General features: G+C 45.7%; 4 protein-coding genes and 3 pseudogenes across 4 annotated transcripts; all 7 read left to right on the top strand.

The window, feature by feature from the left end:
- Window positions 1–17619: 17619 nt before the first annotated feature.
- On the top strand, window positions 17620–67337 carry LOC125532765 (homocysteine S-methyltransferase 2-like; annotated as a pseudogene).
- Window positions 26617–27756, top strand: LOC147990570 (uncharacterized; annotated as a pseudogene).
- LOC147990569 (uncharacterized) lies at window positions 37879–39149 on the top strand (annotated as a pseudogene).
- LOC147990567 (uncharacterized) lies at window positions 41246–47371 on the top strand. The gene is made up of 7 exons (XM_087517110.1): window positions 41246–41591; window positions 41687–41766; window positions 45591–45644; window positions 45738–46214; window positions 46794–46850; window positions 46941–47014; window positions 47081–47371. The coding sequence occupies exons 1-4, from the start codon at window positions 41246–41248 to the stop codon at window positions 46188–46190; spliced, it is 933 nt and encodes a 310-aa protein (XP_087373236.1). The 3' UTR covers window positions 46191–46214; window positions 46794–46850; window positions 46941–47014; window positions 47081–47371.
- Window positions 42649–44926, top strand: LOC147990568 (uncharacterized). Its single transcript, XM_087542814.1, has 3 exons — window positions 42649–42654; window positions 42917–42985; window positions 43931–44926. Exons 1-3 carry the CDS (start codon window positions 42649–42651, stop codon window positions 44642–44644), a joined length of 789 nt encoding a protein of 262 aa, XP_087398940.1. The 3' UTR covers window positions 44645–44926.
- Window positions 48320–49889, top strand: LOC147990566 (uncharacterized). Its single transcript, XM_087517114.1, has 2 exons — window positions 48320–48415; window positions 49187–49889. Exons 1-2 carry the CDS (start codon window positions 48332–48334, stop codon window positions 49766–49768), a joined length of 666 nt encoding a protein of 221 aa, XP_087373240.1. The 5' UTR covers window positions 48320–48331; the 3' UTR covers window positions 49769–49889.
- Window positions 50519–53337, top strand: LOC147990565 (uncharacterized). The gene is made up of 4 exons (XM_087517105.1): window positions 50519–50789; window positions 51881–51917; window positions 52320–52501; window positions 52879–53337. Exons 1-4 carry the CDS (start codon window positions 50577–50579, stop codon window positions 53134–53136), a joined length of 690 nt encoding a protein of 229 aa, XP_087373231.1. The 5' UTR covers window positions 50519–50576; the 3' UTR covers window positions 53137–53337.
- Window positions 67338–72089: the final 4752 nt, after the last annotated feature.

The following is a 72089-nucleotide window of genomic DNA, read 5'->3' as shown; positions in this document are numbered from 1 at the left end:
TCAATGATCACTCCAATGTGGTCAAGGAAATAGCACGATTGGTACCAATTCTTGTCGGTTTATCACACCTACACAAGTAAAAGCTTATGGTGGAGCTTGGTTAGGATGGTGGCACAAAATTTGATGCAATTGTAAGTGAGCTTCAATAATGTTGGAAAAGATTCGCAAGATTGCAATGCAACAAGTAGACCAAGCAATGTAATGTACACGGAAACACACACGCAAAGAGATAAGTGGGGTTGGGCAACCAAGGTTGAGCCAAAATGTGGAATCCACAAAAATGCTCTTGTTGCACAACACTAGAGAGATGCTAGCACGATTGCACAATAGGAGGATACAAAGACTTGTGCACAACCCACTAAGCAAAAATGCAACGACTTTGATCCCAAGTATGCTCTATGCAAGGTGTTTCTATGATATGATCCCAAGTATGCTATGGTGCTTTCTTAAAAGCTCTTTGCTTATCTTTTCCTTTTGCTTAAAAGCTTGTTTGGCTCTTTGATGTTTGAGCTCTTTTCTCATGCAATGCTTGACGAACCAAGATAGCAAGTGTGTATGCGATGACAACCTTGTGACACAAGAGATGATCCCAAGATATGCAACAATGATGTATGTATGCTATGGGAAGTATGATCACTAATGTGCACAAGTCTCGTTGCCGGCAATACTCAATGGCTAGTCTCGATGGGTAAGCAACGCAAAGGAGTAAGGCTATGATGACTATCAATGTAATGGCAAGATTGATGTATCACAATACAAAGACGAGGTTGCCGTTCTTGCTTACGGTATGGTGTCAAAATGGTGGAACGAATACCAAGATGTAGTCGAGGTGATCGCTGTTGATGACGCGTCCGTGGCGAAGTTGAGCGGCGGTGATGTTGATGTCAAACCGTACCTAGCTAGCCGAAACACAAGTAGGACACGGTACCGCAACTCAAATTCTCAAAGATCGAAGTAGCAAACGTGTCGGAGAACGAAACTGGTAAGCAATGGTGGTGGTATGCGGAAGTGGTGATGGTGTAAAGGTGGTAGGAGTGCGTACGCGGAAATGTGGGCGGTGGTGGTCACCAAAACTGAAGAAAATTCAGTTTCTTCAGGTAACTCCGGACGTCAGGTGGTGAGCGGTCGTCTAGTTGTCGGACGACCGGTGGCGAGCGGACGTCCGGTGCCTGGGCACTGTTCGGGCATGGGATGAACTTCACGTGTACGAGGTGGATCAGGTGAAAATCGTTGAATCCGGGCAATTTTGTGGATGGAAAGGGTGGGGAAAGGGGGGAAAAGCTAGATCCACTCAAAACAAAGCAAATCCACAGATCAAATCCAACAAAATTTCAACACACCAACAAATCACAAAAAAAATTGGGGTTATTTTTGTGGGGAATTTTCGAATTTGGGACAAAATCAACAAAAACTAGGCTAGCAACACAACAGGGAGGCTCCGAAATCATGATCAACGAGGCTCTGATACCAAGATTATGTAGGGTAGGAACCCTAACCGGGCGATCTTTCACGAAAGGAGCGGATCCCGTGATGAACACGAAGAACACGAGGAGGGAAACGAGGAAAAACACGTGGAAAATACAAGAGAACACTCAAACCAACAAGTATGATCACACATGCGCTAGATCCATGAACACAAAGGAAGATACAAGATCCATGGTCAACTAGGGATGATACAAAGGTAGCCGATCTTCTCTGAAAGGAGGTCTTGAGGTTCTTCCCGTAAAGGGGTCTTGTATCCGCTTGGGGGATCTTCTCTGTAGGAGGCGCAATCTCCGAGGAGAAGGTAACCAAGTGGATGAGTAAAGCTCTCACACGAAATATGAGCTAAACCTTTGCTAACCCTAGCTAGGATGAATAGGAGGTCTATTTATAGTCTTAGTGCAAATGGGGGGCGAAAGGAGGGGTAAATGGGCTTCGGCCCCGAAACTGGACACAGCCAGGTACCGGATGTCCGCTGGGTACCGGTCGTCCGGGGTCTCATGAGAAACCGGTCGTCCGGTGGCTTCCGGACATTCGCTGGATCCGTTCTGTGATGGGGGTGCCGGAGGTCCGGTCTCTTCGGACTTCCGCTGATACGGGCTCGGGTTCGATCGCGCCGGTCGTTCGGTCTAGGCCGGACGTCCGCTCATTTGGCTCGGGTGCAGGGGCAACGGTCGTCCGGTCTGGACCGGACGTCCACTCGCTGGGGCTCGGCTATTGCTTCAGGCTCCGGACGTCCGGTCCCGGCCGTTCGTCCGTGGGCTGGGACTGTTCCTGCAGCTCTCCTTCTTCTCAGTCTTCACGTCGATCTTCCTCTTCTTCTTCTCCTTGCTCCTTAGCTTCTCCATGATACCTGACTATGCACATTGTGTCCGTATGAGGTAGTAGCCATGTCTCATGTGCATCAAAGTGAAAATGTGAGAGGAGAGATGTCACCTCGATTTCAAGGGCTCTTGCACGTGCTCGTGTCATGGGTCCGCTAGGCACTTGGTGAGACGATGGTAGGTCCATGGGGATGACCTTGGGATGCTCCGCATCAACTAGCCAACAAAATGGCAAAGCGGAACGTATCCTCCGAGCCCTCAACAATGGCGTTTGCGTGCTCCTGTTCTATGCCTCCATGCCACCGCACTTCTGGGCCAAAGCCCTCAGCACCTCCACTTACTTGCTCAACCGCCGACCGTGTCACTCCACTGTGCCGCGGTCACCACACGAGCTACTTTTAGGCGTGCCACTCGACTACTCCATCCTATGTGTATCCAGTTGTCTCTGCTTCCCTAACCTCACCTCCACAGCTCGCCACAAACTAGATCATCGCTCCACTGCATGTGTCTTCCTAGGATAGCCTCCCGATCACCGCAGGTACCGGTGCTTTGATCCTGTCTCGCGACATGTGTTCACCTCTCGGCATGTTCTCTTCCATGAAGATGTGTTCCCCTTCGCCACATCCCCTGCCACTAACACCGCCGCGCCAGCCGTCTCTGCGCCGCCCATTGTTTTGCAAGGTGCCAATCACACTCCCGCGCCCGCATGTGCGCGCGCTTCCGGTTCCTTCAACCATGGCAGCCCGATCTGCATCCGACAGCGCCCCGCGCGATCCCTCGCGCGCGGATTCGTGGCTTTCAAGCTCCACCGTCAGATCGATGGCGGACGGCTCCACGGGACCGCCTGATCGCGTGCCCTCGCCACGTTCAAGAGTGGGTGTTGGATGCCCACAGAACGGCTCCACGGCGTCATCATCCACGGGGGCACTCTCTAGCACGACGTCGACCAGCTCGCCCTCGTTGAAAAGGCAAGATGGGTCATGCGGGGCTTCCGGCAACGCGCCACCGTTGACTATGGTGAAACCTTCTCGCCCGTCGTCAAACCCGCCACCATCCGCACGGTCCTCACTCTCGCCGTGTCACGCGGGTGGCCTATACATCAACTCGACGTCTCCAATGCCTTCCTCCATGGCACGCTCGACGAGGAGGTCTACTGCCTCCAGCCTGCCAGCTTTGTCGACCCCGAGCACCCGCACCATGTCTACCGCCTCTCCAAGTCGCTCTACGACTGGAAGTAGGCCCCGCGCGCTTGGTTCCTTCGCTTCGTCGGCTTCGTCGCGACCATTGGATTCGTGGACACGCGATCGGACTCGTCGCTGTTCGTCTACCGCCACGGCCCCGACACAGCGTTCCTCCTACTCTAGGTCGATGACATAGTGCTCACCGCCTCGTCCACGGCTGTTCTCTGACTCGTCATGACCCAGCTATAACACCCACGATGCGGCTATATTTACCACGTGTCGAGGCATGACTTAGAGGCATAACCGCATGGTGGTTTAGTCGCAAATGGGGTAATCTTCACACAATCCCATGTACTAAATAAGAAAGGGATAAAGAGTTGGCTTACAATCGCCACTTCACACAAATAACAAGTTAAACATACATCATCCAGAGTACAATCAAGGTCCGACTACGGAACCAAAATAAAAGAAGACAACCCCAAATGCTAGATCCCTGATCGTCCCAACTGGGCACCACTACTGATCATCTAGAAAAGACACATAACAACGACCAAGATCTTCATCGAGCTCCCACTTGAGCTCGGTTACGCCACCTTCACTAGTATCATCGGCACCTGCAACTGTTTGGAAGTATCCATGAGCCACGAGGACTCAACAATCTCACACCCACGAGATCAAGACTATTTAAGCTTATGGGTAGGATGGGGTAAAGAGGTGGAGCTGCAGCAAGCGTTAAGCAAATATGGTGGCTAACATACGCAAGTAAGAGTAAGATGAGAATCTACGCAACGGTCGTGAAGCTACAAGTGATCAAGAAGTGATCCTGAAACTACTTACGTTCAAGCATAACACAAGACCGTGTTCACTTTCCGGACTCCGCCGAAAAAAGACCATCACGGCTACACACGCAGTTGATTCATTTTAATTAAGTCAAGTGTCGAGTTCTCTACAACCGGATATTAACGAATTCCCATCTGCCACATAACCGCGGGCACAGCTCTTAAAAGTTTATACCCTGCAAGGGTGTCCCAACTTAGCCCATCACAAGCTCTCATGGTCAACGAAGGTGCAACAAACAATACTACAAATTAAGTGGAGCTCAATATGCAAAGAGTTGCATATTGACGAAACACCACATTTGATTATTTAGTTCACTCCCGGTTATGTACGCAACAATATTAAATGTTATTAAACATGGCAAGAGGTGAGGCAAAAGTAAACTACACATTTTAGGCAATTTTAAGTGAGGCCGGAAACAACAAATAACCATTCCCGTAAATCCCACATCTCATTTAGCAATTGAAGCAAACAACAATTTAAACATTCTTTATATTGTTATCATGATGCAGATGACATTTGCAAGTTTTATGCAATATTTATGAAAATGTTGATAAGAGCATGTTATGAAGCATTTGTCATCATGGCGGAAATGAAAGGGGTGCCATGGCAACGAATCCGAAAATGATGCCACGACAACATATCGGTTCCGGTAGCTCATGGAGATACGGGTGCAAAAGGAAATGTGACGGAAGCGTGTCTTGCAAGGATGGTGGGGTGCTCTCGGATACCGGGATCCCGCGGGTCGACGGCATGGCAACCGAGGAGGAACGACAATCATTCATGGGCCGATACAACATCTAAACATGCATCTCATACAACACATGCATTCATCCGCGGGCGGTCGTTCTCGGCGGTTATACCTTCAAAGCATGCATTTGAGACGGTTCGGGTTAGATGGGACGTAGGGGAAGTAGACGTTCACAGGGTGTCATCCAAGCAATCTTACACGTTCGGGATGGAACTTGGCGTTTCCATGTTCTTCAGAGTCATCGTGTAGTCGTTTGTGTCGTAGTCAGACTTGACGAAATACACACCGTCTGTAGTGGTACACGGATCGTAGATGTTCGGGTCATCGGTAGGGGTACTTGGCGAAATGCACGTTGACGGTAGTTGTTCTCGTATCATCGTGGAAGTAGTCGTTCGCTTGACGGTCTTATCGGAAACTCATCAACGGTAGAGTTCCTCCTTGGCGATCCGAAGGGGTACGTGGCGCAATGCACGGGATCGTAGTCCAAAAATTGTCAAAGAGGGACTTAACGCGTCAAAGGTCTTCGGTGCCACAGTACTGTACCGGTCATCATGTAGACGTACTTCTGAAGAGGAACTTGGCGTGTCCAAAATCTTCGGGGATTGTCCTTGAACTCGGCGGTGTCGGTCTCCTTGGTTCAAACGTGATGCGCAAGGGCCAGAGCGACTGACAACTTGGGTGGCTCCTCAAGCCCATGGAGATGACAGGCAGCAGGAGGCTGCTGGTGGAGGCAGAGCCATGACGAGGAGGTCCTGCTACGTTAGCTGCAAGTTGTGGGCGAACGCAAGCAGCAACAAGGCTTCGGCGCGAGGGAGAAAGAGTTAGCACGTGGGAAGGAGAAATAGGGGAAGCGAGCGATGGAGCAAGATGGTGTTGGTGGGTGAGCAGAGTACAGGGTCGCCGAAGAAGGGGCTCGCCGATGGGCGAGGCACGGTGGCTCCGGCGAGGGCATCGGTGGCCGGGGACGGGCGAAGCGGTGACGAGGAGGCCGGGGTGCAGAAGACGGCGTGGATGCGCAGAAGATGAAGGAGGCGGGAGGCGAGCTGCGCGTGAGGGAGGAGATCGAGGGCGGTGCTGGTCGGCGTTGTGGCGGCGTCCTGCTAGTCGCCGGAGCAAGCGGCGGCGAGGTGCGGTGCTGGGGCACGCAAGATCGAGCGAGGAGGGCTGCGGGGATGGAGCTGTGCGGGCATGGGGCTTGACCGCAGGGATGGGTCGAGGGAAGAGCGAGAGAGATGGGGATCGAGGCTGCGTGCGTGGGATCGTGCAAGCGGCGGCGAGCAGAGGGAATGAGGGGAAGGGGGCGAGGGGTGAGATGGGCATTTGGTGTGGGCTAGGGTTAATTAGAGTAACTAGGCCTTAGAGGCTGGCCCAGTAGAGAGGGGGGCTGCGCCTAGGCGTAGATGGGTCTTCTTGGCTGGGCTGATAATCTTCTCACCGAACTCTCACTACTCACTAATCTAAAAAACAGGAAAAAGAAAGGAAAGGAGAAGAAAAGGAAGGGGTTAGGGGTAGAATTTGGCATGAGGTTAATTTCCCCAGACTCATAAAAATGTGCTTGATCCGAGAAAATAGAAATGGCCAAGATTGAAAGATGTGAATTCAAACTCATTTGAATTTAATTCAAATGGGTTTGAACTAGGACTTGGTTTTTGAAGTGTCAAAAAATGTTGAAATTTTTGGAGGAACCTCGACAAACGGGAAGAGAATTGCGGGAAAGGTTTTGAAGTCGAACTTGAAGTAGAAAAGACATGGGGAATATTTGCAAGTGTGTTTATGGGTGATTCCAAATTATTGGAATATTTTTAATAGCTCCCTAATAATAGTAGGAGACTTTGGTATGTTTTAAAGAGAATTTCACCATGTGAATTCCCTTGATTTAATGGATCGAAAATCCATATGGTTTATTTAGTCGAGTTGGAAAGATTACATACATGATGGCATGATGACATGATGCAATGCACATGATGCAATGATGAATGCAACAAGCAAAAACAAATCACACAATGAATCTCGGAAACCATGGAAGGCATCTGAAGCTCCGGTCTTGGGGCGTCACAACTCTCCTCCACTTACAAGAGATCTCGTCCCAATATCTAGGGATGGCACCGTAGAGAAATAGAAGAGGAACAGGTAAAAAAAAGTTGCTTCCTTGACAAATGAGTGAAACCAATGAACCTTGAGAGGTTGAAAACTTAAAGAAGAACACACAGAGTTAAACCGAATTGAGAGCACTCCGGTAGAAAAGAGAAACAAGGAACACCATGTGAACCTTGGAGGTTGCAGGGCTATGAATGCCGAGCACAATGGACAAGAATGAATTGAAACCACTCTAGTTGGAACGAGATAAACAAGGAACGAGGAAGAACAAATTCGAACAACACTCCGGTTGAAAAGAGATGGAAGACTTGATAAGATGAAAAGAACTTGAGCAGAGGACCCAACACTCCTGCTAAACGGATAAGCAAGGAAAAGAACATGATCTTGACAAAAGAAGATGATGGGTGAAGAGAGCAACAACACAATGCCTCTGGAAGAAATGAAAGAATGGAATGGAATGAAGGAGGAAAACAAGATCTTGAAAGAGCACGCTTACAGGAAATGCTAGAACGGAGTTGTTGAAAAATCAACAACGAAAACAATAAGCTGCTTGTGGGCTTATGAAAACATCTCAAAACTTGAGGTGAAATTCTGCCACGAACGGAAACAAAAGATTTGATTGATATCAACAAGGAGACGAGAAACTTATTTCACCGGGAGGATAAATGAAGAACTTGGGTCAATTATAAGCACCATAATAGCAACATTCCTTAGGGAAGGCTTTAGGTGAAATATAACCCAAGATAACTCCAACGAAGAGATTGATTGGTTGAAAAGATGTCTTGAGCGAGGAGAAAATGATGGATTTAGATATGTCACTCTTGAAAACTTGTGAATCATGAAACACGAAGGGAAATTATTAATAATGACATAACACCATCTCAAAAGATAAGAGAGAAATAATTGCACTTCGGAATGCAAGATGAATAATGCTTGAGCTCCTCAAAACAAAACATGTGTTGAACACCATGTTTATTTTAGAGTATAGCTTGGCAGATCTTAGCTTCGAGAGAAATCTTGAAGAACAATTTGAGAATGAAAAGAATCCTTGACAAGCCACCATGAAGAAACTCTCGAAGAACACTGGATATATAAAAGAAGGTCGCAAGGAAAAGAAGCTTGAAAAGAATAAGATGAATCCTTACATTGATTAGATGGAGCTACGCGATGATATAACCGAGAAAACTTGGAACTCCAGAAAGAAAGATGAACAAATGAAATCAAGAATTTTGATGAACCTCCAGAATAAGGAATTAATCACTTGGATGAAACAAGAATAAGAATTGTGTTATGCGTATCCTTCACCAATTTAAATTGATGACAAGCAACGGATTTGGCATACTACTTATTCTCGTAGAAAGGATTAAGACAGATATAGCGTAAACTTGGGAAGGTCTTCAAAGAACCACTGGTAGGATTTAAAAACGAACAAAGAAAAGATAACGAAAAACCGGGAAGAATTAGAAAATGAAGGAAGATACTTCAGAGAATTTAGATGCAAGTGAACAAAGAGATCCTGAGCTGATTAGAGAATACTTGAACAATGCACCAGTATGATTTGGAGAACGAGAGTTGAAAGCTGGAATGAATAATTGTGAGACGATGGGCTCCAGAGAATCAAACTGAAAAGACTCCTGAATTGCTCCGGATGGGTGAAAAGAATCCTTGATGATCGGAGCAATTATGAAGATGGCATGAAGCTAGAACCATGACTCTTTTAGAGAATGGATAAGATTGAAGATAACCTCTTCTTCGGTCTTCAAATGTTGAGAATGATGATTGGAAACACCACCATGAATTGTTGAGGCACTCCGGAATGAAAATTAGAAAGGTTGAACCAACAATGAAAAGAATTTGAAAGATCTTGGAGAAAGACATTTGACTGATGATAATTCATTCTTACGTCAAACTTGGAGAAGAATTTGAGAGTTACTCCGGGAAAATTAGAAGAGTTAGGTACGATCCTGGGAAAAGACCTGTGGGTTAGGGCCCACTCAAAAGATACACTGTTGAAAAGATTGCTTGAAAAGAGAGATTGCACCTGTTGAATTAAATGGCTTGAATGAGATAACATCCTCGAAAGAGCTTGAACAAATGCAGAGTGGAAACACGAATCTTTGAGATATCTTCAGCACTCCGGAACAATTGAATAGCGAGAAGTGGATGATTAAGAGGTGCACCGGCATGAGAAAACATTTGAAACGAGGAAAGGATATGATCGACAAAGCTTGAATTGAATCCACCGAAGAAGAAAAGAGAGAAGAATGACGAACTTGAAGCTCCATTAGTATCTTACTGAGAATTACCGGATAAGAACATTGAAAGAAAAGAAAGAAGAGACTTCACATCAATAAGATGGATACTTGACTAAGAAATCTGAGTCCTTGAAGAAAAGGGTGGGAGGGCGGGAAAAACAAAGACAACTTGGAACGGATGAAACGAACACCGTCGGGGAAACTGAGGGGTGATCTTGCGAATGGGAAAAATGATAGGATCATGTTGAAGGGAAACGCACCGGTTGGAAAGAATTGACATGACAATCTCGATGATCAAGAAGGATTAGCAACCACATAGAAACATGAGAACACCGTTTAGAAAAGGTACGGAATCCACATTTGACATTGAAGCAACTCGAATACCACAAACCAAAACAAAATAAAGATTTGTCTTGAAGAATAAGCCGGAAACAAACATATGATAGATCCCATACCGTATCATGTGTCTGTTGGAAATATATTATAGGAGCTACTTGAATTCCCACCTATAGAACTCCTGAAACTTTCTGGTTATGCAATCTGGTGTTGGGGATACAGGGGAAGCATAATATCTCACCCAAACTAACAATCCCTACATCCAGTTGTATCCATCCGTCAACACATAACCAAGAAACCTTCGGAAATTGTGTACCTCAACCTTCGAAAAGCATCTGTTATATGAGCTATGGAAATACTCTCGGAAATTGTGTACCTCAACCTTCAAAAAGCATCCATTATACGAGCTATGGAAATACTCCTGAACTCCCGCCCCAGTACTGGGTAGCGTCGAGGTTATCTCACCAACAACTGCATAAAAGAGATTTTCGATGTCGGCGAACTCAGGTATTCCAGAACTGCAATGATAAAATTGTGGCAACAACACCTCGGATCTCAACTCCCCAGGACACTGCCACAACCCCTAAATGTCAGGAGGCACCAAGAACAATGTTCTCGTCAAAAGAATATCGGAACTATTCCAAGATACCCGCGTGATCCTAAAAAAAATTCGTGAAATTTGAGGAGAGGAAAGTCAAAACTTCTACGTCAGGAGGCCTCACTAGAGCGACGAAGGGACTGAGGAGTAAGAAGAATACAACTCTCCGATGTATATAATCCTAAGACTCAAAATGTTTTGTTCTAGACTCAACAACGGCAGTGATTCGATCAAGCAGGGGGATCCTAAGTCGAGGATGGCTCTGATTACCAACTTGTAACACCCATGATGCGGCTATATCTCCCACGTGTCGAGGCACAACTTAGAGGCATAACCGCATGGTGGTTTAGTTGCAAGTGGGGTAATCTTCACACAATCCCATGTACTGAATAAGAAAGGGATAAAGAGTTGGCTTACAATCGCCACTTCACACAAATAACAAGTTAAACATACATCATCCAGAGTACAATCAAGGTCCGACTACGGAACCAAAATAAAAGAAGACAACCCCAAATGCTAGATCCCCGATCATCCCAACTGGGCACCACTACTGACACATAACAACGACCAAGATCTTCATCGAGCTCCCACCTGAGCTCGGTTACGCCACCTGCACTGGTATCATCGGCACCTGCAACTGTTTGGAAGTATCCGTGAGCCATGAGTACTCAGCAATCTCATACTCACGAGATCAAGACTATTTAAGCTTATGGGTACGATGGGGTAAAGAGGTGGAGCGGCAGCAAGCGTTAAGCAAATATGGTGGCTAACATACGCAAGTAAGAGTAAGATGAGAAGCTATGCAACGGTCGTGAAGCTACAAGTGATCAAGAAGTGATCCTGAAACTACTTACGTTCAAGCATAACACAAGACCATGTTCACTTCCCGGACTCTGCCGAAAACAGACCATCACGGCTACACGCGCAGTTGATTCATTTTAATTAAGTGAAGTGTCAAGTTCTCTACATCCGGATATTAACAAATTCCCATCTACCACATAACCGCGGGCACGACTCTCTAAAGTTTATACCCTGCAGGGGTGTCCCAACTTAGCCCATCCAAGCTCTCACGGTCAACGAAGGATATTCCTTCTCCTGGAAACACCCGATCAATCTCGGAATCCCGGTTACAAGACATTTCGACAATGGTAAAACAAGACCAACAAAGCCGCCCGATGTGCCGACAAATCCCGATAAGAGTCGCATGTATCTCGTTCTCAGGGCACACCGGATGGGCAAGACGTCGGGTTGGCATAGACCCTGGTTGCCCAGGGGGCGCCGGACATCGCCATGTTTGGACCAACACTCCGAGGAGCACTGGCCTAGGAGTTTAAAATAAAGATGACCCTTGAGTCTACAGAACTCAAGGGAAAAAGGCTTAAGTGGCAAATGTTAAAACCAAGGTTGGGCCTTGCTGGAGGAGTTTTATTCAAAACAAACTGTCGAGGGGGTCCCATAACCCCAACCGCGTAAGGAACGCAAAATCAAGGAACATAACACCAGTATGACGGAAACTAGGGCGGCAAGAGTGGAACAAAACACCATGCATAAGGCCGAGCCTTCCACCCTTTACCAAGTATATAGATGCATTAATTAAATAAGAGATAATATGATATCCCAACATATCCATGTTCCAACATGGAACAAACTTCAACTTCACCTGCAACTAACAATGCTATAAGAGGGGCTAAGCAAAAGCGGTAACATAGCCAAACAACGGTTTGCTAGGAAGGTGGGTTAGAGGCTTGACATGGCAATATGGGAGGCAGGATAAACAAGTGATAGGTAGCGCGACATAGTTATAGAGAGAACAACTAGCAAGCAAAGATAGAAGTGATTTCAAGGGTATGGTCATCTTGCCTGAAATCCCGCAAGGAAGAAGAATGAGTCCATGAAGAATACAAATGGACATAGTCGAACGAATCCTCACAAACGCGACGTTACCGGAACTAACAAGAAGAAGCAACACCGGAAAGGAGCAAACAACATGGTAAAACAACAAGCATAAACATGGCATGATGCACAATCAAGTATGATGCATGTCCGGTTTAAAGAGGCATGGCATTGCAAGGTGCAATAAACAATACTACAAATTAAGTGGAGCTCGATATGCAAAGAGTTGCATATTGACGAAACACCACATTCGATTATTTAGTTCACTCCTGATTATGTACCCAACAATATTAAATGTTATTAAACATGGCAGGAGGTAAGGCAAAAGTAAACTACACATTTTAGGCAATTTTATGTGAGGCCGAAAACAACAAATAAACATTCCGGTAAATCCCACATGTCATTTAGCAATTGAAGCAAACAACAATTTAAACATTCTTGATGTTATTATCATGATGCGGATGAAATTTGCATGTTTTATGCAATATTTATGAAAATGTTGATAAGAGCATGTTATGAAGCATTTATCATCGTGGCAGAAATGAAAGGGATGCCACGGCAACGAAACCGAAAATGATGCCACGGCAACATATCGGTTCCGGTAGCTCATGGAGATACGGGTGCAAAACGAAATGTGACAGGAGCGTGTCATGCAAGGATGGTGGGGTGCTCCCGAATATTGGGTTCCCACGGGTCGACGGCATGGCAACCGAGGAGGGACGACAATTGTTCACGGGCGGATACAACATCCAAACATCCAAACATGCATCTCATACAACACATGCATTCATCCACCGGCGGTCGTTCTCGGCGGTTATACCTTCGAATCATGCGTTTGAGACGGTTCGGGTTCGATGGGACGTAGAGGAAGTAGACGTTCATGGGGTGTCGTCGAAGCAGTCGTACACGTTCGGGATGGAACTTGACGTTTCCATGTTCTTCGGAGTCATCATGTAGTCGTTTGTGTCGTAGTTGGACTTGACGAAATACACACCGGCTGTAGTGATACACGGATCATAGATGTTCGGGTCATCGGTAGGGGTACTTGGCGAAATGCACGTCGGTAGTAGTTGTTCTCTTATCGTCGTGGAAGTAGTCGTTCGCTTGACGGTCTTATCGGAACCTCTTCAACGGTAGAGATCCTCCTTGGTGATCCGAAGGGGTACTTGGCGCAATGCACGGGATGGTAGTCCAACAATTGTCGAAGAGGGACTTAACGCGTCAAAGGTCTTCGGTGCCATGGTACTTGACTGGTCATCATGTAGACGTACTTCCGTAGAGGAACTTGGCGCGTCCAAAATCTTCGAGAATCGTCCTTGGACTTGGCGGTGTCGGTCTCCTCGGTTCAAACGTGATGCGCAAGGGCCAGAGCGACCGACAGCTTGAGTGGCTCCTCGAGGCCATGGAGATGACAGGCAGGAGGAGGCTTCTTGTGGAGGCAGAGCCACGACGAGGAGGTCCTCCTCCGTCAGCTGCAGGTGGTGGCGAACGCAGGCAGCAGCAAGGCTTCGGCACGAGGGAGAAGGAGTCGGCACGTGGGGAAGGAGAAACAGGGGAGGCGGGCGATGGAGCAAGATGGTGGTCGTGGACGCGCGCGAGGCAAGGCGGGCGAGCAGAGTACGGGATTGCCGGAGAAGGGGCTCGCCGGCGGGCGAGGCAAGGTGGCTCCGGCGAGGGCACCGGTGGCCGGGGACGGGCGAAGCAGTGACGAGGAGGCCGGGGTGTGGAAGACGACGTGGAGGCGCAGAATATGAAGGAGGCGGGAGGAGAGCCGCGCGTGAGGGAGGAGGTCGAGGCCGGCGTTGGTCGGCGTTGCGGTGGCGTCCTGCTAGTCGCCGGAGCAAGCGGCGGCGAGGTGCCGCGCTGGGGCGCTCAAGATCGAGCGAGGAGGGCTGCAGGGATGGAGCTGTGCGGGCGTGGGGCTTGACCGTGGGGATGGGTCGAGAGAAGAGCGAGAGAGATGGGGATCGAGGCTACGTGCGTGGGATCATGCAAGCGGCGGCGAGCAGAGGGAACGAGGGGAAGGGAGCGAGGGGTGAGATGGGCATTGGGTGCGGGCTAGGGTTACAATGGTTGGGCCTTAGAGGCCGGACCAGTAGAGAGGGGGGGCTGCGCCTAGGCGTAGATGGGTCTGCCTGGCTGGGCTGATGGCCTTCTCATCGAACTCTCACTACTCACTAATCTAAAAAAACAGGAAAAATAAAGGAAAGGAGAAGAAAAGGAAGGTGTTAGGGATAGAATTTGGCATGAGGTTAATTTCCCCGGACTCATAAAAATGTGCTTGATCCGAGAAAATAGAAATGGCCAAGATTGAAAGATGTGCATTCAAACTCATTTGAATTTAATTCAAATGGGTTTGAACTAGAACTTGGTTTTTGAAGTGTCCAAAAATGTTGAAATTTTTGGAGGAACCTCGGCAAATGGGAAGAGAATTGCGGGAAAGGTTTTGAAGTCAAACTTGAAGTAGAAAAGACATGGGGAATATTTGCAAGTGTGTTTATGGGTGATTCCAAATTATTGGAATATTTTTAATAGCTCCCTAATAATAGTAGGAGACTTTGGTATGTTTTAAAGAGAATTTCACCATGTAAATTCCCTCGATTTAAATGGATCGAAAATCCATACGGTTTATTTAGTTGAGTTGGAAAGATTAAAGACATGATGGCATGATGATATGATGCAATGCACATGATGCAATGATGAATGCAACAAGCAAAAGTAAATCACACAACGAATCTCGGAAACCATGGAAGGCATCTGAAGCTCCGGTCTTGGGGCATCACACCAGCTCACCAATGAGTTCGCCATGAAGGACCTTGGAGCGCTTCATTTCTTCCTCAACATCCACGTGACACGGACCGCGGCTGGGTTCTTCCTCTGCCAACAGCAGTACGCCGAGGAACTCCTGGAGCGTGCTAGCATGGACACCTGCCGCCCCTCGCCCACGCCGATCGACACCAAGGCCAAGCTGCCCGCCTCCGACGAGCCTCGCGTCGATGATCCTTCTGCCTACATGAGCATTGCTGGTGGCTGCAGTACCTCACCATCAGCCGCCCCGAGCTCGCCTACGCCGTCCAGCAAGTCTGCTTGCACATGCACGACCCGCGTGAGTGTCACCTCGCCCTGGTCAACCGTATGCTGCGGTACGTGCGTGGAACGGCATCGCTCGACCTGCATCTCTGCGCCTCTGCCACACTGGATCTCCGTGCCTTCACCGACGCCGACTGGGCGGGCTGCCCCGGCACGCGCCGCTCCACCTCTGGCTTCTGCGTCTACCTCGGCGACGCCCTCGTCTCCTGGTCCTCCAAGCGCCAGGCGACGGTGTCACGCTCCAGTGCAGAGGCCGACTACCGCGGTGTTGCCAACGCGGTCGCCGAGTGCGTCTGGCTCCGGCAACTCCTCGGCGAGCTCCTCACGCTGGTGCACAAGGCGACGCTGGTGTACTGCGACAATGTGTCCGTTGTCTACTTGTCCGTCAACCCAGTTCATCACCGCCGGACGAAGCACGTCGAGCTCGACATCCACTTTGTGCATGAGCGTGTGGCGCTTGGCGAGTTCCGTGTTCTCCACGTCCCCACTCAGCAGTAGCTCGCCGACATCATGACCAAAGGCTTGCCCTCGGATGTTTTCTTTGAGTTCAGGTCCAGTCTTTGCGTCGCCAGTGACGACGTCACGACTGCGCGGGGGTGGGGGTGTTAGACTGTATACGTAGTCTATATCGTATGTGCCTGCCTCATGTATAGTACACGGCACATACGACCTGTAGCCTAGCAGATCGTGCTGCCGGTTGTCTCTGGTAGTGGCGCACGATCGTGGTTCATGGGACGCCCCCATGATATCTCCTGGCCTTTGTAATCTGTATATAACCCGGCCAAGAGCCTAACCAAAGTGTGATGCATTTTCCTCCTAAATTCTCACTCAAACAGTTGTAAGCCAATGGCAGAAGTATTTGCACATCTTTTTTATTTTATTGTTAAAAAGGAGGATGACCACTGGCCTGTGCATCTGGGCAACGCATGCAGTCATGCAGTCATTTTACTAATTATTTATCAAGACCTTACAAAGTAATACATTAGTAAGTCTGAAGCCACCGTCTTGGCAACACTTGTCGTTACTCCTATCCAACTGATGAAGGGGTGCCGAATACGGAACGAATCTCGCACCAAAGTCTAACATCTAAAAACGAAGGCCCCATCCAAGCCACTACCAGGTCTAGGGCACATACCGGTTTGGCGCCCGCTCAAAGGCCGCCGCCGCCGTCTTCCACCGATCCAACTTCAGAGCAGGCACTGACTCATCGATTGTCAGGCCTGCCGCCGACGCCACCACAGCGCCATACAGCGCCACCTCCCTATGCGCGTCCATCATCACACATCCATCGCTGAGAACCTGCTACGCCACGCCGCCGAGACTCCACATTGTCGATGCGTGACATGAAACACCGCTCCACAGCTAAAACCGTTCACCGGTCCCTCGAGCCAATTCACCACTCCAAGAATGACGCCCCCAAGGAGGGAACAACACAAGTGCGCCGCCATCATCCATTGAACTAATCAAGGGTTTCCCTTGGAGGTCGCGGGTGTGACGTCCGGATAATTAAGCTACAGTGATTCCCCGCTAATGATGCCACGTCACCACGGTTACTGTGATAAACCCTCGATAGTTCAGAACCGAAACAAATTCAAAATTTAAATAAAAGAAAACAATAAGAGTTTTCAAAAATTAAAACAAAAATGTTCGGTGGTTGCCAAATATTACAAAGATAATTATGGTGTAAGGTTCACAATTTTATAAAATGCCTAAGTGTTTGTAAATAAATAAAAACAGAAAAGAAAATAAATAAAAAGAAAACAGAAAACAATACAAAAAAAAGGAAGAGAAACCCCCCCCCCCCCGGCCAAACTGGGCCAAGCCCACCTGGCCCAGCCGGCCAGCCCCTGGCCCGGCCCACCCCCTCACTCCCATAACCCCCCCCCCCCCGGTCGGCGGAAACCCTAGCCGACCCCCATTCCCCCCCGATCCCCTTCTCCTCCCTCCCCCGCCGATCTGGATCGGGATCCGCCCGATCCCGTCGCCCCCGACGCCGGCGCCCCACCCCACCGGCGCTCGTCCTCCTCCCCTCCTCCCCGACCGGCCGCGCAGGACGCCCGAACCCCCCCCCTCGTCGCCTCGGGACCGTCCCCGACTCCCACCTCGCCAGATCCGCATCGCCGGACGGCCGCCGCCTCGACCTCCTCCCCGCCGGACGCCCCCGACCGCCCCGAGCCCGCTTCCGAGACCCCACGCGTCCCCCCCCCCCCCGTGAGCTCTTCCCTCCCCTGCTTCGCTCTGTAGCCGTAGGGGTCGACCCCCGCGCTCGGTCGCCATGGCCGGAGCTCGCTCCGGCGCCGCGCTCGTCGCGCTCCGGCTCGCGCCGGCTCGCCGCGCCCCACGTACCCCCCTCCCCTCGCGCCTCCTCCGCTCGGTCGAGGCCCCCCTCCTCTTCCCCCTCATTCCCCTCCGTACCCGAGCGCCCCCGTCGCGAATCTCGTCGCCGGCGCCCTTCCAGTGACCAAATGGTCACGGGGCCGAGCCCCTTGTGCTCAGCGCGTCGCGCAGCCCCCTGGCCTTCCCGTTAGCCCCGTAGCGCGATCCCGACGCGGTCCCGAATCCCACCGCCGCCTCCGCCGCTCGCCGGCGTCGTTTCCGGCCAAGTCCGGCCGTGCCTCTGCCACCGTTGGACGCGGCATCCCCTCCACGTTCGAACGCACCCGCCCGCGGCCATTTTTGCCGCCGGACGGCGAATCCCGGCGAGGTCCGGCGCCCCTCCACCGCGGGAACGCTCCCCGGAGCTCCCCAACGCCGGCCGCCGACGTGGCCGACCTGGGGCCACCCCTGGGTCACTGACCCGTGGGCCCTAGGGGCCCGGCCGGCCTGTTGACCCGGTCAGCCTTGCTGACTGGACCGGCCATGCCACTGACTGCAGGCCCCCCCCAGAATGTTAAAAATAAAAATAAATGATAATTAAAATATTAATTAATTAATTAAGTAAATACTTAATTTAATTAATCCTGATTAATTAACCTAATGGCTAATTAACCTAATTAACTATTGTTAATTAACTAACAGAGTATGACGAACGGGACCCACACGTCAGGTTGACCAGTCAACCACTGTTGACTGCTGACGTCAGCATGATATCATGCTGATGTCATAAATCCATTTTCGAATTAAATTAAAAAAATAATTAAATTCCAAAAATTAATAAAATCTTTAGAAAATCATATCTTTTAATCCGTAACTCGGATTAAATTATTTTCAACATGTAAGTTGCTCAGAACAACGAGACGAATCCGGATACGCAAACCGTTCGTCCCCCACACACCCCTAACATATCAAACTCGCAAGTTTCCCCCTCCGGCTCCTCTGCCCGAAATCGCGAAACAACGGGAATACTTTCCCGGATGTTTCCCCCCTTAACCGGTACCACCTCATACCACGTTAGGGCACGCATAGCATCGTTACTTGTCGTGTCATGCTTCACTATGCATATGCTTGCATTATATTTATTGTGTCTTCCCCCTCTTCTCTCTCTAGACACCGAGACCGACGCCGCTGCTACCCCGTACGACTACGGTGTTGACGACCCCTCTCTCTTGCCAGAGCAACCAGGCAAGCCCCCCCTTTTGATCACCAGATATCGCCTACTCTTCTCTATACTGCTTGCATTAGAGTAGTGTAGCATGTTACTGCTTCCCGTTAATCCTATACTGATGCATAGCTTGTCCTTGCTACTACTGTTGTTACCTTTACCTGCAATCCTAATGCTTAGTATAGGATGCTAGTATTTTCATCAGTGGCCCTACATCCTTGTCCGTCTGTCATGCTATACTATCGGGCCGTGATCACTCGGGAGTTGATCACGGGTATATACTATATGCTTTATACATGATACATGTGGTGACTAAAGACGGGTCGGCTTGTGGAGCACCCGCGAGTGATTCACGGATTGGGGGCTGAAAGGACCTTTGTCCCAACGGCCCTCTGTGTGGATCTTTGAGGCGGAGCGACAGGGCAGGTTCCGACCACCTAGGAGAGAGGTGGGCCTGGCCCTGGTCGGCGTTCGCGGATACTTAACACGCTTAACGAGATCTGGGTATTTGATCTGAGTCTGGCCATTTGGTCTATACGCACTAACCATCTACGCGGGAGTAGTTATGGGTATCCCGGCGTCGTGGTATCAGCCGAAGCCTTCTTGACGTCAGCGACGGAGCGGCGCGCGCTGGATTGGACTGGAACGCCACTAGGCTAGGTCTGCTTCCGGCCGCCCACGCAACGTGCAGGTGTGCTAAGGGCGATGGGCCCAGACCCCTGGGCGCTTAGGTTTAGACCGGCGTGCTGACCTCTCTGTTGGTCTAGGTGGGGCTGCGACGTGTTGATCTTCCGAGGCCGGGCATGACCCAGGAAAGTGTGTCCGGCCAAATGGGATCGAGCGTGTTGGGGTATGTGGTGCACCCCTGCAGGGAAGTTAATCTATTCGAATATCCGTGATCTTCGGTAACAGGACGACTTGGAGTTGTACCTTGACCTTATGACAACTAGAACCGGATACTTAATAAAACACACCCTTCCAAGTGCCAGATACAACCGGTGGTCGCTCTCTCACAGGGCGACGAGGGGAGGATCATCGGTTAGGATTATGCTATACGATGCTGCTTGGAGGACTTCAGTCTACTCTCTTCTACATGCTGCAAGACGGAGGCTGCCAGAAGCGTAGTCTTCGAAAGGACTAGCTATCCCCCTCTTATTCCGGCTTTCTGCAGTCCAGCCCACATATAATAGCCTTATTCCAGTTGATACCAATGCATACATATGTAGTGTAGCTCCTTGCTTGCGAGTACTTTGGATGAGTACTCACGATTGCTTTCTCCCCCTTTTCCCCCCTTTCCTTTCTTCCTGGTTGTCGCAACCAGATGTTGGAGCCCAGGAGCCAGACGCCACCGTCGACGACGACTCCTACTACACCGGAGGTGCCTACTACTACGTGATGCCCGCTGACGACGACCAGGAGTAGTTAGGAGGATCCCAGGCAGGAGGCCTGCGCCTCTTTCGATCTGTATCCCAGTTTGTGCTAGCCTTCTTAAGGCAAACTTGTTTAACTTATGTCTGTACTCAGATATTGTTGTTTCCGCTGACTCGTCTATGATCGAGCTCTTGTATTCGAGCCTTCGAGGCCCCTGGCTTGTAATATGATGCTTGTATGACGTATTTTATTTGTAGAGTTGTGTTGTGATATCTTCCCGTGAGTCCCTGATCTTGATCGTACACGTTTGCGTGTATGATTAGTGTACGGTCAAATCGGGGGCGTCACAGCGGGAGGAGTTGGGAGCTTCACCTCGATGATGCCTTCATGAAGGAAACGACGCCAATGGCGTCACCATCACCAGCTCCGGCCACTGGCCGAAGACCAAGTTTTCACCCGGATTTGTCCCAAGAAATCCAACCGACAACCTGTGCACCGTCCCGACCACCTTCAAAGCCCCAGATCTAGCTTCCTAGATCCGCCGACCATCCGCGGCAAGACTGCCACCGTGGGAAACCTAGCACACTGGCCATTGCCTAAGAGTGCCACCATTGGAGCCTAGGAGGAGGGCTGCCACCCCACCTTGCCAAACCACGGGAGCCGCCGAGAGGGATCCCACGCGCTCGTCACCGTCTCTGATCCGTACCAATCCAGAGCCAAAGCCACTAGATCGCCGGTGCAGATCCACGTTGGACAGGGACAGCACCACGCCATGCTGCCGCGGGTAGCCCGAGCTTCACCTGCCGCCACCCCGGGATCCAGGCTAAACGCCGCCACTGAATCGCCGAGCCATCGGCCACCGCAGCAATAGTCGTCGTGACCATGCAGACGCGTCGAGCGGTCAGCACCACCCGATCTTCCACGTCGCCTTGCAGCTCCGCCGCCTCTACCCACCACCGCGTCGCCGCATTGCATCGTTGCCAGAAGTGAGCCACCGCGCCGCCACGACCCAGATCAGGGAGAAGTGCCCGACGCCGTTGGGTGGCCTCTCACCTGATTCGGACGCGGGAGGGAAGAGGTCCTCCGCCACCGCCGTCGGCCGCCCGAGGCTTCGCCCGGCGGCTTCCTCCAACAGCGACGGAGGGGAGGACGGGGATGGAGGCGGAGGCGGCCCGGCGGTGCAGTTGAGGGTCTCTGCCCGAGTCAGCCCTAGCGGGGGACAACACGGGGGACCCGGGCATTCTGTGTGGTGCACATCTTTTTTATATCCATGGCATCTAGTTCTCAAATCATCGTGTGTGACATTGTACTTTGGAAATCTGATTCCATTTTGCAGTCTTCTTTGAATTTACATGCTTCCTGCCTTCTCTAACCAAGCCCATGGGAAGGCATTGTCTATGATTTAGATGAACTAAGATTGGTACTAAAGGCTTCGCAAGGTGCTGTTGCATCAAGTATTGTTCCTTTGGTACATCATCTTTGCTTAACTGCAGTGTATTTGTTACAGTAAATGATTCTTGTTGATGTACATATGGCCTGTAGTAGCTTCTTAATAAGTACACTGTATTTTCATTTGAATATGTTCATTTAGAGTATCTCGAAGCTGGGGCAAGCGTTTTGATGACAGGTTCATATCAGGTATTCATTTTTTAATATGACATCCTTCAGGCAAGTAAATTCTCAACTAAATGACTGCCATCGCTTGTAACAATGCTATCACAGGCAACAATTCAGGGTTTTCTTTCGAGGGGATTTTCTCAGGAGGAAAGTGAACATATTCAAAAGACTGGAACTAGCACGTGTAGCACGGGATACATATATAGGAAAATGTTCTAGTAGTTCTGATGAGCCCAAAGATGGAATAATATATAGGGAGCGCCCCATACTAATAGCGGCATTAATTGGAAGTTATGGAGCATATCTGGCTGATGGCTCTGAGTATAGGTTGGTTCCTTATTTGGAATAATAAAAGATGATATAAGCAAAACTCAATAATGGTTTGGAATACTCTTGTGAGAATTGTTGGAGCTCGCCCACAAGATCGATCACATCAAATCACACGATGAACACGCGCACGAAAAACTTTTGCCGAAGGCACATATCAAGCCTCTCTTTTTCCTTTTTATTTTTTTCTTGTTTTCTCAATGATAAAAAACTCACGCCCCAGCTGCCTTTATATATACAAGCAGCCGATCCAAACAACACTTCTAAACCTACACGTACTAGACCTCCTAATACTATCAAAACTCATACTCTCTCCATTCCACAATGTAGTGCTTCCTCTATCTTCATGTTTCAACTTTGACCGTAAATTTAACTACCAAGACCGATTGCGGCGGGAGCAAAAGTTATATCAGTGAACGCGTATTCGAAAGAAGTTTTAAATTTTGTAATTTTTTTCTCCCGCCGCAGTCGGTCTCGTTCGTTAAATATATGGTCAAAATTTGATCTCGGAAACCGCGGGCGCACTATATTTTGGAATGGAAGGAGTATTCAACTAGACACGTACAGCAACCTAGCACGTGTACTACTTGGACTCTGACCAGCCATGCACTTGGCCCAAGACCAAGGACTACACGTCCTAGCATAACTCGTACATGCACGTGCTAGTACTTCACTAACACATGCACTGCCACTAATTGAACATATAACTCTAGCTATCCAACCCGCCTAACGAGAGCCATCGAGAGTTGAAATCGACCTCGCGCGCACGATTTACCTCGCTGTCCAGCGCGACCGTACTTTCCGTCGCTCTGGTCAAAATCGCGCCGTCCGTTTTCCTGTACGCATCGTTATCGCACAAGAATCGCTGAAGGCTGGGCCAAGGTTGCGTGTGGGTCCATCTCGCAGTGGCGCTGTGTGTGCGTGTGTGTGTCGCCCAAAAGCCTGCTCGGTCAAAACGGGCGTCGATCGTGGGTTTGCAGCACTGGCAGCCCCGCTCATGGGTTGGTTTGATTTTTTTACCTCTCGCGCTTGCACCCAGCTGCGGCCGTTCTGCTTCATCCGCGTCGGGCCCATTTGTCGGTCTCTTGGGTGCGCGGGGGTTAGGTTCGTGCTTGCTGGCGTGGCTGGCCCGCTTCGGTCCGCTGGGTAAAGAGGCGTTTCGCCTGTTTCGTGTTGCTACACGGGGTCTCTTCTCTCTGTGACGCTGCGGGTGGCCCCTTTCTATCCTTGGTCCCACGCGTCGTGCTGGTTGGGTTCCTTTTTAGGTTTCCCTAGGAGTTACAGCGCCTGGGGGAGAGGTTCGTGACCCGGTTCGTGGTTTCCTTCTGCTCCTCTCTGCCTCTCTGCCTCCTCGCTCGCCCCACTCCCCCCCGCCTGCGTCTCCTCGTCTTGCTCTCATCCACCGTGCAGCCGCCATTGTCTCTCGTCATCGTTGGTCACCCATCGCCGGCCGTTTGCTCGTTGCCTGCTTAGCCCGTGGTTGGCTTCTTTCGCCATGGCTCCTCGCGCTGCTGCTGTTGCGTTTGGCTAGGGTCAGTTTCCTGATTTGATTGGTTGATTCCTGCTGCTTCTCGTTGTAGATTGATCTGTGCTAACTTGTTCTTATCTGTTCCCTCTCCTTTGTTTATTCTTGGAGGCTTGGTGCGTCTCGTCTGTTTCCTGCTTGTGCGTTGCCTTCCTCGTTCTTTGTCAGGTGAGATTCTTCCCTGCTTATCATGTGCTCGATGAAATGCCTGCATGGGTTTTCCCTGGTTTGAATGGTCTTTCTGTTCTCCGGGTCATGGATTTGTGTTTTCCATGTTGGGTCTGTCATGTAATGGTTCTAGTAGATGCTTTTCCCCAGTTTAAATGGTTCTTTTAGCCGAGTCATGGATTTGTGTCTGTCGTGTTAGATCTATCATGTGATGCTTTTAGGAGATGCTTGTCGTCTTCGATCTGTCGTGCTGATGCTTTTAGGAGATGCTTCTCGTCTTCGGTCTGTCATGTCTAGGCTTGGATGCTCATGGGGTCTGTTGTAGGCGAATTCTGTTTGGGCTTGTTCCTGGGATGTGTGGGCTTTAATGAATTCTGATTGGGCATGTTCGTTGGACGTCTAGGCTTTAATGCTTTCTGCCTTCTTGTCTAGAGGTTGTGGTTGTTCATTAAATTTTTGCCTGCTCTCGTTACTCAGGTTTCTGTCTTCTTGTCTGGAGCTTGTGGCCGTTCGTTAGATTTTTGTCTGCTCTTGTTAAGCAACTGTGTGTTGCGTCTGTCGTCTTTCTTTCTCTTTCTTCTTCCTGTTTGTTTGGTCTATGCAGTCTGGTCTATCTGAGTTCAATCATGTATATTTATTTCCATGTAATAAAGATATTGGAAAGGGTTGTTGTGTGAGAGTCCAGACCACGTGGTTGTGCATGTTTGCTTATGTTCGTTTGCTTTTCCATCTGTTGCAGGTCTTCCTTTGAAACGCCCGGCTGCTTCATCGTCTAATTTCCTCACTGCCAGTTCGCCAAGCTGCCACTACGCTTTGGTTCACGCGAAGGCTTGCGGCCTGCCTTTCGTCTTACCAAGGTTCCACCTTTTCGTTGCCTTATCCTTTGCTGCACTCATTTATCCTTCTGCTTTGTTCTAATCATGTGTGTTGCTTGTGTCGTGTGGTTTCGTGTTTTTGTTTGCTATTGCTTATTATTCATTATTCTTTGTGGCTGTTCTTACTGCCTACTCCTTTATGTCCTTTTCTGCTCATAATTCTATCATTACTTTGCATGTCCAGGATGTCTACTACGATGTCTTTTGTTGTGCCATTCTAGAGACCGTCATAGCCCACTATGAGCTTCCTCCTGCTAGCTATCTGTGTGAGATTGATGGGCATGGCGATGTTCTTGCTGGGGTAGAGGTCGAGGTTCCTGGGGACGGTGTCGTGTCGATGTAGAAGAGAGTTTTCTTTTGGAGCTCTGTGTGTCTGGGTTCCGCAGAGGCGTACGAGCGGGTTGTTCTTCAGGCAATTAGGTTTCTGCAGGGGTTCTATGGATTTGTAGTTAGAGATTACAATTATGAATGTGTTGTTGTCTATAGGAATTGTGGAAATGCCGCCATTGCTGTTGCTGCATCAGTTGTTCGCTATGCAGCTTATTTAGAAAGAGTTCTTGCCTTCCCGCACTCATTAGGCATAGATTCCTCTGTTAGTGTCCCTCGTGCCCAGGCGCATCCCCCTCCTAACTTAGCGTTGCTGTACTCGAGGCTTCTAGCGTTTGTGTGTTCCATTTAATCATCATGGGGTGTTGTTGTTGTATTATTGTACTCATTTAGTAATAATAATAAATAGTAATTTTATCAGCTGCTTGTAGATCCAGTGTAAACAATTAGTTCCCTCTGTGAAGTCTTACTACTTTTCATGATACGTGCGCCCATGGTGCTGTCTTCTATGCTCTTAGGTTGTGCTCCTCTTATTTATATTCCACCAGAGCAATTTCAATGTTCTGTTGATTTTTGTTTCCTCTCTGTTTACAGCAGTATGGTGTACGCTTTTTCCTGCTTTTAGTTCCTCTGCTCACGGTATGCCTCTGCGTCGTCCTGTTCCAACACGGCCAGCTGTCCCTTCGGGACGTGCTTCTGGTCGTGCGGTCCCTGCCCGTCTTCCACGCCGAGCAGCTCGTGCTGCACCTGCTTTGCCTGTTATTTCGGTCGTGCATGCTGCTCCCCTTGTTCGAAAGAGGAAGCGTACGTTCTGTTCCTCTTGTCATAATTTGGATGCTATTGGATACTTACTCTTAGCCAGGTCATGTTGCTTCAGCGTGTTTTTCTTTTTCTACTTCCTTAGGAGATGGCTACTTTCCATTCCTTAGTTCTGCTGAGACTGCACGCAATCGTAAAAGGTGCAAGTTCTTGTTGCTAAGGTTGCGCGCTCATAACAAGGGTGGTTAGTTCGTATTCCCTTCGTTGTACATGGGTTTCTTCCTTTCCTCAATATGTCGTATTAGTACCTTCTCCTTATGGCTCTCGCAGAGCATGTCCTTGTGTCACCTCTGCATCCTGATTGGGTTGGTTTTTCTCCTGATGAGGTGGACATACTTAAAGGTATGCCTGTGTCCTCTCGTCGACCGTGCTTCTTTCTACCAGCACAATGTCGTGTGCCCTTACATGCGAGACGTTCTGCAACCTTTTATCCAAAAAGATCATACTACGGAGGCCCAGACTACCAATGCAACCGCTTCCAGGCTAGCTTTTGGTGGCGCGAGAGGGTGAAGTCGAAGTCTGCTATTACAAAAAGACGAGTTGTTTACAACAACTGTTGTAAATCTGGGAAGGTATTCATTAAACCCTTTGAACCCCCCCCCCCCGTTTTTAGCAACCCTGCTTGATTATACAGGCCCACCACGCAGCCTCAGATTTATTAAACAAATTCGTCAGTACAATTGCCTGTTTGCGTTTACATCCATGGGGGCGAAAATTGACCGGTCTGTTAATGATGGCGGAGGTCCAATTTTTTTTAAAATAAATGGTCAGGTTTGTCATCGTATAGGCTCGTTGCTTCCCAATGAAGGTGATACACCCAAGTATGCAGAGTTATATATACATAATAGAGAAAATGAGGTTAATAATAGAATTCAAGCTTTAAACCACCATGATGAAAAAGGCGCCGGGTTAGATAAGGACACTGTGAGGGGTCTTATGCAAATGCTTGATACAAATAATTCTTTAGTCAAAAAGTTTCGTATGGCTGCGGAGATATTAGAACAAAATAAACATGAGGTGATTTCAATAAGGCTTATAGCTCCTGGCGAGAATGATAGCCCTCAGTTTAGTTTACCGGCGACAGATGAGCTAGCGGCTTTGGATTATGGTGAGTTCATGTTAGAGGCACCATGTCGAGATCTGATCATACGGACTAAAGGCGACAGGCTGCACCGTATTTCTTCTCTGGATACCACCTACATGTCCTTGCAATACCCTTTACTATTTCCATATGGCGAGCGTGGTTTTCAGCTCGGTGTGCACTACATGGGTGCTGATATTGATGACACGAACAAGAGGGTAAAAATGACCATGCAAGATTATTACTGCTTTTGTTCACATTATAAACCAAAGCAGCACAATCCATATCTTTGATGTGGCCTATTGTCATCACAGGCTGCTGTTGACTTCCGTGCTTGCATTGATGAGTGCCGTCTCAATTTTATTCTTAAGTGTAATGATGAAATGCGGGCTGAAAATCTTCAGGGGGTTGTTGACGCAGTAGACCAGGGTATGGTTGATGGGTCAGAGGTTGGGAAGAAAAATATTCTTCCATCAACCTACACTGTCGGTCGTCGGTATATGTATGAAAATTTCCAAGATGCTGTTGCTATCTCCCGGGTTCATGGGTCGCCGGACGTTTTTACAACTTTCACATGTAACCCAAAGTGGAACGAAATCCTTGATTCTATTGAGCCTAGGCAAACAGCAATAGATAGGGCTGACATTGCTATTAGGGTGTACCACATGAAACTTATGCAGTACCTTCATCGGATCAAAAAAGGGAATGCCTTTGGTCCTATTGTTGCTGGTACTGTCCCTTGCAAGCCTCTTTCATTTTGATCTTTCTCTTTCTACGTTGTTCTTACATCTTTTATGTCACCTTTCTCTCCTATTTTCAGTCTTGCACACTATTGAATTTCAGAAGAGGGGATTGCCACACGCACACATCCTTGTTTGGCAAAAGAAGGATGATGATAGAGTTGTCACGCCGACTCTGATAGATTCTTATATTTCGGCTGAAATACCTGATCCTGTACAGGATCCTTTAGGATATGCGCTTGTCGCTGAGTTCATGATGCATGGGCCCTGTGGCATTGATGGCCCAAAGTGTCCTTGCATGAAAAAGGGTGTTTGCTCAAAAAAAATTCCAAAATCGTTTCAGAATGAAACTTCTATTGATGAGAGTGGGTTTCCCTTATATAGGCGCCCTGACAATGGTCGTTTCATCATGAAGAATAATGTCAGGCTTGATAATAGACATGTGGTTCCTTATAACATGCTAATATTGAAAAAGTGGCAGGCGCATATTAATGTTGAATGGTGTAACAAAACTTATGTTATCAAATACCTATACAAGTACGTCACCAAAGGACCAGACAAGGCTAAAACCCTATTTGAGAATGTTAGGAATGGTAGCAGCCAGGATGTTGATGAGATCAAAGAGTATAGGGAGTGCCGTTATATTGTTGACTATGATTCTTTTTGGAGGGTCTATGGGTTTGACATACATAGTAAAACACCCTCTGTTGAGAGATTGCCTGTTCATCTCCTAAACATGCATGTCGTGCGATCTCACACTAAAGCCACACTGAACTCAGTTGTTAATAATGCCTGGATGCAAGAAACAATGTTGACAGAATGGTTTGTAGCAAACATGCTATACCCTGCTGCTAGAACCTTAACTTATTGTGATTTCCCTACTAGATGGTCGTGGATAGCTGAGGACAAAAAGTGGAAACGTAGGACACGAAGTGATAGAATTGGTAGAATATACTCTGTCCATCCAGCAAGTGGAGAACCTTTTTATTTTAGAATGTTGCTTATGATTGTCAAAGGTGCAAAATGTTATGAGGATGTTAGGACCTACAATGGCATCATGTACTCAACCTTTAGAGAGGCATGTGGGGCAAGGGGTTTGCTTGGTGATGATATAGAATGGTACAATGCTTTTGATGAAGCTATCAAATGGGGTATGGGGAATCAATTGCGCCAGCTCTTTGTTACTATGATACTTCACTGTGTTGTTAATGATGAGGGTGCTTTCTTTGAGAAGTATGAACCTTACCTAGGCGATGATATTGCACGTAGGATTCGGCAGTCTAGAAATGATTTTACGCATGTCGTGCCTCCTGTAGCATTGAGGGACATGGTACTTGATGAATTAGCTGCTGTATTTTCTAAGAACAGTGCCTGCATCCTGGATCATCAATTGCCTTTGAAATCTGCATGCCATGATGCTACAGTGCAAACTGATATGCTTTCGGATGCACTAGATGTTGATGTTGTTAGTCTTCTTAAAAAGGCGAAGTTGCTGTATGCCAAGTTAAACAAAGACCAGCTCTATGCTTACTCTGCTATAGTTGACCGCATTAGATCCGGAAAGCCTGGTTTTTTATTTGTCTCTGGTTATGGTGGTACTGGAAAAACGTTTCTCTGGAATGTGCTCGATGCTTATCTTAGAGGTAACGAGAGGGTGGTTCTGTCGGTTGCTTCCTCGGGGGTTGTGGCCTTGCTTTTACCAGCTGGCAAAACAGCGCATTCTAGGTTTAAAATACCTGTTGACTTACCTGATCATGACATCTGTGAAATTAAACGATCTACCATGCTCTCCACCCTAATAGAATCAGCTGATCTTATTATATGGGACGAAGCATTGATGTCCCATCGGAAATGCTTTGAGGCCCTGGACAGATCATTTCCTGATATCCTGTCTGCCAATGATCCTTCTTTAGCTAACGTTCCATTCGGCGGTAAGGTTGTTGTGTTGGGTGGGGACCTTAGACAAATATTGCCTATCATTGAGGGCGGGTCTCGAGCGCAGATTCTTGTTGCTGCTATCACTAACTCCCCTCTGTGGAATATTGTAGATGTTTTGCACCTAAACATTAACATGCGCTTGACTACACACACAAATGATCCAATCCTCCAGTCTGAGGTTGCTGCCTTTGCTGAGTGGGTCCTCAGTTTAGGTGATGGTACAACACCTGCTATGGCTCATGAGGGGGAATCTGAACCCTCTTGGATAACTATCCCTGATGAGCTCTTAATACAAACCGACAGTGACAAAATTGATGCCATTGTTCAGGCCATATATAAAGATATCTCTACAAGGTATTCTGATGTTAGTTATCTAAAAGAAAGGGCAATACTAACACCGACAAATGAGGTTGCCGAGAAAATAAACGAGCATGTCTTGTCTTTAGTGCCTACCAATGAGAGGGAGTACCTTAGCTGTGATACTATAGGGAATTCTGCTGACGCAGTTTGCAATCAAGATGCTTTCTATCCTGTCGAGTACTTGAATGGGATTAAGGTCAATAACTTTCCATACCATAGGTTGGTGCTCAAGGTAGGCGTTCCCATCATGCTTTTGAGGAATCTGAACCAATCAACAGGCTTATGCAATGGTACAAGGCTCATAGTCATAAAGCTTGCTGATAAGATTATTGAAGCGGTTGTCATCACTGGTTCAAACATAGGTGATGTTGTTTTCATACCAAGGATAGGCCTGACTTCAAAGGATCCTAAATGGCCTTTCACTTTGCATCGTCGTCAATTTCCTGTTAGGGTGTCATATGCGATGACTATTAACAAAAGTCAAGGGCAGACTCTTTCAAATGTTGGTTTATATCTGGATACACCTGTGTTCACACACAGGCAACTCTATGTGCCTGTATCGCGTGTCACTTCAAAAAAATCTTTGAAGATCTTAATCAAAGGAGAGGATGATAAGACTACTTCTCAGACAAGGAACATCGTGTTCCCTGAGATTTTTCAGTCCATTCGTTAGGTGCTATCGATAATAGTCTATAGTATATATCATAAGATTTTGCTGATCTATGTTTTGTTTCTCCTATAATCTTCCTATGATATAATTGCAGTTTTTACATGTTCTTAACTTATTTTGGCTTCCATCCTATCTTATGCAACTTCATCCCCCAAATCACTTTTGCGATTGCATGTTATGCTTCTTTGTCACATGAACCCCTCATTTTGCTTTGTCTTGACTTCGTGCCTCATCGAGTAAGTATGTATAAATGGCCTCTTCAGATTTAAACTTTCTTTCCCTTCATCTGTTAATCACTTTGACTTTTGCTTCCGCACTGCAGATGTCAAGCGGAAAGTTTAGCCTTCTCTCACAGGTCCATACCAAGGAACTGTACTGGAATACGAAGGTTCTGGTGTCTCGCCTGTGGGAGTACCGAGGTGCAACTGACGATGGCCCACTTGTGCACACTGGCATTGTGGTGCTTGACCAAGAGGTTTGTTTTGACTTGTGTCATCTTTGCTTACACTGCTGTTGTTGACCTCTGGCCCTAATTACTGATGTGGATATGTAGGGCACCCACATGTATGGTCAGATCCCTCCAGAGCCATCAGAACTTCTAAGAAATGTCTTAAAGGAAGGCGAGGTCTATTTGATAAACAGATTCGTGTGCAAACAATCCAAGTAGACTTACAAGGCTGTTGAAAGTCCATATATGATGCAGTTCACTTGCTTTACTACCGTGATCCCTCAACCTGGTGATGAAGGCCCACACACTCCTCGCTTTCTTGGTTCGTAATTCTATGCTTCCTTTATGTATGCTCTCTTTACTGCTGGTCCTTTATGTATGGTCTCTTTACTACTGGTCTTTCATAATGTCATGCTAATGTTGTTTTGTTTCTTACAGATGTCATTGGTAGAATTACTGCGGTCACAGACATTGTTATTGTCCACTCTCAATACCAGCCCGAACCTTCGGATACTAGGACTATAGTTCTTCAAAATGAATTGTGAGTTGCTAGCTTACTTCTTCTTTCTTCCTCTTGTCTTCTGCCCTTTCCCTTTCGTAACATGCTCGTGTTGATTTATAGAGGAAATGAAATCAACCTTGTTCTCTGGGGTTCTCGATCTCGTTCGTTTGAAGCAGAAGAGGTTCGTGTTGCAAGTGAAACAGGAGCTGTTGTTACTATCTTCGTAGGGACACTGCCAAAAATATACCGAGGTAATTCTTTCGTTTGCACCTTGCTTGTCGTATTGCTTCCTCTGCCACCTTAATACAGAATTTTACTTACCTATATCAACAGGCCTGAAGGGACTGAGTGGTAGCTCTGCTTGCTGCTGGTATATTAATGAGGATTTGCCAGAGATTAATGTCTTTCGTGCTAGGTATTTTCTCCTTGTATGACATTATCATTCGTGAAGATCTTTACAGATGTTCCATTCCTAATTCAATTGCCTGTTCTTCATCCAGCCTTCCAAAAGGTCTTGCTGTTGTCACTGCTCACATCCTAGGAGAACAGGCAGTGGTTGGCACGCCTGTTCGTGAACCTCCTGTTGAGATGAGCGTTCGGGAGCTGCTTTCTCTTGACCCGTTTGATAATATGGTATTCTCTCCTTCTCTTCATTTCCCTTGTGACGTTCCTGCTCTGTTTTTTACTTGCTTCTCACTGAGCTTGTATTTCTCATCAGCGCAGAAAAAACAGTTCATGGTCAAGGTTAATATTACAGGTCTGGGCACCGACAATCGCTGGTGGTTTCTCTCATGCAGGGATTGCCATAAAACAGCATATACCTGTGGCAGACGGTATCGATGCTCAGACAACACATGCTCTTCTGTCGTAGCAGATCCTTCGTGAGTGCTTTTCCCACGAGAGCTTCTGTTCTGGTTTATTTGGTAAATTATTTCTCAATCCGTTTGCCTTGCAATGTCTAGATACTGTTTATGCACCTTTGGAAGCGATGGTGCAGATGAGGCGGAATTTATGTTCTTTGATAGGGCTGCAAAGAGTGCTGTTGGCAAGCCACTCATGACTTTGATCTACCGCAAGTACCCAGGTTTTACAAGTGCACTTGATCTTGCCTAGATAGGAGGTGCTGATGTAGGTTTTCCTGTTGAAATTTCCCGTCTTGTTACCCGGAAGTTTACCCTTGTCATCACTATCTCCACGAAGAGCTTCCAGCCTTCAAGCACCCAGCTGTCCTTTCAAGTTAGCAGGATTGCTCAAGCCTTTAAGCCTGATCTTGTGCCCTTGGGAATTGCTAGTGCGTCACATGCATCTGGCGCATCATCTTTTGCTGATAGCTCAGGCACGACCATGCCTATCCTCACTTCTTACCCTACAGGATCGTCTATGCTTGTCATGTTGCCTCCCAATGAGGTATATCTGCTACTGATTCTCTTTCTAAAATTTCCTTTCAGTCGTTTGACTCCTGCACTGTTTGTTTGGCAGATGAACACTCCTATATCTGCGTTCAAAGGAAAAGGACATGGTATAAAGCCTAAAACACCCAGGTACTGTCATTGTCTTTGCCATGTCATGCATCTTGAAAATTCAATGTGTTCTCCTGCAAATAACTATTTTTTTTATAGAAAATCACCGTGTCCTAAGAATGCTCGCCGCAAGCTCCTTGTTGGACCACGCAGTGTCAGGACGCCACCCTATCTGACTCGACTGTGAATGTGGATCCCCAGGCTAAAGGCGATGCTTCTGCTGGAAAAGCTGTTCAGCCTACATCCGTGACAAATGTTCGTGGCTATTTTTACTATGCAAATATGTTTCTGCTTCTGTGCAGACAAAGCTTCATTTTCAATAGAATTTAATGCTGCTAAACTCAACAGATTAGCGAGGAAACCGGAGCTACAGCTGTTGAGGATTCAAAGGGCGTTCCTGTTGTCCAGTCTATAACCAAAAGGTTAAAATTCAAAATTGTTATATTCAGTGCCTTTAGCATAGAATGTGACTTCATTCTCCTTACTTTACATTACTACATGCACATGCCATTTTCCTTGTCCCATGCAAGATAACTTGATTCGTGAACTCGAGTTGATGAACCATACAGTGGAATTAGCTGTGTGTTAGCGTTTGGTTTCCTTTCTGCTTATTTATGGCATCGTCCATTTCATCTGCCTAATCTTTATGACCTTGTTGTTTTTATTGCATTCTATGCCTTTGGGTCCTTTTCAATGCAATTATACTTGCTAACACGCCTCTTCGTTTTGCCAATGGGCAAAACTCAGGGCAAACCCTGCTGCAAAGGGGACTGGCGCTCCAAAGAAGGCAAGACAGTAGTTCTTCCATGAACTGCACTAGATATGTACATACGGTATGACTAGCGTGCTTTCTGTTCGCTTTTTCATGTTACCATGGTGGATGAAATTTAATCATACAAAGCTTGTGCTTTCTGTTCTCCTCAGGGCTACTTCTGTGTTCTATCTACTTATCAAGCTACATTTACCGCTGGATGGTTGTGTTGCTGACGAGAGATTTCGACTTTGCTGCACCACAAGAACGATCTAGACAGCAGATTTGAAGGTCGTCAACTCAGCACACTTTTGGACATGCAGTTGATATATTTTGTGCGTCTTTGTAAGGCAAGGCTTTGACACCTACAGACATATGTCAAGCCACTGCCGTAACAATTCCTCTATCTAAGCCGTTAAAAAGACCAGCTACTATGCATTGTAAATATCACCTTTATCCCCTCCTACCTTATCCTCCTTCGCATGACACTTTCTGCTCTCTGTAAATGCCGCTAGGATATCCTGCTTTATCTAGATCTTACCGTTGTTGCTATATTATGTGTGTTTGCTTGTGATTTTCATTTACTGCTAGGCTTGATGATCTAAAAATGGTTATCCTTTACTGGTTTATCTCACATTGCCAGACATACTAATTTTTCCAGTTGATTAGCTGCAGCACTGCATCATTCAAATCTTGTTTTCCTCTTCTCTCTGTGTCAGTACAAGCATTAGGAATTAAAAGCTATGGCATCTTAATATTCAGAATAGATAGTATCATCCTTACTTCATTTTCCTTGTGTCCTTAACTGGTTATTACCTGCTACCAGATGTTTTTCCCAGCACTTATGCAGCTCATCCTTCCTATTTAGATTTAAGTAGATCCGTATGCTCGCTGCCTGTCGTGTCCCGGTCCTTCACAAAGCTTGATTTCTGCTGTTCATTTATTTTTTCCCCATACCATTCTTACAATGTATTACTTGCAATAGTGCACACCCTTAGGATCACCTACATAACTAACCACTCATTCCGTTGAACTAACTAAACGTCCGAGCAAGGTGGTGGGTTCGCCTTTGAGCCTGCCTATGCTCCGCGCTCTACATTGCTTCTCCATTTTGCAAGAGTTGCTCTGTCAAAGACAATGCCATTCTGGTGCTTGCATACTTCCTGTAGTCCGTGCTGAGCATGCTTGTTGATGTCCTGTCCCAAAGAAGGACAAGCTCCTGTAGTTTCTCCCCATCCATGTCCGCTCCTACCTCGAGCGCACAAGCTCCGCCTTGTGTTGTATCAGAGATTGTAGGTTTATCTAAGATCACATCAAATGCGGCGCTAATTTTTAAGTCCTCACTCCTTTAATCAGATCAATATTAGTTACCTCACAACACGAGCATAGAATGCATGTTCACCCCTGCAAGGATTTTGTACAATTATATTTATATACTATAAACATATAATTAATTATGAGAAAAACTTATTCTAATGTTTCTATATCTGTACAGTAGATAAATTATTTATACCTCTTATTATTTTATCACAATACAGCAATTACCGTATTTAAACATCAAATAAATGTAAACTCAATTTAATTGTTCTACTGATTATAATAACACACAAAATTATATAACCTTAATCTATTATCAACCTTACATTCTACAGACTATTTTTATAACTAATCGCTGTGTTTCAACTATATTTAAAATATGCACTATATATATTATAATGTAAAATATTATTCGTCTTTATCCTTATACTTTATAGTACCAATATATTGCAATATTGTCTAATATTACTCTATGGCCCAATGGCATTCCTATCGATCCATAACCGAGGCCCTTCTTCTAGCCTGCCACATCCACCCAACCTTATCCTGTTGCTCTAAAAAAATAGTCCTGTCTGCTTCCCCGTTCTTATCTCCTTCCCACATCTGCTCACCCTCGTCCACTCACCCTCGTCTGCTCTCTACCTGCACTGTACCTGTGGTCGCGTGGATCCCCCGCAAGCAGAGGAGCTCCCAGCCAGCCAAGTTGCAGGTAATCCTCATGAAAACCTCTCGCTCCCTCCTTCTCATTCCCCCGTGGTGTTTCTGGCTAGAGAAATCCCCATCCCTCTCTTTCTCTGACTCGTTTTGATTTCTTGCATCTTAGATCCGTTCATCCGTTCTGATGCTCACCAAGGGCAACAAGATCCTCCACCCAGGACAAATCTAATTACCAAGGTATTTTCTTATACTTTAACTCCAGCCGTACTCTTGCTTTACAATACGCTGTCCATATAAATGCTTTCTTATTATTTTCTTATGCACATAAAATCGGTTGGAGGAATGGTCTGATAAGTTTCGTTTCCTGTCCTGGTACATGCTTGGCTCTCCCGATGTCCTCATGATACTAAAATTCCGTTTTCCCATAGGTTCAGTACAAAGTTCTTTAATTGTTAGTGCATATATATGATCTAAAGCTCAGTGCTTACTATTAATGGAAGCTGTGTTTATACCTTCTGCCAGCCCTCTGAGTGTATCTTGTGGATCTATTCTCATGGAGTTGGTTGAGCTATCCAGCACATCACTGGCTGAAGCAATGTTCATGAAACTCGGTCTCCCTAAACCAGTGTACTTTGTGCATCATCTTCCACAAGATCGATTTAGAACATAGATTCAGTTTCATCGCACAAAAGCACGGTACCATGCTTCAGCGCACCGGACAAAATTATCAAGCCGTATATGTCGCAATGGGGTAGCATCACTGAATCATGCAGCCGAGAAGGCCATCGAATACATGCAGAACAAAGAGGGTAAGGTGCTTGTGGACTATAACTATTATCAGCTAGAGCAAATGAAGATGGCACATACAAGAGTATCAGCCAGGTTGCTAGAACAGTCAGATGAAATCAACCAGCACAGCAAAACCATCAAGCAGATAACTAAAGATGCATGCAACTATGTGGAGCAAGTGCGCAATGCATCAAACAGAATCCAAGACCTTGCTGCCGTTTTCTTGGACCCTGCTACCTCAATGTGTGTTTCTGATATGAAGCAAGCTATCATGGAGATTCACAGTTCAATTGTCACACTTCAAAGCTCTACAACTACGACATATCAGTTCCTAGGGGAAAAAGGCATGTACTCAGATGATGAAGTGCCTGAACAGAGCTACAGTGGTCACTTAGATGAAGATTCAGCCGACGATATTCATCACCACATGGATGATGACTATGCCCCATCCCCATGAGCGTCATATTGAGCCTGCTGAACTGTCTCGTTGACATGTGAAGCTGTATATGTATGGCTTCACCGCTAGGAAGCGGCTGTGTGTTTGTTGTGTTTAGTCTCCTAGGTTGCTTAAATAAGATGCGAAGCTGTCTACTCATAGCTTCGACCTAGAAATCTTTATCCTTTCTAAACTTCAATCTGGACATGTATAAGTGTAAAGTCTATGTCCTCGTGTTAAGACAGTGTTATTTATCTGTGCTACGCCTATGGTTTCATCCGCTGTGATTCTTCCTTTCAATATCTCCGCTATGAACATACATTCATTTTCTTTAATCTTCCAAGATCAAATCAATGAACATTTGCTAGTGTAATATACAGATAACTATTTGCCCTTTTTACTCAATTCTCCTTGTTCATCAATAGATAAAAAACAACCCTCTTCACCCATCGATTCAGTGTTACCAGAGAGCATCTCATGGAGAAGAACAAATCCTGGCCTTTCGACCTACCCACAGGTGTATGCATTTACTAATGCTATACCAAGTGCCATTTGAGCAGGCATACATATCTTTTCATCTTTCTAACTTCCTAACACATTTATTGCTACCACAGCCGATCAATTGAGCGAGTGGATGTTAACAGAGAGATACATGATTGATAATATTTCTTCTTCACAAGGTTTTATAAGCGCAGTAGAACACAAGACCAGAGAGGTTGTGGAGCTGTTTTCCCACTACATACTAGCACGGTGGGATGGATTGCCTATGGATGAGCACCACATCACGCCCCTCATTTCGGAACATCTTCATCTGCCATATCAACCATATATGTATCCTCCATATGCGAACGCATCCTGGTTGGTGCTAGATTTAATGAATGTGACAAAAACAGCTTATGCACGTGTGGTTCTGTCCAGTGGAGTGACCATGGCACTAGATGGGACTGAAGTTCTATGTTACCCTGTGAAAAATGTTGGTGTGCCAATGGAAGAAATACTGTACGATTTTCAGATTGAGGAAATGATGGAGACAGCGACTGCACATCTAAAGGTAAAGATCTATGGTTTGCCATTACATCTTTGGACGAGAAGAGCAATTGAGCGTGTCCTGCAGCCACATTGCATTGTTGAGAATGTTAGTCAAGCCAATCTTAGCTTTCGCAAGCTTCGCTCAGTAAATTGCATGGCATGGGCTGTTAGAACTGCTGTGCCATTCCCATGGTATATACTTGTTCATGTCTCCAGCAAGTATGACAAAGGAAGAAACCAAAGCAGTGGCCACAAGAACACAGAGACATTTTGTATTGGTGTTGACAGAATTAATATTGGAACTCCTCATAACAAGTCTCTTTAAAGAACACACAGGAGGATTCCTTCTTTCTTGCAGGCACTAAAGAAAGGAATGGTTTCCCATTCATATTTAAATGATGTTGACATACCAGCTGACCAAATGCGGATATTGGAATCATCATTCCTCCTGACGTCTTGCAACGAGGGAAAAATTATCACAGAGGATAAGTTAACACGCTGTTTGCAGCAAATGCAGATTGAATGTCCTGGAAAAGCCATAGTCAAGCAAGTTGGCAGGTTCAAATACCTTGTATATTTCCAAGGGCCAATAACTACAACTTTGTTTCACACGTTGTCTACTGATGCTGCTGGAATCCATCTACCTTTTGGTGTGTTCTTAGTTCAGAAATGGTCAACATCTGCTGGAGCTGTATCTTCTAGCCTCTCTCGAAAAGAACAAATAAGAGTTACAGGGCTGCCAACTGAGTTTTACACCCCGGCTATAATTAAAGACATACTGAGCCCTCACTGCATGTTACAAAACAGCAGCCATCAAGTTGATGATTCTCCTGATGTTTGGTTCTATGACTGTGCCATGTGGGCAAATGAAAACAAAAATATTCCAGAGGTCATATCTATTTGGACTGCTCCAAATGGATTAACAATGGAGCAGTCACCTGTTCAAGATCTTTAGGTTCCTCTGTAGTTGTACCATGCAAGAATTATTATCCGCTAATATCACCATGCTTTAGGAGCTCAGATCACAGTGTCGGCATATCTACCTCAACTGGGCAGCCTTCATTATTTACGTGTTTCTGTAAATAAGTAGAAGTCAGATTACTATGTCTACGCTTTTGCACCATGCAATTTGTCGCTTGCTGCCTACTACTTCTCCCTCGCGTATCTTTTTCTTTTTATGTTCTACCTATGCCACTCCAGGGCTTCCCTCCTAAGGATAACTCTTATCGATCTTCCTTTTTAATTAACCAGCCCATTTCGCAAAACAGATGTTGTGTTGTTTAAAATTCACATGCGCGGTACTGGATTTTAATTACACTTCTTTGAACCCTTCCAATATAAGTATTTTCCCTCTAATATATAACTGATATATGCGTACTGCAGTAGAAATTACAGAATGGTGATCCACCTGATTATTCATTACTGAGGAAATGTTTTGTTTTTCACATGTTATCTTCAGTCTTAACTTACATTCTTAGTGCCTTCATACAATTTATGATGCAAAAAAGGCTGCCCAAATAAAAAATAAGCAGTCCAGTTATTTGTATTTCTTTCATTATTACTTGATCTTTTATTCCCTTTCTTTCTTTCTTCGGTTTTCTTCAATTTATCTTTGTTTCTTTGTTGTGCTTTTTCTTTTCCATTGGTTTCCCTTGTACATTTTTTCTATATACCAAGAACATTTATACATATACAGTTTTTGTTTTTCCCAAAAAAATGATTAGAAAATCTGATTTTTTTCCATGTCTACGTTTTCCATACACATTGTACATATTTTGTATACATCAGGAATATTTTTGTATACACGTTAATTTTTTGCAAATGCATGATTAAGATACTTTAGAACTTATACTTCTTAATGTATAACTTTTCATGAAAATTGTACATTTTTTTGCAGTAGGAATTTCTAATATATACACTTATTTTTTTCATATACATGATTACTGATTTCTAACACATATATTTTTTATGCTGCTTTTTACATACACATTAACTTTTTTTCTGCATCTGGGACATTTTTTATATGCACGCTTAGTTTTTTTAAAATCCATGATTAACATTTTTGAAAACTTATATTTTTATGCCCATTATTTCCACACACACAGAGTATGTTCTGCATACATCGGATACTTCTATTAGTTTAGACTCGCGATATAATACGTGTCCTATAAAACTAATGATTAGCCCTATAATAAATCACGTCTATTTTCATACTCTGCAAGCACACCTTCGCTCACGCCCACAAAACAGAAAGGGCACGTACATAAACTTCAGCATATATATAAAGGTTCGACCCGCCAGCCCATATGCAGGCCCATTATTCCATGGGCTAAGAACCTCATGACAAATACAACCTTTTTACCAGGTCTGTTCCTTCTGCCTTATCCTCTCCTTCAGACCAACCGAAACCGAATCCTCTCTGCTTCGGGTGAGTTCGTCCCTTCTTCGATGCTCTCTTACCATTGCAGCACCAGATTTCTAGGCCTCCTTACTTTCCTGTAAATTTACTGTTTGTTTCAATCTGCAGACTTTCGTCCGCCCTTCTGTCTTCCTTGACGGCGATTTCTACCGCTTGCTGCCCCATCCGTTGTGCCTGTAGAGGTATTTTTGTAGACATCAGATTCAGCTTATCTCGCTCCACCGTTTAATGCGCCTGTGCTTGCCTTCGTTACATTGAAGATTATCAACGGCGTATGAAAATGAGAGAAACCCCTGTTTATTCACTGGCTCAGTCAAATAGCCTGATATTTACCCTTGACTTTGTCTAGGTGACCAAAGCACTTCGCTCGAGTTCATGGTTTTCCTATACTGTAGCAAATTCTTTATTTCCCTGGCTTGTTCATGCTCATAAAGTTACATATAGCAGCTACTGAATCGACTGTTACTCAGCAAGCACCGCACATTTTGCTTCATCCATCTATACATATAGAAGATTCATCTGCTTATATTAACCATAGATTGCTTGCTATCCTGTCATCTCTGCTTGCTATTTACCTCGTGCATGTGCATTCCTTCCTTCGATGAAACACCATTACACCACTGCATGATATTCTCACTTCTCAACTAACATCCTGTAAAAATCTCCAGGACAACATGAACACTGAAAATCACCAGTATGTTGCTGATGCTAATGGATTTGATAGAGTTACCAAGTCTGAGGTCAACAAGAAAAATATAATTCCAGCATCTTATGCGGGCAAACTTCGCTGCATGACTGAAAACTTCCACGATGCTGTCGCTGTTTCACGTGTCCATGGCTCACCTGATATATTCACAGACTTCACGTATGATCCAAACTGGCCTGAGATAGTTCAGGGTCTTGAGCATGGACAACAGGCGGTCGATGAGGCTGATTTTACTGCTCAAGTGTATCAACTGAAACTCCTTGAGTACGTGGAAAAAATTAAGGCCGGACAGGTGTTTGGGCTTGTAGTTACTGGTAATGTAGCCAGTGTCTTCCCTTGGTTTCCTTAATTTTTTTCTTCTCCATGCATCTTAATTTCCCTGTTCTTCACTTGCCCTCTTGTTTCCCAGTCCTCCACTCCGTGGACTTCCACAAGAGGAGTCTTCCCCATGCGCATATCCTTGTTTGGCAGGAAAAAGATTATGGGCAGGTCATAACGCCAACTTCCCTAAATCCTCTCTTTCTTCTGCTATTAGTATTTCTACCAAATTTAGATTCTTCTTTATTTTCCATGGTTTCTTCTAGCAGAATTCCTAATAATTAAGTTGCCCATGCCATAGGGATCTGCGTCCACTAATGTTGATGATGATGCTCTTGCGATTGCACATGCTAATGCCATGGAGGCTGCACTTCGCTGATTTGGATCTAACAACTAAAGCCATGTCCACAAAGACAAGTGAAAACTGCTTTGCCATTGCTGTTTTCACACGATTAGCCAAGTGCCCAGAATAGCCTGTTACTATGTTTGTCGCATGTTTGTAAACCAAGTGTTTGGCAACCCCCAATCATACATTCCCTTATTTATGATCTGAACTAGGCTATTTTCATGCTCTATGGATATCGTTATTAACCCTTTGTTGGTGTGCCCTCTGTACCTCATGACTATTTCAATTTACTAAGATACCTGCTCTAAAGAAGAAAATCCCATTTAGGATAAACCCACACCAGCTTTTCTTCATGTTTAGAATAAACCTACACCCAGATTTTCCTTGGCCGTTGCATCTCTAGGCCTAGGTATGTGCAATTATGATGGTAGTCTCGTCCCTACCACACTCATAAACCCTACATGCTCAACCTAACTATATATCTTACCAGGCTTAAGTAGCAGAAAACAGTAGAAGAAAATAGAAAACAAGGAAAAACAAATAATAAATGAAGAAAGGGACAAAGGAAAAAGATTCAGTGAACCCGTTCGCTGCCGCTTTATATTCGGCTCCTCACGGGTCACAAGCGTCGCTGCTTGTGGGTTGTCCAAATGATACACGGGCCATCAAAAAACTGTGCGGCCCAGCCGCAGCCTACCTAAGGCCCGATGACGGTAACTCTCACCTCCGAGCCCCCCACCAGCCGAGACGCCCTTATCCATCTTCTCCTTCTCCTATCGTCTTATCCATCCATCTCCTCACACTCTTCCTCATCACCTGCTCAGATCTAACCTGCGGCAGCACTGACGCCAAGCTCAACATGGAAGCCACGAAGGCTGCTGCCAATTGACTCTTCCACACGGTATTCCTTCCGCACCGTTGTGTTTTACTCCCCTCTGATCCTTTCTCATACCTTTTCCCTCATGCTTGTTCTAGATCCACGATTTCTCTGCCGACCTGACCAGCGCCCCTTCTCCCACCGGTCAGCATCGTCTTTCTCGGCAGGTAAACTCCTATTCCGGCCCACTTTTCTTCAGCGTGTAACTGCCTTTGAGGCACCAATGCATAATGCACCTAAAGGCGCTTGAGCCTAAATCTGGAAATGTTTTTTGATTAACCGGTTAAATTGGTTTGGTTTTCTGTTATGGGTTAAATTGGTTCAAGTTCATATGGGCCAAGCCATCTAACAGTTGGGTCTGGTTTGGTTTTATGGTGGAAAGAGTTAGTTATGGTTGGGTCTGGGCCTAAACAATTCGGTTCCCCGTAGTTAATTAAAAACTATGGTCCAAAACCAGTTCTGTAGATTGGTTGGATGGAGACAATGAAGTCGACTTTAAAAGCTTGGGACTATTAGTTTTGTCTCAGCCGCTCGTCGATGGCGCCAGCGTGCTGCTGCTTCTTAGAACTAGCACTTGGTGAGTTGGCAGGTGCAACCGTGCGTGGTGGATAACTGATCTCAAACCATAAGCTAAAACCATGGTTCCTGTCAATAGTTTAGTTTGGTTTGGGTGGAGATCGTAAGTAGTTTAGTTTGAATTGGGTGCTGCTCAACAATTAGGTTGGTCAGTTTGGTTTTGATTGCTGAAATTACCCATGTGGGTTCAGTTTAGATATGGTTCAGTTCTTCAACCGTTGCTAGGTTTACTTGAGCCTATGCTTTCGATTATCCTAAACTTTTTCCTGCCCGATATAAACAAACTAGGTGAAAACGATAGGTCTCCCTAATAGTTTTCTTTCATTTCAGCAACCCTGTCCAATATAGATTATAGAAAATTGATCCTGGGCATCTTTATCTACTTAGAATCACTTTTCTCGTTGCAAAATTCAACCCGAAGAAACAACTCCTCGCCAACCGTTTTTCCTTCTTCTTCCTACCCATATAGACCTGCAGGTGGTCCTATACTTAGAGCCAGATTTTTCAGCAGTGACATTTTGTCTTGCCTGCGTCAGGTCCCAGCAATGGCTTCCGTTCCAATTTCGTCTAAGATTCTGCTTGATGCTATGTTAGAGAAGGTTGGCCTTCCAGCGGCCACCTACTCAGCGCGCCCAACAGACGGCACGCGTCTGGAGGTTACCGTTACCTTTTACCCAATCAAGATCAAGCTCGGGAGGTCACCTGTCAAAGTTTCCTTGTCTACCTCACAGCACCAGGATCTAGCAAAAGCTCGGGATTATGTGGCTGCTGCAGCAATTAAGTACATGGATGCTTACGAGGGTGTGGTTCCAAAATATTACCATTATGATCAACTAAGGACTGTGGAAAAGGCGAATGTACTATTGGGTCAGCAGCTTAAGGCAATGAAGAGGGACAATGCATCTCTAAAACAAGAGCTGAAAGAGAGCCTTGGCAAAAACAAGCTCCTGAGCAAAGGATGGGATGGATCCTTGAGCATGGAACAGACCATCGTCAGCAACCTTAACCATCTGGTCAACAGCAGGCTAAGCCCAGGTTCTACTCCAGATGACCTGGAGCTCAATAATGTTCTTCTCAATGTAGAGGCCAGCTGTGAATACCTTCAGCAGTACATTGATGAGGCCATGGTCAACCTTCAAGAAACTGGTGTCTATCCTTATGGCCAGGAGCAATCAACAGACGACGATGAGGACCTGCCAACCTCACTTGATGATGAGCAGATCTTCGACAATGAAGGACTGCTCTACTGATTTCTGTGTTGTACCTGAAGATCACTTCTAACAGCCTTGCAAGAATCTTTAGATCACTGCTATCACCATTAGAGCCAGCTGTTGCTCCCTACTAATATAGTTATCTATATCCATATGTAATATATATCCTATCGCACCATGGCACAGTCGGTTCTTCCAAATCTATCTGCTGAGCCTTAATGATCTATATGTGTATGTGAACCTAATGATGTAATATGTCCTATCGAACCATGCCACTCTCCATTATGCTAAATCTACTGCTGGATGTTCGTGCTTTATTTATTTGTTTCGCTACGCTCTACTGTGTTTAAAGCATATGTCTAATAACATTCTTGTGCTTCCAAGTTTATCTCAGCATTATGCCATGTTTTTTTACATTTAGTTATGTAGGTATGTGTGCTAACTGAATAATTATGCCACGTTATGCCTTCCGAATCCAACGAGCAAGCGGCGGCGTCAAACAAAGTCCATGCATGCCTCTTCTACCAACTCTTTCCTTTCAGCAGTCTCATCTGCGGTTTATAATAACACACGCTGTCACCTAATTACATCATCCCACAAGGGAAAAATAACACAGATCGGCGAAAATCTCACCAAAGCCTACCACCTCTGTCAAAAGAAATGTTATAAATTGTCAGCAATTATACATCCTAAATGCACCTGTACCTTATAAACTATGTGATTTAGGCTAAAGATAAAGTAATTATAATATTTTGCCACTATGATAAATACATAAAGAACATATCCTTAGCTATTATTATAGATCATCATTCTTTCACGCAGAGTTTCCATTATAGATGTTTACTGTTGTGCACTTTATTATTAGATGCTCATACCGTCTCACCTTATGCCAATTGGATAAAATTACCTGCTCCTGCTTACAGCCTGATGGGCCAATGTATGTGAACAACTGCCTTCTAACCTCGCTAACCACTTATCGCTGCAGGGTCAAATCCTTCTCGCCATGGATGACAACTTATTCGTGCCTCTGCTCCCGAAGGTAAGATCGCCTGACATAACCTGTTGTTGCCACCTACTCGTTTCTGCAGCATCTTCAAGGAATCCTTTTCATTGTTAACTATTCGTTCCACAGCTTGCAGCAACACTGGTCACCGTCAGCAGGCAGCACGTGCTACAGTTATCCGTAAATGCCCTTAGAGTTACAACAAGCCAATCAGTACACTATGACGAAGATGATGACAATTTCTTTGCCACTGTTGAAATACATGTTCCAGCACATGAAAACATTCCTCAGTTTAAAACAACCATATTTGCTGGACACAACTGCCAAACAACAAAAGCGGCTCATGAATCAGCGAGTACTGCTGCTCTGCATTACATGCAGCAAGCAGGCATTCTAATTATCGATGACCTGAATTTCCCTGAGCTTCAAAAGTGCAAAAAAGAGGTGGTCAGAGCCAAGTCATGGTCAGACATATTTGAGCATGAAACAGTCAAGCTAAAGAGAAAAATAGGTTCCTTAGAGAGGGAATTAGCATCTCTTAAAGAGAACAGTGTTGTTCGTAAGCCAATCCAGCAACCCTAGGCAACAGAAGAGCTAGACCAACAGGTATAGGCTGAACCTTCTACATCATGCAATTTAGTTATTCTTTACTTAGTTCTTCCTAATTAGTGAATAACCTCTAAAAAATATAAATGGTACAGATATGTACCTCATACGATTTAGCTTAAATTTTTTGTTATGCTACTGAGAAAATTGAACAATTTTTCCTTTGTGTTTTGAAAACACGCGCCACCATTTTCATCTAAGAACTTCTATGCACAAACTGATTTCATTCAACGGCTTGAATCTCAGCTTTACTAAGCATTTTATGTTTTCCACTGTCTTCCTACCTGATGCTTCTTTGCCTCTGTGTTTAAAGCCCTCAGCTGCATTGCAAATGTCAACACTGCCTACTGAACAATAGTTTATACAGCCTATTCCAGTTGCAGACACGGTCAGTCATATCCTGTGTTTTAGCGTGATATATGTCTTTCAACGGCACTTCGTATCCCACTACAACCACATATAATTCCACTTCTGGTACAAACAGAGGATGCACAATACCAATGAACCAATGCATGTATTTTCTAACTTCTCACTTCAGCCTTTTTAACTCTATATTTAAAAACCTCAAATGAATTATAGGTGTCAATACCACCACATGAACATCATTGCACTGAACTTTTCACTGTTGCCAATAAGGTCAGTTATTTCCCCTTTTCAGCTAATCTATATGCATGCTACAAGTGCGCTTTCAATACCTGTGTAATAACATGTCCTGACCATGTGCAGCCCAAAGAGAACAACAAAGGCGATGGCCCCTTCCTGTCAGCTACAACATCAGCTCATAAATTACCTTCTTCTAGGTAAGCGATTACATGCACACATTTCCAATATCTTATCACTCAAAAACTCACAAATTATCTTCTCAGTGCCAGAACCCTAACAAGAAAGCATGGCGTTGGTGCAAGAAGGGCTTTGTTTGCCAGCAAGCGAAAAGACACCAATGCTTAGATGCCAAGGGATCAATTAGCAACAGCACAAGTTCTATTAGTTCGTGTAGTATATGCTGGAGCTCTTGGTTGTACGCTTTTGAGTAGCCTATATGAGCTAACAAACAGAACACCTCTTCTCTATCAATGTATTATACTTTCATGATTTCATCTACTAAAAATGCTTCTACAATCTATTTATCATTTGTATGCTTTTATAAGCCATAGTAACAGATTGCTATTAACAAGGTGGATTAAAGTTCCAGAGCCAGGTACCCACAATAGCCAATTACTATGTTTGTCACATATTTGAAAAACCAGTGTTTGCCACTCATAAAGCCATGGTCAAACCCCAGTCATACATTTCCTTATTTAAAATTCAAACTAAGCTATTTTCATATTCTATGGATATCATTGTAAGGCATTCAAATCTGTTATAAAATATTTATTTAACATATCTATAATTACCAGTGTAATGTTTCCTGCTTTAGAATCCATGCTTGTATGGTAAACTTTACAAACTTAATATTTAATCCTAAGGTTTAGGCTCTCAATAACCTAATACTGATGCCAGTCGACAAGCAAATCGTGACAAACTCACGCGCTGTTATTATGAAATTTAGCTAGGTATGGCCCTCCTTACAACCATGAAATCAATAGCCAACCTCCGTATAGAAAGCATATCAAATAAAAGGTAGGATGTGTACACTAAAAAAGAAAACAAGAAGTAGAAAAAATGGGAAAACGGAAAAGGAAAAGGGATCTTCCCCTGCACCCTGGGCCACGCCAGCCCAACAGGCCAAGTTGGCCTGGCCTCCCCCTCATCTCCCTCCCCGCACACTGTTCCTCCAACCGAGACCCCTTCCTCCCCGCTCGTCCCCGCCGGACCAGGCGCGGCGCCCGGCGCCGCCACGTCGCCGGCGAGAGGATAAGATGCCCCCGCCTCCTCGGTCCTCTCACACCTGCTCCACCCACTCCCACTCGTCCCCTCGCCCCCTCCAAGGCCTCTTCTCCCTCCCCCCCTCCGCCTCGCCGTACACCCAGCCTTCCCCCCTACTCAGCGACGGCAGCAAGAGTCATCCACGCCTGTGGCAACAAAGGTAATTCACCACCCAGGTTCATTGATCCCTCATTCTCCACTTTCCCCTCACCTCAATTTATTTCTTCCAGCTCAGATCCAACAAATCACGCATGGACGACATGGACATTGGAGCTGTATGTGACGAGGGATCTTCAGCCTCGGCATTATCGAGGAAAAGAACACCTGAACCCGGGGTAACATTCTAAATCCCTATTGTAACTCATTTCTCAGAGGAAGAGTTTCATATGAACAGTGCAAGCGTTTTCCGTGAAACAACCAGCCTCCAAGAAAACAAACTACATCTACATACGTACATCACAAATCTGCATGTTCTATATCTTTCGGAAGTGCCAGGCCACTTGATCACACTTAATCCACAAATATTTCAGATTTTAGAATGTTCCACTTTAATATCTGATGCGGCTCTGTTACACATTATTTGGTCCTAGAGATGTCAGATTTCGCAAGTTCTTAGTGCGCAAAGCATTATTATTCTACATTTTGAATGTACTGGTCATGCCACTCTTTATTCCCTTTCTCTGTGGCTAAAGCCTTACTGAGAATGTTTAGATTGATTTTTCACTTTGTAGCACTTATTCCATGTGAGACACATAGCGCATTTATGTCATTCGTACATAATAGTGACATGTCAACTAAAGAAACTTGAAAGGGTGAATTGTTTCAAATCAATGATGTACTTCAAACTCAGAAGACTCGAAAAAACATAATTCTCCTTGCCCTCTCTTATCCTTTAGGAAATGTTTGAAATACTACTTCCATATTGAGATGGAATACATATAGTCAGTGAAACGCTTTTGAATTCATATAGACAGTTCATCATAAAAAATATACTGCGCTATATTTTGCGTTGTATATGCATTTAGAATACATCGTTACTATTTTATCAATCATTCTTACAGGTTTCTAATTATGATATTTGACATACCATTACTTTTCCTCCACAGGAAGATGCCTACCTGATAGTAATTCCTTATGCCCACATATTTGACCTTATGCTAAAAGCTTTGAAGTTGCCCCCTGCAAGTTACTATCACAAGATATGTCCAGGCAGCAAGAATCGTGTGACGGTTACTTTCAATTCTTCGCTGCAATCGATTGATGGTTTGCTTGTTCCGACCTCAATATCGGGTGCAATTTTACATGCCTATGAAGATGCGGAAGACAGTGCTGCTATCGCAGCTATTAGGTACATGGAAAATGCATACGGCAGACAAATAAGAGACTACCACTACACCCATGTCAAGAAGCTAGAAAATGAAGTCAAGCATCTGGTCAGATGGTTAGTAGCAGCGAACAAGACAATCAAAAAACTACGCAAAGGGTGGTACTACGCCGTCAGATATATGAGTTCATATTCTATTCAAATGCAAAACACAACGACTGCTCGACACTTGAAAGGGCATGATAACACCAAAGGGGCTATGAAATCATCACTTGCAAGCATTGAAAAACTGACAGAGAGGCTGCGCTATATTAGTATGAAGTCTGAACAGCGCCTGGAGACTACAAGAGATAGCTTTTGGTGAACTTCGGTCAATATGCGCTCACCAGGATGCTTCTAAGCTTACTAGAACAGCTTCCTTTTGTTTCATATCAAGCAGCATGGTCTATTGATGCTTTTGGAGCACTCTAAGTAAGATACGTATTGTAGCCTTCCATTGCTGCCTCTTTGGCTAAAAGAAGTGTAAAACCTTAAATTCCATTGTTATCTCTACGGTTAAACTCACTTTCTCATCGCTTGTTCTCTATGTAAATAATTGCCTTTCTCCTGCTATTTTCAGAAGAATACATAGTTAAACCACCTCTTTACTGTCCATGTATTGAGGTCCATGACCATATTTACTCACATACTGTGTACGCTTTTGAGTAGCCCACGAGCTAGCGAACAAAATACCTTTTCTATATCAACGCCATGTACTATGAATGCTCACCAAAAAAATATCTGTCAAGAACAATCTAAGAAACTTAAAAGAAAAACATGGCTTACAAAAAAACATAAGTCCCCCAAAAAATGTTAATTCAGAAAAAATTCACAAACAGTTCTAAAAGATTTCATAAATTTTATGGAAAATACTAACTAAACTAAGAACAACTCATCCATTCTTCACAAGAAGAAAAATACCTCCTCCATTCCTCGCAGAGGGAAAAAACCCTCATCCATTCGAAACATGGTAGTGTCACCCACTGCTGCACCGCAAGTCACCCCAGGCCCATATACACCGGCCCAGCGCGAGTAAAATAGGAGCAGACACCTCCGCTTCCGGCCCCTACTGCCCACAAACGCCCTTCTCCCCATTTCACTCACCCTCTGCCTCTAGGGTTTCCCCCGATACAATGGCGAAGTGCAGGATCTGCCGCCAGTACTGGAGACACCTTGTCAAGCACCACGGCTACGCAGATCCAAGACGCTGTCGCGCACCCAGTCATCATCGCCAGTCATCGTCTTCTTCTGCAGCAATGACCCAATCTCGCGCGCGGGTGGAGCCCCGTCGACAAGCGCCGGTTTCTTCTTCCTCAACGACGGCCACCAATTCCGAATCCCAACAGGTGCGAATCACACTGAGTTTTAGAATCACCCAATCTTATTTTATCCATGGATCCACTACCTCATCTTTGACCTGCGTCTCCATCCTTTGGCAAATACTTCAGATTTTCACAAATTTTTAGACTTTTCTGGCATAATTACATATAGCCCCTGTCATTATTTACTTCAGTGATTTATATACCTGCTATGCATCACATGACCCATACTGTGGGCGTGGTGCTGAAAATTTAAACTGTAGGTGGTCAAAGAAAGGATATTGTTGTGTTGCTCTAGCAGAATACTTTACTATCGAGTAAACACTTGTGGTGAAAAATCTTCAGTTTTTGTTTCTGTACCCCCAAAATATCCATCATCTGTTCCTCTTTTATTTCTGTATGTCTCTAAATATTGGGCAACCTCGCTAAGAGAAGGGCACACGTAAATGTTTCCCCTATATTTTTTTCGTTTGCTTGCCTGCCTAAAATAGTATGGTGATGGTATGGATTAATCATATCCGAAGATCATTATATTCAAGCCTTATCTTTCCTGAGAGGCAAATAATCGGCTAATAATTAGAAACATGGTTCTTTACTATTTCAGGTATAATTTTCATCTTTGTCCTGCTGCTTGATACCAAAGAGGGTTTGGTATGCTTAAGGTGGGGGTGTTTTGGTTGTCACAACACTTGGGTTCTCCATATGAAATCAAGGGAGGAATACCTTTAATTTTAAAAAATTTCCTCGTTGTCAGAGTATTGCCTAAGATGGTCAAAGCTAATTATTTTAGGCATCTACTCCTTCAGTTCGTGTCTTACTGACGAACTGGTTTAAAACCCTTGTTGGAACTTACCAGGTTTGGTCCTTCGCCTACCCCACTCCCTATAGTACTATTTCTGAAACTTCGTTGCGCTTGCTTCCCCCCCCCAACAAGCACTAATCCAATCACGGGTGCATCCAGTACTACGTGTGAGAGCATCAAACTGCTCATTCATAAGACAGAATTTCCATTTGACTGCTCTTTTACAGTGCATGATTTCATTGTACACCCACAATTGCTATTCCATCAACCAAGTATCTAATGTCTCACACTAACAATTCCCACGGTATTTATACAGGGTGAAGAATACGAACATCTAGAGTACATCATTCGAGGTGAGTCAATGCCAGGCTATTGTGCTTAACAAACTGTTCTGTTATTCTCCATGGTTTACCTATTCTTCACAACTTAAGATATGTATATATGGTGGTTAGATTGGTGAATTTGAATTGGGGCTTGAGAGGTTGTGGTACCTTGACTTATGTTTCTGATGCTACGCGAAATCAAGGGCAATTGTTTTCCATTTTAATTCACTACCGATCATAGAAAAACATATATAAGGCCAATCAATAATACTCAACTTAACTAATTTGCTTACTATGCTCTTCCTACCATAGGTTTAAAGTTTAACTCTACTATTCTCTTGATGAAATCTTAGTCTCCTAACAATAGATAGTATTCGACCTTTGTACTTGTACCGCTTCATTTCGATCTTACCAAAACGAAACTAAATTCAGGACCACCCCCTGCTATCCAATACTGCGGAGAGCTTGAAAAGTACTGTCACTGGGGCAATGAAGTGAAGCTCTATCGGCGCCATGTGGACAAGTTGTATGCAATGTTCCCCCGCAAAAAACCAGATATCAAATACTATGTCTGCACCGTCAACAAAACATTCGCACAGCAAGGCCAACGGATGGTACACTCCTTCCTTCCACTTAATTCAAAAAAAGGATTATCTTTACTTATGCCCAACAACTAAACTTTATTGCGAAATATTGGAAAACCTTTGTACACTGCTATTAGCACTAATATTCATATTGTCTGGTATACATGTTTCCATCCTTGCTATATTTGTTCTGCTTCACTACAGTTCCATACATCCATAAACAACCAATTTACAACTTATATTCTACATACGAGATAATGTAGCTCTGCACCCTTCTTTTCTTTCCTGCCATTATTTACTTATAATTGTTCTCACTGACTATATTTAAACTGTGTTCATTCGAAACTTTTTATTCAAAGTCAAACAATGCTCTGCAATCCACTTAATTAGTTCCTTTGGTGTACCAGTATTTTCAGGTCCACTACACCAAAGAAAACCTGAAAAAGTACATTAATCCAGATGATGACATGCTCAAGGTCAAGCTCGTAAACAGCAGTCTGCACACCAATTGTTGTATCATGTTGGGAACGGAAAAGAGAGCAACAATAACCAGAAACTGGTCAGAGTTCCGCCGTTGTGCAAACATCCATGAAGGAGATATCTGCGCCTTCCATTTCAACCTTACCACAGAGCACCGCCTGACTCTCATCATCCATGTGCTCTAAATGGACCATCAACAGCAACACAGGCCTTCTGCACGCATAGCTTGTGGGTTTAATAACATCTAATTTGGCTCTATGATAGGATGAACCTTACCTTGGTCTCCAATGCTGCCATGCATTGCTTTTGTACAACTGTCGCCTATATTATAATCTATGTAACCCCAGATGCTATTACTCATGTGCACCTCATCCATCTACTGAACTTTCGCCAGGCATAATGCTTATTCCTTTCTTTCTAATACCATTATAAATATTATGTGTACCAATCTACCCCTAAATATTTTTATGTTTACTCTCACAATACATGCCTTACTCTCGCCCCTTGCACCATCGGCGCAACGGGTCATCTAGTGCACTATAAAGTCAAGATGACTCTAACATTCTCTCCTTAATCTTGACTTGTCATCTTCCTCATGCTTCTTCGATCTTGATGCGCATTGACGATTCATCCTTTGTCGACTCATCCACTCACACTATGACAAGTTAAATTGATAGGCTTCATTGACCGTAACAATTTCTTCCCAATCTCAACTTAGCGAATTTACGAATCACTTCAAATATGCCTTGGACTACCCAGCCTTGCTAGTAACCTGTGGTAAACACCACTCGGTGGACTACACCATCCACCCTAACAAGACACATGCCGGCTCCTTATGGATCATACCACCCTATGCACTACACCATGCACTTCAGCCTCATGTAGAGACATGGCCTCATTGAAGAGACTCACCTTCACTGGTTTACCGACCCCACATAGTTGAACTTGATCCTCTCGTCGAGACAAATAGACGACCTGGATGCGCTTCATCTTCAATGCCTCCTCACAGAGACAAGCACTTGGACATGACGACGACACGACGACGGCCCACCGACCGACCGACTGACCGTGCTAACCTGCGCGACTCCTTGACTCTAACTCCCGGATGACGATCTTGGCGACTTTCCGGCACCGCATCACCGCACCACCGCTCCTGTCAACGATCTCCATCCACCGCCTTGCCGATGACAGACCGTTGTCTCCCTCCTTTTTGCTCCATCGAACGACGATCACATAATCCTCCTCGTCGCTGCAGCACCCAGCGACAACATCGCCCGCTCTTCCTCGTCGCTGCACCACCCGGCGACCATATCGCCCGCCCCGAGGCGCTAATCGGGTCGCGACCCCGGGGCAAGCGCGGCTTCAAATCGACCTAGCTCTGATATCAAATGTTGGAGCTCGCCCACAGGATCGATCACATCAAATCACACGATGAACATGTGCACGGAAAACTTTTGCCAAAGGCACGTGTCGTGCCTCTCTTTTTCCTCTTTATTTCTTTTGTTGTTTTCTCGGTGATACAAAACTCATGCCCCGGCTGCCTTTATATACTAGATGATACTCCGCGCGTTGCTGCGGGAATTTGATGCTTATAATGTTTAATAAACTATTTTATAGAATAGTAGCATGTCATTGAAAAAAATGATTGGGAACGTGTATATAGTGTGTTGGGTACAGTTCTATGGGCAAAGGCGGATTATAAAGTGTCCCATATAAACTGTCAAATATACATGGTCCGTAGATGATAGCATGAACTATTCATAAGTTGTTTTTGCGGGTGAACTATTCATAAGTTTTGATCAGGTGCACAAAAAATATGGTAATATGATTAATAAAAAAGCATTCCAATACAAATGGCATCGCCATGCATGTGGTATATTCCACAATCTTTTCTCGGTAAGCACATGCCAATTGGCAATCCAGTATAGTTACCCTCCAACATACAGCAGCTTACACAGCAACAAAAATAGTTGAATATTATTTGCTATGAAAAAAGGCAGGAGGGACATTATTGCTACTGGTTTACGCATGTAGAAAAGACTTCTACCTAGAAGCAAGGAAGAAGTACGCTACCTGAAGGTACTGAATAGCAGCTCATGGATTCACTATCTTTTTGGATAATAGCACGGAGATCGGGGAAAAACAAAAGGTAGTAGGAAGAAACTTCATTACCAACATTGATATCATTAGTATCAAAAGGCATTGATATCATCAAATGTAATTAGGTTAGCAGAGAAATAACAATGCGGCTATAAGAAGACAGCAGCCAACTTCCAACATAGCAAAATATTGATGTAAGAGGACAGAAAATGTTGATAAGAATAAGATGTAAGCGTGCAACATCTACGGAGCTTTCTTATTAAGGGTGGCATGTAGATAATAAGCAACCATGTAAAAAACTGGAGCAGCGTCAGGGAACTCGACCATGCAGGACATACTCGCGAGACAAAAGAGAGAGAGTTGGAGAAGCAGATGCATCTTGTTGGAATTTTGCCAGTAGGTCTTTGGTCCAAAATTCAACTAAAATTCTAAAATTCTCTTGGCCCATTCATGCACACATGTGAGTGGACTGAGTGAGACTAAAGTTTAGTCTCACCCCGGAAGTTGAGAGAGAGTTGCACCTCTTTATAAGGTGAGCTCTTCTACCACTTGTATGAGCATGAGAAAAGGAGACCTACACGCGCGCTGCTCCTCCTCGCTCGCCTCGCCCCGCCACGCCTCGTCACGACGCGCCGCGGGATTGAGCCAAGCCGAGGACAGAGCTATGCACGTTATTTATATTTTTGCTACTCGGGAAAAATTAATGAGTCATTAATTAATAATTAATAGACGCGTTAATTACTGAACCGTTTCCAATTTTTTTGGATCGTGACGACTCAAACATGGGGTTTACCCCCACGACCTACCCGGCTCGCATTATATAGTCAGGCAGGCGTCTACCCTAGCCGCCGCTTCGTATGGTTTCTCACCATCGTTTCAGATCATTGCGCCGCCAAGAAAGTCTTCTCCATCCCTTCTTTCGGCGTGCACCGGGAGAAAGGACAGCAGGCCTCCGGAACCCCGCCTCTCGTGATCCTGTACGGGGGAGGGGCGATCAGGTTTTTGGGGAGCGCACTCGCGCCACTGCTGGCAGCGACGACTTCGTGAACGACGACTTCTTCCCCGACCTCGGGAACCTCATCCTCGAAGACATGGGCGACAACGTCAACGCCGGCGGTGCTGCTCCCGCTGCACCGTATGTGATTCTATCCTTCTTGTTCGAGATCGTGGTAGAATTCATGTTTCTAGTATGTGCCCTAGATGTGATCTGCTCATCTGCTATGCTAGTTTGCATGATTAGTTTAATCTCTGCTACTGTAGTCATGATTTATCTTCTAATTATTCGGATTAAATCTCGTAGTAACTTGCTCATATTTCCAACAATCCAAAAACCTGATTATAGGCAATTTACTCCGAGTGGTTTTGCTGCGCATCTGAAGCCGCCTGCCTTTAAGGGGGCGCAATATAAGAGGTGGCGCATGAGAGCAGTCTACTGGTTTCAGACCATGGGCTGCTATGACGCCACCAAGGGCAAGCCTGAGGGCGATCTTAATCCAGCACAGCTGGAAGCTTTCGATAAGATCGATACCCTCTTTAAAGGCATTCTTGATGACTCCATTGTGGATTCGTATATGTCGTTTGACAACGACAAGGACATGTGGGCTGCGCTCGAGGCCAAGTTTGGTGCCTCGGACGTTGGCAGCGAGTTGTACGTCATGGGCCAATTCTATGACTACAAGATGACTGATGAGCGCCCTGTTGTACAACAGGCTCATGAGATACAGTCGCTCGCAAAAGAAGTTGAGTACTTCAAGTGTGTGTTGCCGGACAAATTTGTTGCCGGAGGCATCATTGCCAAGCTTCCACCTACGTGAACAATTTTGCTACTTCCCTGAAACACAAGAGACAGGAGTTTTCCATTGCGGATCTCATTGGTACTCTTGATGTTGAAGAGAAGGCGAGAGCAAAGGACACACGTGCTCGAGTTGCTGAGGGAGGTTCTAGTGCCCACATGGTACAGAAGAAGAACTCTCAGCCCAACAAGTTCAAAACCAATAAGAACAAAACTCAGGGCAAAGGCAAGTTTGATACAAAGAACAAGCCATCACATTCTACCAACTTCAAGAAAAATTCTCATAAGGGGAAGGGACTTTGCCATGTCTGCGGTGATCCTAATCACTGGGCTCTGAAATGTCCTAACTGCTTTGAGGAGCGCGAACATGAGAAGAGCAGCAAGTCCGTTGATGTTGTCATCGGTGAAATTGATATGAAGGAATCAGGGTACGGTATTTTTCCTATCATCCTTTCAGTATTTCAATCCCCTGATTGGTTAATTGACACCGGTGCCAATGTACATGTTTGTGCTGACGCTTCCATGTTCTCTTCTTACCAGGCAACAGGGACTTCACTCATGCTGATGGGGAACGGGTCACATGCCATCGTTGGAGGTGTTGGTACGGTTGATCTGAAGTTTACTTCGGGGAAGACTGTGCGTCTGAAGAACATTCATCATGTGCCGTCCATAAATAAAAATCTTGTTAGCGGTTCCCGTTTATGTCGAGATGGTTTCAAGTTGGTTTTTGAATCCAATAAAGTTGTAATTTCTAAGTATGGACAATTTGTTGGAAAAGGCTATGAGAGCGGAGGCTTGTTCCGCCTGTCTTTGTCAGATATTTGCACTAAAGTTATTAATAATGTTTGGCACAACAATGAGTCTGATATTTGGCATTCATGACTTTGTCACATTAACTTTGGTTGCATGACGCGGCTAGCCAATATGATTTAATTCCGAAAATCTCTACTGTCAAAGGCTCCAACCTCGCAAGTCCCATAAGACTGCAGAGGCAAGAGACTTGGCGCCACTAGAGCCTATACATTCTGATCTTTGTGAGATGAATGGCGTGTTGACAAAAGGTGGAAAGAGATACTTCATGACATTGATTGATGACTCCACTAGATATTGTTATGTGTATCTTCTGAAATCAAAAGATGAGGCTTTGACTTTCTTCAAAAACTATAAAGCTGAAGCAGAGAACCAACTTGATCGAAAAATTAAACGGCTTAGGTCCAATCGTTGTGGAGAGTATTTTTCCAATGAATTTGATCTGTTTTGTGCGGAACATGGTATAATCCATGAGAGGACGCCTCCCTACTCACCCCAGTCAAATGGGGTAGCCGAAAGAAAGAACCGAACTCTAACTGATATGGTTAACACCATGTTAGACACTTCGGGTCTATCCAAGGAATGGTGGGGGGAGGCGCTAATGACTGCGTGTCATGTCCTAAACCGAGTTCTCACAAAGCATAAGACCATGACTCCATTTGAGGAATGGGAAAGGAAAAGGTTGAAACTCTCTTACCTACGTATTTGGGGTTGTTTGGCGAAAGTCAATATACCAATTCCCAAGAAGCGCAAACTTGGACCAAAAACTGTGGATTGTGTTCTTCTGGGCTATGATTTTCATAGCATCGGCCATGGATTTTTGATAATAAAATCTGAGGTATCCGACATGCATGTTGGTACGATTATGGAGTCGAATGATGCAACTTTCTTTGAGGACATATTTCCTATGAAGGATATGTCGAGTTCACCAAATCTGGAGATACCTACTCCATCTAGTGAGGAATTCACTGTAATTCCTGAACCCACCATTGCGATGGAACACGTTGAGAATCCTGTTGAGGGTGACAATGGAACTCCTGTGAGAAGTAAGAGACAGATGACTGCAAAGTCCTTTGGTGATGATTTCATTGTGTACCTCGTGGATGACACACCCAGGACTATTTCAGAAGCCTATGCATCTCCTGATGCTGACTACTGGAAGGAAGTTGTACGTAGCGAGATGGATTCCATCTTAGCTAACGGTACCTGGGAGATCACTGACCGTCCTTATGGGTGCAAACCTGTAGGATGTAAGTGGGTGTTCAAGAAGAAGCTTAGACCTGATGGTACGATTGAAAAGTACAAGGCACGGCTTGTGGCCAAGGGTTATAACCAGAAAGAAGGTGAAGACTTCTTTGATACTTACTCACCCATGGCTAGACTGACCACAATTTGGGTGCTACTATCATTGGCTGCTTCCCATGGTCTTCTCGTTCATCAAATGGACATTAAGACAACTTTCCTCAATGAAGAGTTGAAGGAGGAAATTTACATGGATCAGCCAAATGGTTTTGTAGTACCTGGTCAGGAAGGAAAGGTGTGCAATTTATTAAAGTCTTTATATGGCCTTAAACAAGCTCCTAAAGAGTGGCATGAGAAGTTCGAAAGAACATTAATTGCTTCCGACTTTCTAGTAAACGATGGTGACAAGTGCGTGTACTATCGCTATGGTGGGGGCGAAGGAGTTATTCTTTGTCTGTATGTCGACGACATACTGATCTTTGGAACCAAACTTGATTTAATCAAGGAGGTTAAGGATTTCTTCTCTCGTTGTTTTGAGATGAAGGATCTAGGAGTAGCTGATGTTATCTTAAACATCAAGCTGTTGAGAGATGAGAATGGTGGGATCACAGCGCTTCAGTCTCACTATGTGGAAAAGGTCTTGAGTCGTTTCGGGTATAGCGATTGCACGCCTTCTCCAACTCCATATGATGCTAGTGTTTTTCTTTGAAAGAACTGACGGATTGCTAGAGATCAACTGAGGTATTCTTAGATTATTGGCTCACTTATGTATTTGGTGAGTGCCACGAGGCCTGACATCTCTTTTGCTGTGAGCAAGCTAAGTCGGTTTGTGTCAAAACCGGGAGATGATCATTGGCATGCGCTTGAGAGAGTTATGCGCTATTTGAAAGGCACCACGAGCTATGGGATTCACTACACCGGGTATCCAAGGGTACTGGAGGGTTATAGTGACTCAAACTGGATATTTGATGCTGATGAGATTAAGGTCACAAGTGGTTATGTTTTTACACTTGGTGGTGGCGCTGTTTCCTGGAAGTCTTGCAAGCAGACCATCTTAAGGAGGTCAACTATGAAAGCAGAACTCGCAGCATTAGACACTACCACTGTTCAAGCAGAGTGGCTTCGTGAGCTCTTGATGAACTTACCTATGGTTGAAAAACCAATACCCCCTATCCTGATGAACTATGATAATCAAACTGTGATCGTCAAGATAAACAATTCTAAGGACAATATGAAATCCTCAAAGCATGTGAAGAGGAGACTGAAATCTGTCAGAAAATTGAGGAACTCCGGAGTTATTACGTTGAATTATATCCAAACGTCGAAAAATTTGGCCAATCCCTTCACAAAGGGTCTATCACGTAATGTGATAGAGAATGCATCAATGGAGATGGGTCTGAGACCCACCGCATGAGTTGTCCATAGTGGTAATCCACTCTATGTGATCAGAGATCCCGTGAAGTAGATGTGGGAGACAAGCTGTTGGTCAGCTAGGAGGAGAGTATCCCTATATTACCTATCCCACTCCATGAAGATGCAATACTCTCCTGATCTGCATGGCAGGTTGATACTTATCTTAATGTGTTCCAAGTGGTTTATTCGGGTAAGCAGAGATGTTGTCCTGCAGAACATCTTCTGAGGAACACACCTATATGAATTTGACTGTTAACGTCGCAGTCTGTGAGAATTGGGTGTTCCCTAATAAATTCATGAAAAGGCCCTGGAGTATGACGTATACGCTCCACCCGCGGGGAAGCCTTGCGACAGCCTAGTATCGGTCAAGAATTTGTGTGAAACTAGTCTCGCGGAAAACTTGTAGTTCAAGGCATAGTCCACTATTCAAGTTGTGATCTAGTGTCGCATAAATCTCTAAGTGGAAGTTCAACTTCAGATTCTCCACTAAGCACCGGTATATAAACAATGTTTTGGAACTAAATGATGAGATGTGCCAATGAGACTTTGTGGGGGATTGTTGGAATTTTGCTAGTAGGCCTTTGGCCCAAAGCCAAACTAAAATTATGAAATTCTCTTGGCCCATTCATGCACACATGTGAGTGGAGTGAGTGAGACTAAAGTTTAGTCCCATCCCGGAAGTTGGGAAAGAGTTGCACCTCTTTATAAGGTGAGCTCTTCTACCACTTGTATGAGCATGAGAAGAGGAGACATACACCCGCGCTCCTCCTCCTCGCTCGCCTTGCCACGCCACGCCTCGTCACGACGCGCCGCGGGATTGAGCCGAACCGAGGACAGAGCTATGCACGTTGTTTATATTTTTGCTGCTCGGGAAAAAATAATGAGTCATTAATTAATAATTAATGGACGCGTTAATTATTGAACCATTTCCGATTCTTTTGGATCGTGATGACTCGGACGTGGGGTTTACTCCCACGACCTACCCGTCTCGCACTATATAGTCAGGCAGGCGTCTACCCTAGCCGCCGCCGCCGCTTCGTATGGTTTCTCATCATCGTTCCAGATCATTGCGCCGCCAAGCAAGTCTTCTCCATCCCTCCTTTCGGCGTGCATCGGGAGAAGGGACAGCAGGCCTCCGGAACCCCGCCTCTCGTGATTCTGTACGGGAGAGGGGCGATTAGGTTTTTGGGGAGCGCACTCGCGCGACTGCTGGCAGCGACGACTTCGCGAACGACGACTTCTTCCCCGACCTCGGGAACCTCATCCTCGACGACATGGACGACAACGTCAACGCCAGCGGTGCTGCTCCCGCTGCACCGTATGTGATTCTATCCTTCTTGTTCGAGATCGTGGTAGAATTCATGTTTCTAGTATGTGCCCTAGATGTGATCTGTTCATCTGCTATGCTAGTTCACATGATTAGTTTAATTTCTGCTATTGTAGTCATGATTTATCTTCTAATTATTCGGATTAAATCTCGTAGTAACTTGCTTATATTTCTAACACATCTTGTAGAAGCCATTCGGCTGATGCTTACGCGCGGCAACACTAACGGCAACCTTAGAGAAACCATGGAAGAGTGCGATGAAGAAGAGGATATGTTGAAACCGTGAGTCCCTCGCCGCTGCCCTTCTCTCTCTATCACTCAGCTCTCTCTCTCTCTCGTCGTGGCTCACCCAAGGAAGAAGGGAAGAGGAGGAAAAACACAGTGGACACAGGGATGTTTCCGGCGCACGAACGCCTCCTTGATTCCTCAAGCACGAACACAACTGTGTCGATCCATTACAACGTCACCATGCGGCTATATAGCCCCGAGTTGGTGCCCTGGACACGCACCCATGCCTCCACTCGCCCGCGATCATCTTCACGTCCTGCATGCTCCGGCCGCGCCCGCTACGCACCTGCGCGCCCCCGCGTCTCGCAGTGAGCACCAGACGAACGACCCCGATCGCCCCCGCGTGGCTCACCAACAGACAACACACACACACACCTACGATGTACTGGCCCACGGACACGCCCGTGCACCCCACATGCACGCACACACTCGACTCGCCGCGGACCTGACGCGTCCAACTCGCCCGGCGCGCGCCCATACACGCGTCCGACGGGTTCGACACCTCGCGGCGGCTTATTGCCCAACACACGCGCCCTAAGCCGCGGCTCAGAGCAGTCTAGCGTTCTCCACGTCGTCCACGAGCAGGGCTCGTTCTGCCACCCGCGCCTTCTTGAGCTGCGGGCACTCGCGCTTGAAATGCCCGTGTTCGCCGCACTTGTAGCACCGTCCCCGCCGGTTGCCGCCGAGGCCCGAGGCTTTGCTGCGCACGTCTTCGTCGTCGTCCTGCGCTCCACCTCGTCGCTGCTCCCGCGCCCGCCATTGTGCCGCCGTGTATAGCAGCTCGCCGCCTGCCCGCTCACCGCCCGCCTGCCCGCGCGGACGCAGCCGCTCGCCGAATGCCTTCAGGCGTCCCAGCTCGTCCTCGAACAGCAGCATCGAGAGGTCGCTCCCAGCCCAGCGTAGCGCGCCGCCATGCCGCTAATCTTCCCGGCGAAGGCGTCCAGTGACTTCCCGCCATCCATCCGTAGGAGTTCGAACTCGCTGCGCAACATGCCCAGCCGTGCCGCCCGGACGCGATCGGCCCCGACAAACTGGGCCTTGAAGCTGCTCCAAATTCCGCCGTCGTCTTCTTCGCAGCCACCTGCAGCAACAGATCGTCGATGAGCACCCGGAGTAGGTAGGCCCGCGCCGGCTTATCCTTCTCGGCGATCACCGCCGACGCCGCGTCCTCCGGCGGCACCACCGCCTCCCATAGCCCGGCGACGTCCAGGCCGGCCTCCACCTTGATGGCCCAGGTGGTGTAGTTCTCCCCCGTGAGCACAGGCGCCAGATGCGACACCGAACTGCCCGCTCCCCCGCTGTATGGGACGATCGACATCGCCGGCACACCCTGACCTTCACGTGGCTCTGATGCCAATTGTTGGAACCGCGAGTCCCTCGCCGCTGCCCTCCTCTCTCTGTCACTCAGCTCTCTCTCTCTCCCGCTGTGGCTCACCCAAGGAAGAAGGGAGGAGGAGGAAGAACACAATGGACACAGGATTCCTCGAGGATGAACTCGACTGTGTCGATCCATTACAACATCACCACGCGGCTATATAGCCCCGAGCCGGTGCCCTAGGCATGCACCCACGCCTCCACTCGCCCGCGATCGCCTCCACGTCCTGCATGCTCTGGCCGCGCCCGCTACGCACCTGTGCGCGCCCGTGTCTCATGGTGAGCACCAGCCGAACGACCCCGGTCGCCCCCGCGTGGCTCGCCAACAGACAACACACACACACACACCTATGGTGTACTGGCCCACGGACGCGCCCGTGCACCCCACACCCACGCACACACTCGACTCGCCACGGACCCGACGCGTCCAACTCGTTCGGCACGCGCCCATACACGCGCCCGATGGGTTGGACACCTCGCCGCGGCTTATTGCCCAACAGGATAATGACCACAACAGTTGAAAATTTCAATCGGAATATGCATATACACCCAGCCATCATGGGGACAACAGGGATGAAGCCGATCGACTACTTAAAGTGGAGAAGCTGTTACAACACCCCATCAATTACTCTTTCTCGGAGAAGATGAATAGGTAGAGAAAAAACCCACCAGTAACTTGTGCCAATGAGTTGAAGGGGAGGTGACCAAGACGAAGGAAATTAAGGAGATAAAAGAGCACAGAGTGCCAATCAGAGTAAGGCAAGGGAAACAAATAGTACCGGCGTATCATGGAGGAGATGAGTAGTCAATCCGCCCGTGAGTCTTTGAGGCAGATTTTATACCTACAATATGCATGCAGGGTAAAGGGAGGAGGGGCTGAGGGTCTGCAGCAGAGGTAGCAGCAAGGTTTTCGTGGCTCTACGATGGCCTCGGGATGGGGTGTGGAGGGCAGCTGCGGCTGGGCCAGGCTGATATAGTGATATGGATGGTCGGAGGAGACCGCCTGGGCAAAGCCGACGGTGGTATCCATGGAGAAACTATTGGCATGCGGAAGGAGCGGCGTCACAACACGCATCGAGTCTCCTTTTTGGGTAGTGGCGAGGCCGCTCGTGCCGGAGCTCACTTCCGGCGGCAGCATAACCAGAGGGAAGATGTGGTGCAGTGCAAAAGGCGGCAGCGTTCGCTGGAGAGAAAATGCGATGGGAGGGCGTGGAGACTTTAAGACTGCCTCGTACGTTACAGAAAATGAAAGAAGAAAGGGAGAAGAAACGGCGACTTGGCAGCGCGGTAAACAAAAATTGAATGGAACGATTTGTTGGTCTGCTAGTCTTCTTGTCTTCGGCTTGGTAACAGAATGCTTGAAAAAGTTGTTGCTGTGGCAGGGAGTGATGATGAGGTGGGGTCGTTTTGTTAGGTGTATAGAATAGGAAAAATAAAATAATTAATGATGTGGCATGTATGATTAGGTGGATAAGCTGCATGTCAAAAGAAATACGGAAACACTAACGCCTACACGTGTGGCACTTTTGCAACTCGTCTACACGTGTGAATCATCGTCCAGTGCAGTTTGCATGAATCTTGACACATTGAGAAAGAATTTACATGCCACGTGGGATAGGCTTGGTGTATGGGTGTTGGAGAGTTTGCCCACACGCCCGCATCACGCTGTTTGCCAGCTGTATTGTGTGGGCGAATTAGTTTCTGCCCACACAGCCATCACCTAGTCCATGCGCGTGTGGGCGAATTGTTTTTCGCCCACACGACACTCCTATATTATGGATGACAACTGCAGTTACGCGAACGTGGCAACTAGGTAAACACACATAGCAACTGTGATTCTTTGCTAGACGGCAACTGCAGTTGCGCGTACGTGGCAACCAGATAAACACACATGGCATCTGTGATTAACCATACATGGCAATTACGATTGGATCACACGTGGCAACTAGATAAACACACACGGCAACTACTGTTTGACCATATGTGGCAAGTAGTTAATCACACACGGCAACTACGGTTTGATTACACGCGGCAACTACCATAAATTACACATGACAACTATAGTTAATCAAAACAGATAGAGTTACCATGCTTTTACAACTACATTTGCCATCTCAGATAACTACATCTGTCAACCAGGATGACAACTAAATCGTCATCCCCGCAGGTACCTAACGTAGCTGCACCAGGACGTGTGGGCATTTTTGTTTCATGCCACACGCGCGGGGTGGAGATGAGTAGTATTTGTTGGGCGTGTGGCACGAAGTAGTCTCGCCCACACGTGTGGGCAATTCTAACGTCCGCCCACACACAACCCATGTGGGCGGTCTTCTACTCACACCACACACGATGTGTTGGCGCATGTCGAATATACCACACGTGTGACAGTTATCATTGTCAAAAAAATACAATAATGTGGATGAACTATTTACGTATTGTAGATTATAGATACAAGCAGCCGATCCAAACAACGCTTCTAAGCCTACACGTACGTACTAGACCTCCTAATACTATCAGGACTCATATTCAACCAGACACGTACAGCAACCTAGCACCTGTACTACTTGGACTCTGACCAGCCATGTACTTGGCCCAAGACCAAGGACTAAACGTCCTAGCACAACTCGTACATGCACGTGCTAGTACTTCACTAACACATGCACTACCATTAATGCGCTATAAACTCAAGATTACTCTAACAGGAATGATTATCTGTTCTTATTTTTATTAGAGTTTTCGGGATAGTTTACATCTGACTGAATGCTTGCAATGGTGACTATGGAAAGGAGGGTAATTTAGAGTATCTGAAAGACTTCCTTAGAAGGAGGCTTTAAGTTCTTGCTGAAGCAGGGCCCGATGTTATTGTTTTCGGAACGATTCCAAAAAAAATTGAGACATAGGTATGTTTGGGAACTGGAATTGGATTTGATAACATGATGCAGATTTAAACTAAATACATAAAATGGATACACAAAACTATGTCCATTTTGTGCATAGGTACGTATATTCTCAATGAACCTAGCATTGTGACTTGCTTGATCAACGCTTGATAATTAGTTTAACTTTCATCCTATGTGATCAAACGTATTTGCTTAATACATGTTGTGCACATTAAGCATTTGATAAACCATTGTTTAGCCCTCCTTGTGCTGTGATGATTCCGTTTATAGAGCATAATTAACATATAAATGTTTGCTTAATGTACATCTCAAGTACGAGTTGATTTCTGTGAAACATCCCTAAATCTAATTGTTGAGTATTGCTGACCTGATCAACATATTTGTAATACATCGTATGGTCTTCTGCAGGCATATGTTGAGTTGCTAGAAGAGTCTAATTTGTGTATTCCAGCATGGTTTGCTTTCCCTTCGAAGGATGGAACTAATGTAGTAAGCGGTGATTCCCTGACGGAGTGTGTTTCTATTGCAGATTCATGCAAGGAGGTTGGCCTAGTTGGTATCAACTGCACTCCCCCGAGATTTATCCATGCATTAGTCCTATCAATCCAAAAGGTATCTCCCGTCATGGTTGCATTGACCCTTAAACATCGCTGTACAAGTGTACATGTTATGCCTGATGTATTTCTACTTTATGCTGTGCAGGTAACGAACAAACCAATATTGATATATCCAAATAGTGGTGAGAGCTATGATCCTGTAAGGAAGGAATGGGTGGTAAGTATCAGCTAAAGAATCATGATAATTTAGCTCCTGTTCTTGTAGAAAAGAAAATTGATAGGAAAACAAAGCAGCTTCTGTTCTTACCAAGGCAACATGTGTGTTCCGGATTCCGTAGATGAGGACAAGTGGTCGAATTTGTTCTAGTAAAATTACAAATAACGAACAGTGTCCATATGCAGTCCATAACCACAAGCTCATGGATACTTTATGCAGGCTTGCTCAGGCGTTTCAAATGAAGATTTTGTTACACATGTGAGAAAATGGCATGAGGCTGGAGCCTCCCATATAGGGGGTTGCTGTAGAACAAGCCCGGACACAGTACTAGGCATATCGAAGGCTCTGCATCTGCATGGACTATAATCAGTGGAGACTGGAGAGTGCTAGAGTTGACAACTGTTTTGGGCAAAGTTGCTAATTCCATTCATGTGTGCACCACTGCCAACTTCTTATGGGCTACGCGTGAGTTTTTATCTTGAAAAGCTGCTGAAGACAGGAAAAACTGATATTGTGTTACTCTTTAGTTAGTTTGAGCCACCATTTCCTTATACTGATGAGATGATGTGAGGCTAATTGGGGATCTAGGACAGCTGTGACTCCCTTGTGCTTTTCAAATTCTTTTTCCCCTATTTTACCTCCAGTATTCAACTTTTCATGCCCAAATTTGAAGCCAAATATATGAAGCACCTAGACTGGAAGCAGTCATGCTGGCTTTAACTTGACTTCATAAATGGTAAGTTAATTTGGGCACATGCTTCGTAGGGTGGTTAGCAGAAGGAAAAATATCCTAGTCTCGAGCGGAGGAGATGGCATAAGATGACTTCGATTGAGTGGTGCTGCTTGAGCACCTAGTTTCGAGCTCCGAGGTGAAAACCCTAGGTATGACCCTAGTTGGTTGTACCCGACAATGACGGTGTTTTTTGCACCATTACCTGTTGATTGTTCGGAGGTTGCTCGGACTAGATCTTAAGGGTGAAAACCCATGATCCGGAGGTGGTTGGATCCGGCGATGACGGTGTTTGCATGTCGCTCCCTTCCTGGAGGCATTGCTTTTGAAGAACTTTTCTGATAGTCCTTGTTTGTGCTGATGGTCGTTGTTGTATATCGTTGATCGTTGTTTTGATCGCTTCAGGTTTTTTTCCTTTTCTCCCTCCGCATGGCATAGCTTTGGTCTTCTATGACTTTATTTTTTGCCCGCGGGGTTTTTTGTGTGTGTGCGTTGTTGTTGGCTGTGTGCATCCTAGTTATGCAGAGGCCGGGTGTGCTCATTATGTTTGTATCCCCTTGATGCTTCATTATAAATCAATAAAAGACACCCTTTATTGAAAAAAAGAAGGAAAAATATCCAAGAACCGAGAAGTGTGGCTTAGATCGCTAAAGTGGGTGTCTTGCTTCTCTCTCTGTTTTTTTACACACCCACAAAGGTTTATATTAGATAAAACGATAAGGTATAGACAACCTTAGAACTAAACTCAGGAACACAGAAATTATTGTCGTGACGCCACGTTTTGGGTCATACTAGCATATACTCTTGTTATCTGCACCGCAGGACCAGGTGGATTGCTTTTCTTTGCATGGTAATACGTGTCTCATCTATAATACCTAAATAGTTCATCCCCACTATCTTATTTCTCTTGACATGCAACCTATTCACATCAGCAAGTTTGCCACATCATCATTCTACAACCGGCTTACATGCGGGGCCAACCAAAGTTCAGCAACGCATAGAACAGCCACCTCAGCGATAAGTTATATCAGTTTACAGGAGAATCCAGCGGACGCTCGCCAGTGGTACATTTTATAGAAAGTTTATAAAAAATAAAGAGTACAGGAGAAAGTCCACCCACCTCGTGCGTGAATCATCTCCCCAATTAACTTCCCACCCATCTCCAAGTTAACTCCCTCGCCCATTGATTTCCATAAGATCCTATTCAACTTCTCCGCATAATTGCAGGGGTAACAGATGGAGCGTTCTCCCCTTTAAGCTTCCGTCCAGGTTTCGTGCTTACCATGCTGGAGACGATGAATTTTGAGTCCCAGCAATGCACGACGTCGCCTGCATGTAAATCTTGAGAGGAGGCGTAGTGTGAGGCTTCTAGAACCAGTCCGTCATCAATGGGAGACGCCCGCCTCCGTTGCGCCACCATCGCCCTGCAGCGTCGCTCTCCTCCTCCTACCTGACTCTAACTGTGTTCAACAACTGTCCGCCTCATCGTCACCGTTCCTATTCGCCATGGCCAGTCCATCAACATCTGCACCTCACCACAAGGTACCCTCACCCGCCCTAACTTGCCATTTGCCGCCGGCTGGACCCGATACATGTATGGGTAGATTGATCCCATCCCTTAGCGCCACGAGCAGCGGAAAACTCACGCTGCAACTCCCCACAAGCAATTGACTACCTTGGCTAGCTCTTGAAGCCATGAATAAGAGTAAATGATGTCGCTCCTGTACTGATGTTTGGGTATTGTATCGTCAAATCTTTGCGTGCGTGAATATCCTTCCGTGCAGGTTGATTCCCCAAATTGATTATTTTGTGTTCCATTAAAAGTTCAGTTATCAACTTTTCTTTGTTTTAGATTGTAAATTTATTGTAGACTTGCTACTGGTCTGATTTGTTAGAAGGGTTGTATCATCCTTTCACAGATTGTACCATCGTGTGCATTGCTAAAAAGGACCACTGAAGAAATTGCCTTAGAAAATGCACAAAGAATTTTTTATGGTAATGATGCCCATAATCTTCTTTGTTGTTCAACACATCTACTATTTGTAAATACTGGTGTGTGCTGAATGTACTTCTGATTAATCAAAATACCTTATGTTTGCAGGTTACTTTTTCCTAAAGTTTGCAGTTGTCTTCCGGTCATCCTCATATGATACTTCATGAGTTAATTTAGCACATATGTGGAACAGAGAATGTTGACAAGAAGTATGGGTCCGACCCATTGAAGGAAGGTGATTAAAAAAACATTTGAAGGAATTTTTTTCATATGCTTTTTCTATTTGTTATCTACGATGACAACTTTGGTGTTCGTGCTCTCAAATGCTAATTTCCCATCTATAGAGGTAAGATCATGTCCTCCTATAATTATCATTACTGATTGTCATTCTTTGATTGCTATTAAATTGTTTCAGTTCTACATCTTCAGTTCGGCTTTGTACAATTTGTAAGATTTAATTTACTAATGCCTCTTTGTTGTCATAGTTGTTCGACTTAGGCTAGTCACAATGGGCAAGAACATAAGCTAGTAACTTATACACTTCCCTAGACTATGTTACTACCTCCATAGTGGGTAGGAACATCTATGTAGTGTCATGCAACGATGTATTTATTAGGTTGTAGACTCATTGTTTCTTGGAGTGTGTGATGTTCCGGTAACTTAGCTAGTTACCACAAGCACCTCTCTCTTCATTAAATATGTGCCACATAAGCAAAGTTGTATTGGAGTGTGTGATGTTACTCCTAAGTTCCTCTCCATTGTGACCAGCCTTAACGTGCATGTCCTTATTTTCAAACAGGTTAACCCAACTAACAAACCTGGAATAGAATAGAGATAATTTGTAAAATGCTTATGGGATACCATGTTTAGTTATTGAACAAAAGTTTCATCACCGTGCTAATTTTAACAGTCTTCTCCCTTGATTGGTTTTGCCTTACTAAGTCAAATTGTATTACAACTTTTTTCTATCCCGAAACTTAATTTTCTACCTGATATTCTATAATATTGATTTCACAAATTTTAGTAGGGGTTCAATCTTTTTGCATAAATTATGGTACTACCTAAAATGGTATGGTTCTGTTCTTACCATCATGCAACTCACACTATATTTTTTTTCACTTCTCCACTGCCAGCACTATGTCCTCTGTTAATGCGGGTGGCTGTTTGTTATCCTCATCAAATGAAGATAAATAGTGAGATATGATGTGGGCAACTGAGAAGAATCATTACCACCTCCCAAGCAAACCTCCAACTCCTATTTGAATTGTGGTATATTCATTTGGTCTTTGTAAGTGAGATGTTCCGGATGTACAGATGAATGGCGGGGTCACTGTATTTAGTAAATGGGAACTGACGCACTAGCTAATGTTCATATTTTATTAAAGGAAATCTTTTGTATTTTTTCTAAGCTGGGAGATGATGTGGTTAACACGTATCTTCAAATTATTTATATTTCATTTGTCTAATACATATATCTATTTTTTTACTATAATCTTCGTAACAACGTGCGGGGTATTCATCTAGTTTACATAAAATAAAGATCAAGTTACAAGGCACGTAAGCATCGACCATACATAACTGAAAAGATAAAAAAATCCTATGTAAAATACCAACGTCTGTCCCTTTTCTTGGACACCACCGAAGCGGCCACCAAAGGATAAAAAGACAGATCACCTTTTCATCCAAGCTCAGTGCGGCTCCATCGCTGAGCAGCAGCTTTACGGACCTCCAAAGTAGTTTGCCAGAAGAAAAACAACAGCCGTTGAAAGAATTAGACCAGGGCAACATGTCCCCGGACACGCCATCGAACATCAGAACTGACACCCCCGCATGACTACGACGTTGGAGGAGGAAACCAGAATTGTCAGCCTTCGACCACATACCCAACACAAGATACTCCATCTTCTAGCTGTCACTTGTGTAGACAACCGCTTGCACGTACTCCTGAATAACAAAACCTCTCTGCTCCACCATGACGTTGGTGACAACGCCACATCAACGGGGACAGAGCAGAAGGAGAGACACACCTGATGGAGTCACCGCCGCCGCCTCGCCAACACCATCCATGAAACCTAACGCTGCTGATCTGAGGGATCGACGGAGCCACGATGCCATCAACTCCGAGACGCCGTCATGAAAAACACCACCGGTGTGGGAGTGGAGTTGAGGCAGATTTATTCGTCCAGGCGCCACTCCCACCACCCCAACGACGCACCACGACCTACAAATCCAAACCCTAACTACAGAACGGGGCACCCTCCCTCCTGCCGCTGAAGCAGCGGCCGAAGGGAGAGGGGGTCAGCGCCCCAGCCGATGGAGATCGGAGGAAAGAGATTGCCTCTCCCTAGTCGCCTGGTGGTGGCGGCGGCTAGGGTAGGAAAATTGCGTATCGTGT

The sequence above is a fragment of the Triticum urartu genome, chromosome 1A, assembly GCF_056163025.1.
Source record: "Triticum urartu cultivar PI428250 chromosome 1A, HENAU_Tu73, whole genome shotgun sequence".
NCBI lineage: Eukaryota > Viridiplantae > Streptophyta > Magnoliopsida > Poales > Poaceae > Triticum > Triticum urartu.
Note: the sequence above shows the minus strand (reverse complement) of the source record. Positions and strands in the feature narration are given on the sequence as shown.

Bases quoted from the DNA above. Each gene is read 5' to 3' on its own strand.
- LOC147990565 (XM_087517105.1), top strand. From the start codon at position 50,577: ATGGCGAAGTGCAGGATCTGCCGCCAGTACTGGAGACACCTTGTCAAG. The intron at 51,918-52,319 runs GTGAGTCAATGC...AACTAAATTCAG, and splicing joins TCTAGAGTACATCATTCGAG to GACCACCCCCTGCTATCCAA. The intron at 52,502-52,878 runs GTACACTCCTTC...TTGGTGTACCAG, and splicing joins CACAGCAAGGCCAACGGATG to TATTTTCAGGTCCACTACAC.
- LOC147990566 (XM_087517114.1), top strand. From the start codon at position 48,332: ATGGACGACATGGACATTGGAGCTGTATGTGACGAGGGATCTTCAGCC. The intron at 48,416-49,186 runs GTAACATTCTAA...TTTCCTCCACAG, and splicing joins AAAGAACACCTGAACCCGGG to GAAGATGCCTACCTGATAGT.
- LOC147990568 (XM_087542814.1), top strand. The intron at 42,986-43,930 runs GTAAACTCCTAT...TGCCTGCGTCAG, and splicing joins AGCATCGTCTTTCTCGGCAG to GTCCCAGCAATGGCTTCCGT.
- LOC147990567 (XM_087517110.1), top strand. From the start codon at position 41,246: ATGAACACTGAAAATCACCAGTATGTTGCTGATGCTAATGGATTTGAT. The intron at 41,592-41,686 runs GTAATGTAGCCA...CTTGTTTCCCAG, and splicing joins GTTTGGGCTTGTAGTTACTG to TCCTCCACTCCGTGGACTTC. The intron at 45,645-45,737 runs GTAAGATCGCCT...TTCGTTCCACAG, and splicing joins TCGTGCCTCTGCTCCCGAAG to CTTGCAGCAACACTGGTCAC.